General features: G+C 44.7%; 1 protein-coding gene across 2 annotated transcripts; it reads right to left on the bottom strand.

Moving 5' to 3' along the window:
• Positions 1-24,065: 24,065 nt before the first annotated feature.
• LOC143997421 (RNA-binding protein 12B-B-like) lies at positions 24,066-34,191 on the bottom strand. Of its 2 annotated transcripts, XM_077493030.1 has the most exons (3): positions 34,059-34,191; positions 29,670-29,719; positions 24,066-26,198 (listed from the first exon to the last, which is right to left on the bottom strand). In XM_077493030.1, exon 3 carries the CDS (start codon positions 26,180-26,182, stop codon positions 24,287-24,289), a length of 1,896 nt encoding a protein of 631 aa, XP_077349156.1. In that variant the 5' UTR covers positions 26,183-26,198; positions 29,670-29,719; positions 34,059-34,191; the 3' UTR covers positions 24,066-24,286. The 2 variants fall into 2 exon arrangements, with proteins under 2 accessions (XP_077349156.1, XP_077349157.1); XM_077493031.1 differs by lacking the exon at positions 29,670-29,719 and having other exon boundaries at positions 34,059-34,155.
• Positions 34,192-51,870: the final 17,679 nt, after the last annotated feature.

The raw sequence follows: 51,870 nt of genomic DNA, 5'->3' as shown, positions 1-51,870 counted from the left end.
CGCTGTGCAAATACTGTGTGGGAAAAAATATGCAATACCCACAATTTTAATCTGTAGGGCATTTGCTTTAAAAAAATAGATGTTTGGGGGTTCAACATAATTTTCTCGCACAAAAAATTAAATGTTTTCATATTAACAAAAAGTGCCAGAAAGGGCTTTGTCTTCAAAGAAAGAGTGGGTGAGGTGTGACATACAGTGGGGCAAAAAAGTATTTAGTCAGTCACGAATTGTGCAAGTTCTCCCACTTAAAAAAATGAGAGGCCTGTAACTCATCATAGGTATACCGCAACTACGAGAGACAAAATGTGGAAACAAATCCAATCACATTGTCAGATTTTTTTTTAAATAATTTATTTGCAAATTATGGTGGAAAATAAGTATTTGGTCACCTACAAACAAGCAAGATTTTTGGCTCTCAGACCTGTATCTTCTTCTTTAAGAGGCTCCTCTGTCCTCCACTCATTACCTGTATTAATGGCACCTATTTGAACTTGTTACCAGTATAAAAGACACATGTCCACAACCTCAAACAGTCACACTCCAAACTCCAGTATGGTGAAGACCAAAGAGCTGTTGAAGGACACCAGAAACAAAATTGTACACCTGCACCAGGTTGGGAAGACTGAATCTGCAATAGGCAAGCAGCTTGGTGTGAAGAAATCAACTGTGGGAACAATAATTACAAAATGGAAGACATACAAGACCACTGATAATCTCCCTCGATCTGGGACTCCACACAAGATCTCACCCGTGGCGTCAAAATGATCACAAGAATGGTGAGCAAAAATCCCAGAACCACACGTGTGAATGACCTGCAGAGAGCTGGGACCAACATAACAACGGCTACCATCAGTAACACACTATGCCGCCGGGGACTAAGATCCTGCAGTGCCAGACATGTCCCCCTGCTTAAGCCAATACATGTCCGTGCCCATCTGAGGTTTGCTAGAGAGCATTTGGATGATCCAGAAGAGGACTGGGAGAATGTCATATGTCAGATGAAACCAAAGTAGAATTGTTTGGTAGAAACACAACGCGTCGCGTTTGGAGGAGAGAGAATGCCGAATTGCAACCAAAGAACACCATATCTATTGTGAAGCATGGGGGTGGCAACATCATGCTTTGGGGCTGTTTCTCTGCAAAGGGAACAGGACGACTGATCCGTGTACATGAACGAATGAATGGGGCCATGTATCGTGAGATTTTGAGTGCAAACCTCCTCCCATCAGCAAGGGTATTAAAGATGAAACATGGCTGTGGCTTTCAGCCCGACAATGATCCCAAACACACCGCCAAAGCAATGAAGGAGTGGCTTCGTAAGAAGCATTTCAAGGTCCTGGAGTGGCCTAGCCAGTCTCCAGATCTCAACCCCATAGAAAAGCTTTGGAGGGAGTTGAAAATCTGTGTTGCCCAGCAACAGCCCCAAAACATCACTGCTCTAGAGGAGATCTGCATGGAGGAATGGGCCAACATACCGGCAACAGTGGGTGACAACCTTGTGAAGACTTACAGAAAACATTTGACCTCTGTCATTGCCAACAAAGGATACATAACAGTATTGAGATGAACATTTATTATTGACAAAATACTTATTTTCCACCACAATGTGATTGTCTGTCTGGATTTGTTTCCACATTTTGTCTCTCATAGTTGAGGTATACCTATGATGACAATTACAGGCCTCTCTCATCTTTAAGTGGGAGAACTTGCACAATTGGTGGCTGACTAAATACTTTTTTGCCCCACTGTAAGCTTCTAAATGTTGTGTATAAAATGCCAGTATAGTTAACCCCCCCCCCAAATGACCCCATTTTGGAAAGTAGACACCCCCAAGCTATTTGCTGAGAGGCATGTCGAGTCCATGGAATATTTAATATTTTGACACAAGTTGCGGGGAAAAATTTTTTTTGCACAAAGTTGTCACTAAATGATATATTGCTCAAACATGCCATATTATTATATTATATATAATATTATATTGTAAAATTCCCGCAACTTGTGGCAAAATAAAAAATATTCCATGGACTCAACATGCCTCTCAGCAAATGGCTTGGGGTGTCTACTTTCCAAAATGGGGTCATTTGGGGAGGTTCTGTGCTATTTTGGCATTTTATGGCCTTCGAAACTGAGATAGGTAGTGACGAGTGAAATAAAAAATTTGCACCCTTAGAAATCCTGAAGGCGGTGATTTTTTTTTCGGGGTGCTGTACGCGGCTAGGCTCCCAAAAAGTCCCACATGTGGTATCCCCGTACTCAGGAGAAGTAGCTAAATGTATTTTGGGGTGCAATTCCACATATAACCATGGCATGTGTAAGCAATATATTTAGTGACAACTTTTTGTAAAAATATATATTTTTTTTGTCATTATTCAATCACTTGGGACAAAAAAAAATATTCAATGGGCTCAACATGCCTCTCAGCAATTTCCTTGGGGTGTCTACTTTCCAAAATGGGGTCATTTGGGGGGGGGGAGGGTTGTACTGCCCTGCCATTTTAGCACCTCAAGAAATGAGGTCATAAATTAAAAGCTGTGTAAATTCCAGAAAATGTACTCTAGTTTGTAGACATTAACTTTTGCGCAAACCAATAAATATACGCTTATTGACATAAATAAAATAACAAAAATCGCAGAGGCAATCAAATACCATCCAAAGAAAGCTCTATTTGTGGGAAGAAAAAGGAGGCAAATTTCCTTTTGGGTACAACAATGCATGACCGCACAATTACCAGTTAAAGCAGTGCGAAATTGTAAAAAGACCTCTGGTCCTTAGGCTGACAATTGGTCCGGGACTTAAGTGGTTAAGGACTGGCAGACTCCAATTGCTGCGACAGCTGGCTGAATAGCTGAACTGGCCAAAGAAAAGGAAGCCTTTAATAAGGACTCCAGTTTCTTGTCAATGGGTCTTTCAAGCCCTGTACATTATTCACTGGACAAGTTAAAAGTAAACCCTGATGGGTTTTTCTTCCTCTTTATTCCCCTGCAATGTAAAAACAGAATGTGCTAGTATGCATCGCATACTAGCCCATTATGTGGCACTTACCTGCAAACAAAGCTCCTGCTGGTGGAATTGCACATCTTCGCCCTCTTCCTTCAGAGCCGCGGACTCCGGCTCTGTGACTGGCCAGAGCCGCGTGATGTCACTCCTGTGAATACACGCGGGAGCCGCTAGTGGGCCGCTTCTTCACTGCGCATGCACCAATGACATCATCGTCACATTACTAAGCAAATATCGCCTAAACGGTGCACGTTTAGGAGATATTTACAATACATATAGGTGAGCCTTATTGTAGGCTTACCTATATGTAAAACTAGGTCAGGGGGTTTTACAACCACTTTAAGAAACTGCCACATTTACAACTGGCATGCCCCATTTCTTAAACTTTTCCTCCATAGGAAATGTAAAAGGAAAATCTCTTAGGAGGAATAAAAATCCTGTCAGGATATACCCAATCAGCATACACCGCCTGTTCCAACAGTGGGTACAAGGGAAAAACCTGTGCAGCCTGAGGAGGCCCCAGGGACCCCAAGGAGGACAAGGGAGGCTCAGAAACCTCTGCAGGAGGTAACAAAGGAAGAATGAATAATTTTGGTAAGAGTCTGGCTCAAAATCCTCTGTGACTGAGAAGCTGATACAGACTGGACATCTGGCCCAGATTCCTCAGAAGCAGTCTCATCTGCCAGGTCCTCCACAGAATCCTTGGCATTTAGCTCTTCCCCATCATCAACCCATTCCTGCTCCAAATTAGGAGGCTCGGGGGAGGATGAGCTGTCACGCTTCTTGCCACCCTATGGGTTGGAGACAATCATGCCAGCAAGCCTGTGCTCTAACTCTGCTAGGGCTGAGGACAGTTTATCCCTGGTGATGAAGGCTAAAGCAACACCATTGACTGTAGGTACAAAACCAGACAGTTGCAGCGGCTCAGATAGCCCGGAAGCCTCTGGTTTCTCAGGGGATACAACACTAGTGGGTTTTGACTTGGCTTCTCAGGAGCTACTGACATGTGTGCCCTTTCCTGTAGTGTTGTTAGCCCTGCTTCTCCTTTTTGAAGACATTGCTAGCCACAAAAAGGGAGCACCAGGGTTTAGTATTTTATCCCAGAAGGGAGACCAACCACTTTAACCACCTGTCAACCAGGCGAATTCCAGCACTCCTCTTTTACATGTAAAAATCTTTGTTTGCCAGAAAATGACTCAGAACCGCCAAACATTATATATAAAGTTAGCCCAATTTTTTTTGTATAGTGTGACAGATGATGATACGCCGAGTAAATAGATACCTCAAATGTCACGTTTTAAGATTGTTCACACTTGGTAGCGATAATTGGTGGTATGGTGCCAAACTTCAGCACTTAAAATTCTCCATAAGCGACGCTTACATTTTTTTGATTACCAGTTTTTTTACTTAGTTAGAGGAGGTCTAGTGCTAGAATTATTGCTCTAGCGTTCGGGGGGATACCTCATGTGTGGTTCGAGTTGTTTACATATGCAGGCGAGCTCGCAGGTACAGGGGCTCTTTAAGTTTTTACTTGTATTGTTTCTATTATATTTAAACAATATTTTTGTTGATCACTTTGGTAAACATCCCTTGTAACAGGAATGGTGCATGACAGGTCTTCTTTATGGAGAGATGTGGGGTATATAAGACCCCAAATCTCTCCCCTAGGCAGGAAAGGCTGAGATTAAAAAAAATTCCCAATCCCAGCCTTTCCTACCGAGGACCCGGCTTAGTTTACTTTTGGCACCGTGGATGTGACGTCATAATGTCACGCCCTGGACCACCAAGAGTCATAGAGATTGCTGGGAACAATCGCTTTCGGAAATCTCTATGGCGAGCCTCCGGTTCGCCGATTGTACGGGCGACCTGGAAGAAGCACTGGAGGGCGACAGGAGGGTGCCTGTAAGAATGGTCAAGCGGCTGAACAGCAATGAACCTTCGTGCAGGCAACGAACTTTCAGTCAGTCCAAAAACTCCCCCCCTGCGGTCACTGCTACACAGGTGTCCAGCCTTAGCTAGATTGACAGATTGTTACACACACACATGGGGCACCCCACAATAAGTAAATTAGGAGAGATTTCACTTGCTCGTCCAGGTGCAGGGCAACCTTAAAATCTAAGAGCCCAATCTTCACCTATAACGGTGGGTTCCTGTCACTTGAGGACCAGGCACCCTTTTCATGTTTTATGGCCCACTCCCTTGGACCTATAACAGCACTCTGCAGGAATCCCTTAGCTCTGTGGTGTACAGGATTCCACTACGCAGGGTCCAGCGCCCGGAGGTCGCCTTACAGGCAAATCCTCGCAGGTTCCTTGTATCAGTCAACACCTTGATTCATTTTAGAATCATGCTGGTGTCTTCAGTGGCTGAGATTTGTAAGGCTGCTACCTGGTCTTCAGTGCATACATTCACAAAATTTTGTTAGGTGGATGCTCGAGCAGCAGAGGATTTGGCTTTCGGCCACAGTGTACTGCGGGCTGCCGTATAAGGTCTGATGGCTATTGTTTGGCAGGGTGTAATCCTCCCCTCAAAGCTGTTGTTCTGGGACATCCCAGTAGGTAATGAATATTAGCCTAACGCTGTGTCCCGTGATGTATGATAAAGAAAATCCTTTTCTTTGAGTACAGCATGAGATACAGAGTTCCTCCCCTCTTTTTGAGGATTCAGTGCTTGCTACAAAACTGAAGTACTTTCTGTATGGGAGGCGTTATATAGGGGATCACTTCCTGTCTAAAGACCTTTTGGTCTACCAGTGTCCGTTCACCTGGAGATAAAGTATAACCCAGTAGCTAATGAATATTATCATACCTATGTCCTGTGATGGTTTCACTGATCCATAATCATTTCTAAATAAGAACAATTTTTGGTGGCTCTCACCTTACCCATTATTACTGCTGGATTTCTTTCCAGAGATATAGCGCACGTCAGGACGTGATCTACATATGGCACCGTTTGTGGAGCTGTCAACCCAGAACCTTTGTCTAACATCTCTTTTCTAAAAGGGTTTCCTTAACCGGTTCCCGACCAGTGCGCGCCGATGTACGTCGGCAGAATGGCACGGGCAGGCATATTGGCGTACAGGTACGTCCACTCTTTAATGCTGCCCTGCCATCGTGAGTGCGCCGCCGGCGGCGGACTCGCGTGCTGGTCGGGACCCTCGTGAGTCCGGTTGCGGGTCCCGTGGGCATACCCGCGATCGTCTCACTGGGCGGCTGAACGAGGAAATGCCGTTTGTAAACAGCATTTCCCCGTTCTGCCTAGCAACTAGTGACGCTGATCTCTGCTCCATGTGATTGGAGCAGAGATCAGTGTTCACTAAATTAAAGCCCAGCCCCCAACAGTTAGTAACACACCCCTAGGAACACTTAACCCCTACACTGCCACCCACTGGTTAACCCCTTCACTGCCAGTGTCATTTACACAGGAATCACTGCATTTATATAGCAGTGATTGCTGCATAAATGACAATGGTCCCAAAAATGTGTCAAAAATGTCCGATGTGTCCGCCATAATGTCGCAGTCACAATAAAAATCGCTGATCGCCACATACTATTACTAGTAAAAAAAAAAAATCTTAATAAAAATGCCATAAAACTAACCCCCTATTTTGTAAACGCTATAACTTTTGCACAAACCAATAATCGCTTACTGCGATTTTTTTTTTTACCAAAAATATGTAGAAGAATACGTATCGGCCTAAACGGAGGGGAAAAAAATGTTTTTTGGGGATATTTATTATAACAAAAAGTAAAAAATATGTGTTTTTTTCAAAATTGTCGCTCTATTTTTGTTTATAGCGCAAAAAATAAAAACCGCAGGGGTGATCAAATAACACCAAAAGAAAGCTCTATTTGTGGGAAAAAAAGGACGTCAATTTTGTTTGGGAGCCACGTCGCATGACCACGCAATTGTCAGTTAAAGTGAGGCAGTGCCGAATCGCAAAAAGTGGTCTGGTCTTTGACCAGCAAAATGGTCTGGGGCTGAAGTGGTTAAGAGCAGTGTTGGCCATCTTATTTAAAAAAAGTAATTGGTTAAGTTACAAATTACTTCTCCCAAAAAGTAATTGCGTTAGTAACGCAATTACTACATTGGAAAAGTAATTAGTTACTCAGCAAAGTAACTGACTTTTAAAAAATATTCTATAATGCAATTGCGTTCTAGAACATCTTTAATATCAAAGATGTTTATATTAACTGATTGAAGAATAAAAACACTATATACAGTATTTTAGAACATTTGAACACAAATGTTGAGAGGTTGTCAGCGGTGGTACTTGAAGGGGTGGCAGCGGTGGTACTTGGGGGATGGCAGTGGTGGAGGTGCCATCCTCTTACTGATCCCATCCCCCACCACCATCGATCTCATCCCTACCCTATCCCCATCAACCCATTGTAGAAGTGATGGTGAGTGGGTAGGGATGGGATCAGTAAGAAGCAGAGGTGGTGGAGGACTTGGGATGGATCGATTGCACTGCAATTCGAATCATCAGTCACTTACTTGAATGCCTCCAGGGATGCCTTTCCTCATGGGGAGAGAGACCCTCCCCTTCACTCGATTTGTGTCAGCTGACTTAATTTCTCAGTGTCGGTCCCGCCTCCCTACATGCTCTCTCTTGATAGGCGGGGTGGTCCAGACAGTCTGAGTCTCTGCCTCTTCTCAGCTCAGCGAGCAAAAGCCTCCCTCCCCACAGCGGAAACGAACGGCCAGGCAGCGTAATTGAGGTAACACCGCCCAAGTAATGGGAACTGCAAGTAATGGGAACTGAGTTACCATGAGTGGAAGAGTAATCAGTTAGATTATTCGTTACCCTTTAAAGTAACTGCGTTACGTAACTCAGTTACTTACATCACTGCTTAAGAGTAACTAAAACATTTATATTTATACATACAAGATACATTGATATCTATTATCCAATGTCAGAATTTAATTATTACTGTATATAGTTTACCATTATAAAGCATGACTTAATTTACCTGCTAGGTAGTGGCTATGCCACTGGTAGTCTCTCTTGGCCCCACTGATCCAGATGCACCCTTTCTTTCTCTTTTGTTGATGGAGGGACAAAGCTCCTTTAAATCTTGACCATAGGGTTATCATGCCACCTTCAGGAGAGGACTAGGCAGAACATGTAAAAACAGCAGAACTGCATAGCTAATGGCTCCCCAAATCACCTATGGGTGTAGATATCGAGAGAGGCTGGGGTGTGTGCTACGCTGTTTCCTGAAGCTGATGGTATAGCTCGAGCTATATCCTTACACCCGCCCTCCCATCCTTTGGGGACAGCGGATGTACAGTTTACATCTTTTATTTTGAAGTACTTATGGAGGACTATTTCAGTTAAAGTGGTTGTAAACCCTTACAACACACTTTGACCTACAGGTAAGCCTAGATTAAGGCTTACCTGTAGGTCCAAGACAGCGGCGCGCAGGCGCACTGAGCGCGGCATTTCCAAGAACGGAGCTGCCGCGCGTGTCGGCTCCCGTGCGCATGCGCGGAAGTGACGTCATATCGGCTTCGCCGAATGACAGTGGCGGAGCTGCGAGATCCCACCGACATGGATGCGCCGGACTACAGGGGACAGCGGCGACATTGCTGGCTCCTGTGTCAGGTAAGTGACACATAATGGGCTACTATGCGATGCATAGTAGTCCATTATGCTTTGCCTTTGCAGGGAATAAAAGAGGAAGTAAACTCCTCAGGGTTTACTTCCTCTTTAAAGACCCATCATTGCGGCTAAGTGGCCTTGGCACTTACAAGCATTTCCACCTTACATGGAGGAGCGCTTCCGTTAAGAAACACCACAATATTGTTATTTCCTGCTCTCTACCCATGATGAAAGTTCTGTGACAACAGAAACTGGAAACGCGTTGGGTTTGGGATACCTATGAGAGTATTAGTGGTTTTTGTATAGATTGCTTATTCTGTTCTTTTTGGCTGTATATTTTATTGGAGACATTATTTGTTTGCGTGGCTTTTATCATTCTGTACTTTATAAATAAAATTCTATGTTCTATTTGCACTTTTGGTGGTGTTGGTGGTCTATTAACCACTTTCAGACCGGACCATTTTGCTGGTAAATGACCAGAGGTCTTTTTACACTTTGGCACTGCGCTGCTTTAACTGGTAATTGCGCGGTCATGCAATGTTGTACCCAAACAAAATTTGCGTCCTTTTCTTCCCACAAATAGAGCTTTCTTTTGATGGTATTTGATTGCCTCTGCGATTTTTATTTTTTGCGATATAAACGTAAAAAGACCGCAAATTTTGAAAAAAAATGATATTTTCTACTTTTTGTTATTAGAAAAATCCAATAAACTCAATTTTAGTCATACATTTAGGCCAAAATGTATTCAGCCACATGTCTTTGGTAAAAAAAAAGTCAATAATTGTATATTTATTGGTTTGCGCAAAAGTTGTCACATCTACAAACTAAGGTACGTTTTCTGGAATTTACGCAGCTTTTAGTTTACGACTGCCTATCTCATTTCTTGAGGTGCTAAAATGGCAGGGCAGTACAAAACCCCCCCAAATGACCCCATTTTGGAAAGTAGACCCCCTAAGGAAATTGATAAGAGGCATGTTGAGCCCATTGAATATTTTATTTTTTTGCCTCAAGCGATTGAATAATGACAAAAAAAAAAATTTTTTTTTTTTTTTACACAAAGTTGTCACTAAATGATATATTGCTCACACATGCTATGGGCGTATGTGAAATGACACCCCAAAATAAATTCTGCTGCTTCTCCTGAGTATGGGGATACCACATATGTGGGACTTTTTGGGAGCCTAGCCGCGTACGGGGCCCCGAAAACCAAGCACCGCCTTCAGGCTTTCTAAGGGCGTAAATTTTTGAGTTCACGTCTCACTACCTATTACAGTTTTGAAGGCCATAAAATGCCAAGATGGCACAAAACCCCCACAAATGACCCCATTTTAGAAAGTAGACACCCCAAGCTATTTGCTGAGAGGCATGTTGAGTTCATGGAATATTTTATATTTTGCCACAAGTTGCGGGAAAATTACAAACTTTTTTTTTTTTTTTTTAACAAAGTTGTCACTAAATGATATATTGCTCATGCATGCCATGGGCATATGTGAAATGACACCCCAAAATAAATTCTGCTGCTTCTCCTGAGTACGGGGATACCACATATGTGGGACTTTTTGGGAGCCTAGCCGCGTACGGGGCCCCGAAAACCAAGCACCGCCTTCAGGCTTTCTAAGGGCGTAAATTTTTGAGTTCACTTCTCACTACCTATTACAGTTTTGAAGGCCATAAAATGCCAAGATGGCACAAAACCCCCACAAATGACCCCATTTTAGAAATTAGACACCCCAAGCTATTTGCTGAGAGGCATGTTGAGTCCATGGAATATTTTATATTTTGCCACAAGTTGCGGGAAAATTACAAACTTTTTTTTTTTTTTTTTTCACAAAGTTGTCACTAAATGATATATTGCTCACGCATGCCATGGGTATATGTGAAATGACACCCCAAAATAAATTCTGCTGCTTCTCCTGAGTATGGGGATACCACATATGTGGGACTTTTTGGGAGCCTAGCCGCGTACGGGGCCCCGAAAACCAAGCACCGCCTTCAGGCTTTCTAAGGGCGTTACAGTTTTGAAGGCCATAAAATGCCAAGATGGCACAAACCCCCCCCAAATGACCCCATTTTGGAAAGTAGACACCCCTAAATTTAGGGGTACACTAGTGAGACTAGGTAATAAATGGCGGGTTCCCTGAAACTATAAAAAAATAACTAACCAACCAGCGTCACCTGTAACAGTTATATGGTGATCACTGGTGAAAGGGTTAACTAGGGGGCAATTAGGGGGCTTTATGCGGTAGTATATGGGGGTCCCTGGCGCTATAAAAAGCTGCAGCGAACCTAAATACCTACCTGCCTAACTAGCGTCACCTGTGACACTAATACAGCGATCAGAAAAACGATCGCTTATTAGGCTGGGTTCACACTGGAGCGATGCGGGAACGCCACGAATGCGCGGCGGGTTCCCGCATCGCATGCCTCCCGGCGGCAGTTCACACTGCCCTATGCGAACTGCTGGGAGTGTCAGTGAAATGTTACTGACACCCCCAGATCAGTTCGCATATCGCAGTGCGATCTGCAAACTCGGATCGCATGGTGTGAACACCCATGTGATCCGATTCTGCTGCGGGCCAAAAAAAGGGTCCCGTGCGAATTTGCGGCGGGTGCGGCGAATGGCTGAACTCGAATCGCACAGAGATCGGATGTGATTTGCACTGCAGTGCGGTGCGAATCACATCCGTTCTCATAAACCGCTGCAATGTGAACCCAGCCTTAGTGACACTGGCGACGGGGGGTGATCACGGGGTTAAACCTTTATTGGGGGGGTTAGGGGGGTACCTTAGAACTAAAGGGGGCTAACCCTAACTGCCCTAACAGTTATTAGTCACAAATGACACCCGCCGGGTGATCAGGGGGTTAAACCTTTATTAGGTAATAAATGGCGGGTGCCCTGAAACTATAAAAAAATAACTAACCAACCAGCGTCACCTGTAACAGTTATATGGTGATCACTGGTGAAAGGGTTAACTAGGGGGCAATCAGGGGGCTTTATGCGGTAGTATATGGGGGTCCCTGGCGCTATAAAAAGCTGCGGCGAACCTAAATACCTACCTGCCTAACTAGCGTCACCTGTGACACTAATACGGCGATCAGAAAAATGATCGCTTATTAGGCTGGGTTCACACTGGAGCGATGCGGAAACGCCGCGAATCCGCGGCGGGTTCCCGCATCGCATGCCTCCCGGCGGCAGTTCACACTGCCCTATGCGAACTGCTGGGAGTGTCAGTGAAATGTTACTGACACCCCCAGATCAGTTCGCATATCGCAGTGCGATCTGCAAACTCGGATCGCATGGTGTGAACACCCATGCGATCCGATTCTGCTGCGGGCCAAAAAAAGGGTCCCGTGCGAATTTGCGGCGGGTGCGGCGGGTGTGGCGGGTGCGGCGAATGGCTGAACTCGAATCGCACAGAGATCGGATGTGATTTGCACTGCAGTGCGGTGCGAATCACATTCGTTCTCATAAACCGCTGCAATGTGAACCCAGCCTTAGTGACACTGGCGACGGGGGGTGATCACGGGGTTAAATCTTTATTGGGGGGGTTAGGGGGGTACATTAGAACTAAAGGGGGCTAACTCTAACTGCCCTAACAGTTATTACAGTCACAAATGACACCAATGCAAAAAAAAAAAAAAAAAAAAATGACATTGGTGTCACTGTGACTGGGGGGGCAGGGGTAATTGGGGGGTGATCGGGGGGTAAAGGGGGGGTGTGAGTGTGCCTGGCATGTTCTACTGTGTGTGTAGAGTGTTGGTGCAACTTACTGATCCGCTCTCCTCCGTGTCGGAACGAAAAATACCGACACGGAGGAGAGAATACATCACTTCCTCTCCTGTGTTTACATTACAGGAGAGGAAGTGATGTCACCGGGGATTTCTATTCGTCGGGAGCGATCGCGAGGGGGTGGCCATGAATGAATGGCCGTCCCCTCGTCCAGGATCGCTCCCGAACGAATACCGACCGCCGCAGGCACCGGGCGGGGGCCCGATCGGGCCCCCGACCCGCGGGAGGCAAGGGACGTACATGTATGTCCTTATGCCTGCCCGTGCCATTGCACCGACGTACATCGGCGTGCGGCGGTCGGCAACTGGTTAAAGTCCCACTAAGGGGGTTTCCTTTTTGAACTTCTTTAGGATGTGTCGGCTTAGGACAAAGGGATCGTAATACAATGTCCTCATTAAGATGAAAAGCCAAAACCACCTTTGGAAGAAAAGAGGGTTCGAGGACATAGCATCGCCTTATCCTTGTGGATAACCAGATAGGGAAACTTGCAAGACAAGACCGCCAACTCAGAAACCCTCCTGGCAGATGTAATAGCCACAAAAAAACAGCTGCAGGAAACAGGCTGAGGGGTTATAGCCAGAGGGACCACCCCCTGGGAGTAGCTATGCAGTTCTGCTGTTTTTACATGTATTACATGTTCTGCCTAGTGCTCTCCTGAAGGTGGCGTGATAACCCTACGGTCAAGATTTAAAGGAGCTGTGTCCGTCGAACTTTAGAGAAAAGGATTTTACGGGGAGTACAATATCCTATTTTTCCACTCTTCTGGATGTGTGCTGCCTCCTCTCACTCTCTTACTATAGTCCAAGGCTCTCATCTCGGCTCCATTTGTAGAAGTGAGTACGCAATCATTGGGAAATAAAAGCTATATATAATTCTTACTAGAAATTTCATTTTTGCTATACATGTATATGTGCCTAAAATTACGTACGTTTGTAAATTATATATATTACATCTCCCAGTAGCATTAGGATCCCCTGAGGAAGCCTTTAGCGAAACGCATAGATTCCTACTGGTGATGGTACATTGACTCCCATGTTTGGCCAGATAAAAGCAAGAAGTCTTTCATCTGACACTTTCCCACATAAGACAATTTTAGGTGGGTAGCCAACCAGGGTTTTTTTTGCTTGTGTGCACATAGCCAATTTGCCTATAGAACGTTTGATTGCACATATTTGGCGACACGTTCATTATGTGATTTTTAACCATGATGTTTAAATAAATGTTGTATATTTTTATATAGATTTGAGTACTCCTCTTTTTTCCTAATTGATATTACAGTTGACAACCGCTAAAGTCCATTACTGTTTTTAGTGTTTTGCAGATGTGTTGCCATCAAGGGTTACAGCTCTCAATTAGTGCATAGTAATAGGTGCGAAACTGGCTCCCCAGCTGAATGTGGCCAGTTCAGTGGACGGTTTCAAAAAATAAAAAAAGGGGGGGGCTTGGATTTCCTAAATGCATATAAACTTGACACATACACTGGAACAAATGGATCATGCTTTATTGTTTTTTTTTGCCTTCCTCTGGATCACCTATGGATATTGATAGAATTGTGTATATGGACATTTCTATATTTTTTTTTCTTTCTGCAAGTTAAACTGGATCGACTTTTTTTTTAAATCAGATTAACCACCTTAGTACCACACGACTACTACAGCACAGTACTATAGTTCTGGGGGGCATCCATCAACTCCCAGAACCCCACCCTCCTTTGGACACAGCTGATTGCAAATCAAGGTAAAGGGCCAATCACAGCGCTCATTTACCATGCGATCAGCTGATCACATGTTGACAGACTTGCCGGTTATCTACATTCCTTTCCTCACGCGCTGTCTGTGTGAGGAAAGGATTGCCGAAAACCGGCAAGCCAGTCAGCACACTATTTACGCCGATAATCAGGGCACTGATAAATCGCTGTCCTAATGATCAGAGCAGCCTCATCAGTGCTGAAGAAAAGCTACTTATTTGCAAAATGTTATAACAAAGAAAAACTTTTCCATGTTTGCCCTTTTTTTCGTTTAGCAAAAAATGTAAAAACTGGTGATTAAACAACACCAATAGAAAGCTGTCAAAAAAATATATATATACAAATGTAATATGGGTACAGTGTTGCTTGACTGCAATTGTTTCAAAGTGCAACATCGCTGAAAATTGGCCTGGGCCCAACGTGTTCTTTCTGCTCTTCCCATGCATGCCTTAAGGACTTCTCCCATTCCCTGGAGACCCCAACCCGTTAGTTCCTACTCTGTCTGCCTTTAAGCAATCCTTGAAAACCAATTAATTCTGGGAAGCCCACCCCCACCTCAAAAACTGAACTTTGGCCACCTCCATTGGGTCATCCCTTGTACCTTTTGTTACACACCCCCCCCCCCCCCCCCCTCAGATTGTAAGCTTCATGAGCAGGGCCTGCCTATTCCTTCTGTATTGCCATGGTACTTTTGCCCTTTAAGTTGTAAAGCATTGCTGGCACTATATAAATCCTGTATAAAAATGCATGTTTATTTACAGCATTATTTGACGTGGTTGTGCTGATTATGTCGGGTTGGCCTTCTGTTGCCTGTTAGACCACCAGCAAGCATTTGCATCCTGTAGAGACAATTCTGGCTCAGCCTTTATATATTCTCTGAACTGAGGCCACCTATAATGCAGTTTTGTTGTGTATTATTTAAACTATTTTATTTTCCCTTATTGCTGTTGTGACTAGCTTTAGCAACAGTCTAGTACGAATTACTGTGCTTAACCACTTGCTTACTGGGCACTTAAACACCCTTCCTGCCCAGACCAATTTTCAACTTTCGGTGCTCTCACACTTTGAATGACAATTACTCAGTCATGCAACACTGTACCCAAATGAATTTTTTGTCCTTTTTTCCCCACAAATAGAGCTTTCTTTTGGTGGCATTTGATCACCTCTGGGGTTTTTATTTTTTGCGCTATAAATGAAAAAAAGACTGAAAATTTTGAGAAAAAAACACGCATATTTGTTTCTGTGACAGAATTATGCAAATTATTAATTTTTCTTCATAAATTTTGGCCACAATTTATACTGCTACATATCTTTGGTAAAAATAACCCAAATTAGTGGATATTATTTGGTCTTTGTGAAAGTTAGAGAGTCTACAAGCTGTGGTGCGAATCGCACAAAATTGATCACATCTGATGTACTGGTGGTCTATCTCACTTCTTGTGACCCGAACAAGCCAGGAAAGTACAAATACCCCCCAAATGACCCCTTTTTGGAAAGTAGACATTCCAAGGTATTTAGTAAGAGGCGTGGTGAGCTTTTTGATGTTGTCATTTTTTCCCCCACAATTCTTTGCAAAATTAAGATTTTTAGATTTTTTTTCCCCACAAAATTGTCATTGTAATAGGTTATGTCTCTCACATGGCATGTGTATACCACAAATGACACCCCCAAACAAATTCTGCTACTCCTCCTGAGTATTACAATACCACGTGTAGGACTTTTTCACAGCCTGGCCACATAGAGAGGCCCAACATGCAGGGAGCACCATCACGTGTTCTAGGATCATAAATTACACATCTAACTTGTTGACTACCTATTACACTTTTGAAGGCCCTGGAGCACCAGGACAATGACACGTGACACTGATGACAGATGGCACTAATACGTGGCACCGATGACAGATGGCACTAATGCGTGGCACCGATGACGTGTGACACTGGTGAGAGATGGCACTGATAAGTGGAATTGATGACACGTGGCACTGACAACAGATGGCACGTGACACTGATGACAGATAGCACTAACAGGTGGCACTGGGGGCAGGTAGTACTGGGGTGGATGGCACTTTTTTTAACTTTTTTTTTTTTACACCTACGGCCGCTGCAGCCGTTCATCTCTCCCCTCTCACACGCTGTCTGTGTGAGGAGGGAGAGCGGCACTGAGAGATGATCTCATATGTTTACATATGAGATCTCACATTGGACACGCCGATCACGCTGTAAACGGCCGCTGTGATTGGCCGTTTACAGCGATCTGTGTTTGCCTGTCTCCGGGGGACACGGCGAACACAGAACTTCCCCGATGCCCGCATTGCGGAAGTAAACAACAGGACGTCCAGGGACAGCCTCCCGAACGAAAAGCGCCCACTCTACGGCCGTCATTCGGCTATAGGGCAGGCGGGAATAGGTTAAGACATATTTTGCATACTGTGTTACTTTATAGCAGGGATATGCAATTAGCTGTTGCAGAGCTACAAATCCCATGAGGCATAGCAAGACTCTGACAGCCACAAGCATGGCACCCAGAGGCATGATGGGACTTGTAGTTTTGCAACAGCTGGAGGTCCGCTAATTGCATATCCCTGCTTTATAGTATTAGCTATTGACTTTAGGATTTGGTAGTATTGATGTACAACTTGGTTTTCCATGTCACTGGTCTCCTAGATTACTCTGGGTGCAGGCTCAGCCATTAGTGCAGGGCCACACCTGTGCTGCTATTGTCGCCCCTTTGGTCTGCTCCGGACAGTGTTACTCAATATGCCTCAATATGCTTTGCGATATGGTCACACCCTCATCTTCACTTGAATGGAGCTGGCTACCTCACATGCATGGCTCAATGACTCCGTGAATCAGCAGTCTGCGATCCACATCATCGCACCGCCATGATGGAAACTATAGCTACTGAGTGTTTAACCACTTTCAGACCAGACCATTTTGCTGGCTTAAGACCAGATCACTTTTTGCGATTCGGCACTGCGTCGCTTTAACTGACAATTGCGCGGTCATGCGACGTGGCTCCCCAAAAAAAGTCCTTTTTCCCCCACAAATAGAGCTTTCCTTTGGTGGAATATGATCACCCCTGCGGTTTTTATTTTTTGCACTATAAACAAAAATAGAGCGACAATTTTGAAAAAAAAAAAGGCATTTTTTACTTTTTTTGTTATAATAAATATCCCCCAAAAATATCTAAAAAAAAAAAAAACATTTTTCCTTCAGTTTAGACTGATACGTATTCTTCTACATATTTTTGGTTAAAAAATAAATAAATCGCAATAAGCGATTGATTTGTTTGCGCAAAAGTTACAGCGTTTACAAAATAGGGAATAGTTTTATGGCATTTTTTTTTTTTTTACTAGTAATGGTGGCAATCAAATGCAGTGATTCCTGTGTAAATGACACTGGCAGTGAAGGGGTTAACCAGGGGTGGCAGTGTAGGGGTGTGTTACTAACTGTGGTAATCACATGGAGCAGAGATCAGCATCACTTGTTGCTAGGCAGAATGGGGAGATGCTGTTTACAGCGGCATCTCCTCGGGGGTCCCGACCGGCACACGAGCGCGCCGCCGATGCGCGCGCGTTGGCAAGGCGCCATTTAAAAATGGACGTACCTGTACACCAATATGTCTGCCAGTGCCATTCTGCCGACATACATCGCCGTGCGCCAGTCAGGAAGTGGTTAAGGACATGCTTTTAACCAACACTGGCTTTGTCAGCACACTACCGATGGATATATTTGGCTCCAATCTTCTGCTACTTACAGTTGGCTGCTTAAAGAGTGGACTACTCTTACAGGTTACATCCTTTATTTTTTTAATGCACATTATCCATTGAGCATTTATACTCACATTTTAGCTTGATTATTTACACCATACCTTGGACAGGTTTCCTCTCCTTTTCTGAGAACTTTATTTTGATTACCTAGAGCAGAAACAGTGACATCTACTTTGCAGCATCTATTTACTACACCAGATATTTAGATACTGGTCTCGAAGGTAGGGGCCAGTTGTATGTAAACGTATGCTGAAAACTTCCTTGAAGATTGCTCTCTTGTTCTTTTCTTTGAGGAGTGTTTTTTATTATCTATCGCTGTATAGCGTTTACAGTACCATTAGAGAACCATACCAGTCTTCATTCTTGTATCCAAGCCTTGTTATTGGTATCTGTTTTACCATCTGGTTGCTCACCCAGTAGAAAATTGGTAGCAACATTTTCCGTAACTTCAGCCCAACCTTATCTTAGTTATGTATGCAAGTATATTTTTTACCAAAGGGGACTCTCCCCTTACTCATAATACATATGGGCTTGTGAGATTTGCATGTCATGGCCCTAGTATATTAACAAATTGATGGCCTATTCTGCTACATTCTTTTGTATAATATGGCTTACTTTATTTTACACTATACAACTCTACACTCCTGAAGAAACGCATTAAGGACTGGCCTCACCCCATTTAACATATTACAGCAGCTGGACACTTATGTCTCAATCACTATGGATAAACAAGTGTGTGATGTGTCCTTTAGATGAGGGTAGTATACAATTTAGGACTAAATTACACTTTTGCAGGTATTTTTAATTAATCATAAAGGGTGACGTTTTTAACAAATATGCGTCTAGGTACCTTAAATGCTGGGTGTGTATTTTCTGATATTTATTTTAGTGCAAAATCAGGATGTGGTACCCCTTCCCTTTAGTATTGATTTTCGATCCAATGCAAATTGTAATTTGTATTAGAATGTTTATAATACAGGGAATTTGGATAGGCGAAGCATGTGACAAACATTTCCCGACAAGCCCATGGGGCCTACCATTGCCCATCCCCTTTTGCAGATGCTAGTTATTCAGTCAGTGCACAGACCTGGAACAAGGCTGCATAACTAAAATAGAATGCAGACAAATCTATTTAAATTGCATGTTTATTTCAAGGGGACACATTGATGCATGCAATTAGCAGCCTCAATTATCCTCAGGAAATGCTTTTTTATTTATTAATTTTTTTAAAGCCCCAACTCCAGGCAAAAAAAAGAAGGTTAATTGTTCATTTTTGCCCAGGGGTTTGGAAACTTACCTGATGCTTCCCATCTGGTGTGGTGACCTATGAAGCCCATAGCCCTCCTGTGGAAGTGATGGAATAGTCCACCGCTGAATCACATTTGGGGGGGAATTGCTGTTCAGTGGTGGAACAGAAGATCGGGTGGGTATAGGCTTTCTACTCACCCATGGCCAAAAAGAGCAGTTACAACTTTTTTGCCTAGAGTTGTGCTTTAAAGAAACAACAATTATAGAAAATTATCTATTTTAGATTATATATACACACAAGAACAAGATTCAATATCTTTATTAAGATTTTTTTTTTTTTTTTTTTCATGCATCTGTATTGTTACTTTCATTGTGTAAAGTTCCATCCAATCAATTACCATAGAAGTGGAGTAGTAAGCTTAATCAGCATAACAAGAATAATCCTGCTTACAACAGGGTGGTTGGAACATTTTCTGAAATCCCATACACACCATTAGATTTTCTGCAGATTCTTGTCTTCAGATTCACCAAAACCATATAACATGAGGTCAAACCACTTGCTAACATATTGTACATATACATCGGCAGAATGGCACGGCTGGGCAAACGGGCATACAGGTACGTCCCTTCGAATTTGCTGCCGTGTTGTCACGTGCGGAGCATGCGCGACCCTGCTGGGAGCTCCGCGGATCGCCGCGGGGATACCCTCGATTGTCTCACGGAGCTGAACAACGTAGAGATGCTAATGTAAACAACCATCTCCCCAGTGACAGCCAGTGATCATAGCTCCCTGTAATTGGGAGCTATGATCACTGAAGTTTCGTTTGTAGCCCATTCCCCTAACAGTTAGAAACACTCCCCAGGACACACTTAACCACTAAGGGGCTAGGCAGGGGTTAACACCTTCACTGCCAGTCATTTTTACAGTAATCTATGCAATTTTATAGCACTGATCGCTGTAAAAATGACAATGGTCCCAAAAATGTGTCAAAATTGTCCATGTCATGATAAAGATCACAGATCGCTGCCATTACTAGTAAAAATGCCATAAAAACGAACCCCTATTTTGTAGACGCTATAACTTTTGCGCAAACCAAACACTTATTGCGATTTTTACCAAAAATATGTAGAATACGTAAAAGTTAAAAATAATGCTTTTTTTTCTAAATTGTTGCTCTATTTTTGTTTATAGCACAAAAAATAAAAACAGAGGTGATCAAATACCACCAAAAGAAAGCTCTATTTGTGGGGGGAAAAATAGGATGTCAATTTTGTTTGGGAGCCACATCGCATGATAACGCAATTGTCCGTTAAAGCGACACAGTGGCAAATCGTAAAAGGGTTCTGATCTTCGGCCAGTAAAATGGTCCTGGGCTTAAGTGGTTAAGAGTTTCAATTTGTATGCAATCAGGCAGGCCCTTGCACTACATGGTCTTGGTAAAGCTGAAGACAAAAATCTGCAGAAAATCTAATTGAAAATCTTTTCTACTAAACCTTAAATGAAAAAGCTTGAGCCACGCTGTAGAAGGTAGAAGAGTTCCTAATAGTATTTGCAGTGAAGTAACTCAATTAGCAAAAGGGAGGTATGTGTACCAGTTTTCACTTTCGAGTAGAAACCACCTTAAACACTATAAGGAATCCTCAGAAAAGCACATGCATGTGAATCATATTGTTCCCATCAACCAAAGAGATTTGCTAGGTGTGAAACTTACTCCAGGTCATTTCAGCTGGTTGTCCTGTTTAGGAGGGCACTAGAAGGCAGTGATGAATATGGGGGTGAAAGAAACCTGCCTTAAATAGGCACTGACATCCATTCTCCCTGTGTACATGTCCCCAAATACTGCACACCTGCAATACATACATTAGACTTTAAAGTCTACTCCCCCCCCCCCCACTTATACTAAACTTAGGCAGTTCACTTTACATATTTAATGCCTTAGTGGAAAACGTCAGTACTTTTTATGAACCCTTACATGTGCATTTACTTAATTAGTGGTGCTTAGTCTTGGCAGAATTCTTCACAAACACTAGGTTATTGGAAAACCCTAAATAGCATCAGAAGCAATCAGTAGTAATCAGTATAGCACTGGTGCTCCACTATCCTGGAAAGAGGAAAAAAGAAAAATAGTAAATTGTATCAATCCCATAAAATCACATCTCTGAAGAGTTTTTAGAGCATTACATCCTCAATGCTGAGACAACCACCTTTGCACTAGAAAACAAGTGTTCTCAAACTATATTCCAAACAAATCAAAGCACAAAATAGTGCAAAAACCACAGAGCCAGAATGTTAATTTCCAACTCAACGATTCATAGAACTATTGCACATTAGGTTGGCGATTCAGCTCACATTCAATATTCTTTCCCAGAATAAATCATAGCCTAAAAGCCATCGCGTGTAACCAAGGTTCCTTCCTATAACTAGAACAGTGAGCATTACTCCGCTGAAAAGCCTGTGTCAATTTGGATAGGTAACCATTTTTACCTATAGAAAGGTAAAGAACTAAAAACATGGCAAAAACGAACCAGACTACCTTTTATGACACCTTGCTGGAGGGATCCTGTGATGTCTTCCATATCCTCATCCTTTCCAGGAGCATACGCCAACAGAAAACTGGATTTCTCCTCAAAAGAATATTGCCCAAGTTCCACAAAACGTATATTGTTTTTCTCTGAAATCAAAACCTATTTGGAAGGTGAAACTCACCACATCTTATACATTACTGCAAATGGTTGTTTGCAATCCTCCTTTTCCACAGTTGGGCTCAGTTGCCGACTCATTGTAGCCCAGATTTGTTAGTCCAATCAGCACACAATGCTAATATAAAAACGGACAAAGACCTAAAATCAGGATCTACAGAACACATCCTATGCCTTACCGAGAACCTCAATATACCCATTTAGCCAAAAAACACTGGCAGCATCAGAGCAGTAACAAAGAAGCATGTACATCCAACAATAAAAAAAATAAAAAAACACAACAACACATGCCCTGTATCAAGTCTCTCAACTTAAAATATCATACATAAATGTATCAATCTTAAAGCTGGTTGTTAAAAGAAAAAAAAAGAAAAAACTAAAAACTAGGAGCACAGTTGTGTCTACTTCTGTGTTTCACAAATTCTAATCACATGTAAAGATCAGATGAGTAACATCTTACTTGTAAAAGGAAAAGGAGATCAGAAATTAGTAACTGAAAAGTGGGACGATGCCATCACAAAGACATGTCATTTTGTATCCTCAACAATAATGTGTTTCCCACACAACTAGAACCTGCACGCTTTGTCTTCCAAGATATGAAAATAAATGCAGACAGATCAAGTTTCCAATATACCCCGTTAAACAAAAAACAAAAAGGGGTCGTACCATTAAGATGGTCAAAGAGATCACCTTTTACTACGCTTTGAATTTGTGGCAAAACATAACGGGTTTTTCGTTAACACCAGCCACTGCATCATCCTAGTTTTCAAAGTAGACTGTGACAAGTCCTGTTGCCATCTCATTCTTGGTGGACTTGGATTTCTAGTGAATCCCCGAGTGATATTGTAACCATAGAAAGAAAAAAAAAAAATAAAAGCCTTCCATAGTGGCTTTGTATGGCAGATTCTTCATATGTACAATAGCAACTGCTGACAAACCTTGGCTACGAAATGGTAAGGATTGTAAGTGACATAACTTTTGTCTCCCCTATCGCACTTTTTAGCAAGTTCCTCTTGACCAACAAAATCCAATGGGTTACAGCACCAAAACCTTTCTGGAGAACCTCTGAAATCACCTTGACCATAAGCCAAGTCAGCATGCAAGGCATACCACTGTTCAATAGGTATATGTACATTATATTCATCTTTGTACTTAATTACCATCAGCCCAACATTAAAGACACCAAATTCCTTCATTTGTTCATGAGATATACAGCTCAGGCAGACTCCTGTATCTAAGAAATGACGATTCAAACTTTCAGCAAGAAAACCTTGCTGTTCAGTGGGAAACTTCACCAATGCTTCCCCAAGCTGACTACTTTTCTGTCAAAAACCAAGAAAAACGCTCACAATAGATGACTATGTATTGAAAAACATGGACATTTCATATCAGATATTAGGAATTGGAAATTGGGGAAGATGCCGTCACAACCATCCTAAAGACGTGTCATTTTGCCAAGACTCCTATAGGTTAAGTGAGAATTCCATAGTTTGTACCTTTCCAGATCTCTTGCTCATTGTAGCCTTTACTATAATGTGTTTGCTACACAAATAGAACCTTCACACTTTTCAGAGCTTTCCATGCTCTCTTCCACCACTTAAAAATAATAAATGCATTCAACTGATCATCAATTTCCTAGCATACCCTATAGGAGGGGAAAAAAAAAATAAAAAAAAATAAGGTAAGGGCTGCACATAGAATAGCCAAATAAATCACCACCTCTGACAGACTTTAAATTGACAGCAAAATATAATTTTACAGCTAAGACCGGTAGCCCAAAAATGATGTCTTGCTGACCGTTAAATGGACAATTACATGACCAAATAAATAGAAGTCAAATCATACAAATCCAGTTAAACAGTCTCCAATATTCATATTGAAAATATGAACACAAGACCTGTTTCATTATAAGATTCTGAATTCCCTTTAATGGCTGAAACAATGTGGGCTTTTCCAAGGGAATGTCATGTTTTTACAGTTTACTCTAAACTGTCCAATGTCTGAACTGGGGATGTGGGACCTGTCATACAAATATTAAAGGTAAAAATTGCAAAAAGAAGATCCCTTAATCATAGCGATGTTACAGTAAAGAGGCTGGCCTTTCAACTCCAGACTTAAGTATATCAAGAATTTCCAAAGTCTGCTTCAACTAAAGAGAAAAACGATATTTTGCGATGGCATCTTTGCCAATTGAATGCCCAGGCATAGGTATGGACACATAGAACGCTTTAATCAAAATGAGTATACAACCAAAGTAGTCAAAACGTGGCCACTATATTTACAGCTTATAAGAATATGGAATGCTCTGATCGTCAATTAAGGAAAACAAAAGAAAAAACATCCATCTGTAAAAAATATTCCCAAGTCTCATTGAAGAGTCATACAATGGATTACTGAAATATTCAAATCTTTCTTTTTTTTAACTTCCCATCAAGGATATGACAAAGATAAACCGATTTTGCGTGTTCCAATGGGCCTCTCATTAAGTTCATTAACAGCAGCCATGGCCTCATCATAGTTGTCAAAGTAGGCTGTGGCAAGTCCTGTTGCCATTCCACCTTCGTTATATTTGATTTTTACAGACTCGTGAGTGATATTGTAACCATAGAAAAAATCTAAAATTTCTTCCCTAGTGGCTTTGTATGGCAGATTCTTCATACGTACAATAGCACCTGCTGGCCTGCCTTCCAAACCTTGGCCACTGTATGGTAAAGGAGGATAGTAATCAATGTCACCTTGGCCGCCTCTATCAAACTTTCCAGCATGTTCACCTTTACCAATAAAATCCAATGGGTTAGAGCCTCGAAATCTTTCTGGAGAACCTCTGAAATCTCCACGGCCATAAGCCAAATCATCACGCAAGGCATAAGGCCGTTCAATAGGATCACGTAAACTGTACTCATCTCTGTACAGCGGTGAATGGGCCAAAACCTTTTCCAGTGGTTTATCAAGAACAACGCCAAACTCTTTCATCTGTTCATCAGAAATACGTCTCAGGAGGACTTCTGTATCTAAGAATCGTTGGCGATTCAAACTTTCAGCGAGAAAAGCTTGCTGTTCCGTGGGAAACCTCACCAATGCCTCCCCAAGTCCGACTCCGTTGCTGTCAAAAAGCAAGTAAACATCTTCGTCATGCACAGGAAATCCAGTCAAAAATCTCATAACTTCAGCTTTGGTTACATCGAATGGAAAATTCCTCAGGTATACACATCTCTTAATGGGAGGGTGGTCTCTACTTGCATAATCACCAGTGAAATTCTCCATTTTAGGAGGGGATAGACTTTCAAAGGACTCTATCAAATCCAACATTTCTTTTCGGGGAATGGGATTTATAAAAATTTGCCGACCGTTAAAATTACTTTTGTTCATAGCTAGGCACTTTTCAAACTGCCTCTCACTTCTTACCATGAGAAAGCCTTCTCTTGTTCTGTTCTGGTGCCTGTCAAGCAAGAACTTTATTTGTGAATCAGGAAGGTCGGACAAACCTAAAAAATTCTTAATATTTTGCTTATCCACGGTATATGATAAATTCTTCAAGTGTACATAAAGCTGCTGATTTAGTGGCGATCTGGACCTTGACCTTTGTTTCCTGGGTTGTTTGGGATGGGGTCCACCTACATGCCCACCAGCAGCGATCCACTGCTCTTCAGTTGCCTTCTTAAGAGAGATAAATCTTTCACCAATATACTCATTATCACGACCAAGGGCTGCATTCGCATCCTTTACGCTTCCAAATTTCACATAACCATTTCCACTTTTAAGCCCATTTTTACGGCATTGGAAGAGGACCTCGACCACATTTAGGCCAGCAAAGAACTTCCTGACATCTTCCTCTGTTGCACTGTATGGAAGCCCATACAAAAACATATAAACAGTATCAAAATTTTTGGAATTTTTCGTTTCTCTCCTGTCATACTTCATTGCATATGCTTCATTGTGTTTTGCACCACTGTTGTCCACACCAGGTTCAGATGCGCCTTTGTCGAACTTTTTTGGGTTGATCCCTTTCTTTACACCAAATGTATCACTACCAGGTGGTACAGCTGGATGCTTTCTGTTACCTCTACGACTCATTTCCAGAGTATTTTGCATTTCTGCCTTGCTGCTGAGAAAAAGCTGCACGTGTGAAGTCTTAATAACACCACCATTTCGACTCATAGCACGTCTGGCATCTTCATCTGTTGCAAATATAATGAAGGCTTCACCAAGTTTACCACCGATTATGTGCACACCTCCATCAGGGATATTCAGTCCACTGAAGAAATGCCGAATGTCAACTGAACCAGCAGTACCAGGAAGCCCCTGTAAGCGGATTACTACTGCCATCCTTTAGAATTTACACCTGCAAACAAAAAAGTACACAATAATTAAACCCCTTGGTTTAAAACTAAGTGTTCCTGCACCTTAGATGGCCTCCCTGCAAGTCTTTTATTCATCTGTGTCCAATACAGCGAGATATCGCTGGGAAAGCTGCAGAGCCACTTGTCGAAACCCTCTCAGCTGCGCCCTCCATTCAATCTTCAAACAAGATATTTGGAGGTGCAAACCCTACAAGATGCATTAAAGATGTGCAGCCATAAGACCATATAACAGAACAAAATATTACAGCGCACACATGCAAAAAAGACATTTACCTCCTGCAAGGCTATTTAAAACACCTAGACATTTTCAAAAAAACATGGGGATTTGGTCACATCATATTGCTATACAGTGCTTAAGCCCACTTACTGCGACAAAGTACCCCATGGTTAGTGGGTCCTACACTAGCCATAGAATGAGAGATCCTGCTTCTCTGAACCATGGAGCCATACACTCCTCTATATGGGAGAACTAAAGGTCTCCACCTATGACACAGTAGTATAGCAATATGGTGTGACCAAATCTCCATATTTTTTTAAAACGTCTAGGTGTTTTAAACAGCCTTGCAGGAGGTAAATGCCTTTTTTTGCATTCGTGCGCTGTAATATTATGTTCTCCATTCAATCTTATCTGTGCTCCGGTCGAGTATGAACTCCCCATAGGAATGAATGCAAGTATAAGCCCAGCAAAGAAGATTGTAACAAGCAGCTATGAGGTTTCATCAGATATCTCGCTGGATAAGATACAGTTAAATTTTAAAGCAATAAAGTACACTTCTTTTGCAGCCAAGTAGGGATCATACCTACTTTAAATGTTCCCATTTTCTTAGTATAACTTAAAGCGGATGTAAACCCTATTCATAAAATCTGACCTGGGCACATATATCCATACTTGTTATCTGTGTTTACTTATCTCTCTCCAAAGTTCTAAGTCCAGTGTCTTTCTGCTGCTCTGTTCCTCAGTTATCAGCATGAGAACTTCTGACAAGTTCTCTGACACAAGATAAATTCAGTTGGAAATTTGTTTCAGGGAGGGAACTTAGAGATAGATTAGCAGAGAGCTGGAGTACAGCTCTGCAAGTTTCTTCCTTCCTTTGCCTAGGTGGAAGGGGAGGGGGGTGCTCCTTTCCTCCAATCAGCTCACACAGTGTATGCCCAGACTCCCCTCCCACTGCTGAAACAGGAAGAAAAATTTGAAACACAATGTGCACCTTTCTAAAGAATATAGAAAGTGAAAGACTACAGATATATAAATACAACTTATGTAGGGAGATTTGTTTCACCCCTGTGTATCATCTGAGGCCGTTCACTTCACTGGGAATAGGAGAGGGTTTACATCCACATTAAGAAAAAAATATTTAAAGATATGTTGAAGACTATTACTTTCACTAACACATGTAGCACTGAACTGCAAGTAGCCTCAGCTCCATACAGTATACAGCACTGCATTCCAGCAGTGGTACAGGGGCTTCCAACAAAAACAAAATCGAGCCACTTACAGGAAGCTTGTGCTTTCTGAATAAATACAAGGCACCTCTGATTGGCCGAGGATGAGCAGATGATGTCATGATCTCCACCTCAGCCAAAGGAAGCCTTGCATTCATTCAAAAAACACAAAGCTTCTATGTGATAGGCTGAGCAGCGCTCAGCCGACTCAATTTTATACTGGGAGTGAGACCCCATTCCACTGCTGGAACACATTGCTGTATACTGTCCATAGCTGAGGCGGCACAATTCATACAGTGCTGATCGCCAATGTAAGTATTTGAAGGACAGTTTGGACCAGCTTTGGCCAAACCATTTAAAAAGGTCACCAAAACATCAAGTAATGCTTTAAGGACTCAATGTCTAGCCTTGGCATTCATGCCTCTCATCATATGCTGTCAGAAAGGTTGTCAGGTTACCCTAGTCATATCAGAGAACACATTTTTGACCCTGTTCAACATTGCATATCTTTACATGCCCAAAGGCTTTTGAAACTGCATTGGTCCACACTTATTGTCATTGGTGAGAAAAAAAGTGTTCTTCAACCTAGAAGTTGATCACAATAATTAGGAGAGTTGTTGTGGATTTCTTACATGTGTGTACCAGATTCACAGGCCCTGAAGGACTAAAAGCAGTTAGGAAGTTAATAAAGCTGAACTCCAGGTGGATACAAAACTCAAAACTAAATTCATCTCTGTAATCATTAATATTAAACCCTCCTAGAAAGAAAGAAATGTAGCGGCATACCTTGTCACCACGGCTTCTTATTCTCAGTTTTGTGCAGTTTTACAGCACTACTAGCCTATAAAGCAGGCATGTCCCATTATGGCCCACGTTCCGGTTTCAGGTGGCCCCCGGTAATTGATGTATTAACCTCAGTCTATTGTACAGCAAAGTTCAGAAATGGATGGTGGGAGCAGCAAAGGAAGCCAATCAGGGGTGCTGCAGTGTAATACTGACAAGAGTGAACAGAGTGACAGATGAGCTTGTCAGTCTACTGCTTCTCCTTTTACTGCTCAGTCCCAAGATGGGGAGGAGACCACTAAGTCAGCCTTTCTCAACCTTTTTAACACAGAGGAACCCTTGAAATACCTTTCCGGTCTCAAGGAACAGAAATTGCTCTCTGCTCAAGGAGCCCCCAGCAACCTTTGAGGGAACCCTATGGTTCCATGGAACCCTGTTTGAGAAACCCTGCTTTAAGTGAAAATTAAGCTGCAACAGAAAGACCAGGCTTACTCCCCTGCAAGGCTAGGCTGTGGGCAATACCTTGTAAATATCAGGACTGGATGAACAGCTCTAAAAAATGTAATTCATCTGTGTATTTGGTGGTTTGCTTGGAGTTAAATGTTAAAGCAGAGTTCCACCCATTTAAAAGTTAGCAGCTACAAAAAGTGTAGCTGCTGACTTTTACTAGTCAGACACTCACTGTCCCACTGTCCGGGTTAAGGAAGGCTCACTCTTCTCCCCGGCATTCTAACTGTGGGCACCTGGCTGTGGCTTCACAGCCAGGCGTGCCATGCTGTGAATGACCAGGCAATCTTCTGGGACCTGTGACACGTCCCAAGAGATTGCAGGGGAGGGAGGGGGAGAGGTGATCTTCCTTCCGGCACCAGGGGAGGAAGTGGGAGCTAGGTACCTCTAAAAATAGGGTACTCACTCCAAACCCTCCCCCCACAAATGTGGCATGTCAAGGGGTCACCTACACTTAAAGCGTAAGTTCCATTTTTGGGGGGAACTCTGCTTTAAGTATATTCTCATTTTCTGCAGCTTGCCAACCAAAAAAATGCAACTATCCTACTGTTTTCATGGAGCATGTTTACCAGACTGGCAAGGCAACCAATATCTAGTAACTTATCCTGTAATCAGGTCCTACAAATCTGTATAAGGAATGCATTCATGAAATTACCACAAATAGAGTCTCTTGTGGAAACTTTGGAAGACTGAAATCAATTCACAAAACATGTACTCACTGAAAATGCACCCCTTTAATTTCTTGAAGATCTTAACACTTTAAACTTAGCTGTGAAAAAAAAAAAAAAAGTTTGTTAATTAAAATTTAACAGACATAGGAATGGTACAGGCTAAAGTGAGGGTAACCTATAAAAACATGCTAACACTTCCTGTGGCAATACTGCAGATCTGAACAAACACCCTAAAGCCTGGCACACACTAATGAGTTTTTTGGTTCAACCCGACAGACAGCTCTAGTCTGAGCCGCTGTACTAACAATCCGACGATAGTACAGTGATCTTCCCCGCTGAGCTGTTGTGTTCTGACAGGGAGATGCCGTCCCCCCGCCAGAACACTCCGGCAGCATTCTTAGCCATTGGCTGAGAGCACTGATCGGAAGCCAGTCAACTGCTGTTTTTCCAGCATGCTCTGCCAGCTTCTATGGGACCAGCTGACACACACACACGGCCCAAATGTCAGACGGTTTTTATTGAACCGGCCAATGTCTCCTGACATTTGGCCCATGTGTATGGGGCTTAAAGGCCAAGTTCATCTTTAGAATAAAATGGGCTATGCAGTCAAGAAGCAATAGAAAACTGGGCGAAACAGTCCTGTATTTAAGTGGTCACTGTAACTGCAATACCTGTAGGCCATTTGCAGCATTCCCAGAACAACATATCCACGCTTTCTGTTCTGCTCTAGCAGCAGCTGAGATCAACATTGCTGGAGGATATGGTGGAGGATGTGAGGTGAATAATCATCATACATGCTTAGGTTCTGAACAAGGGAGAGCACTTGCTTCTTTAACTACTTCAGCCCCAGAAGATTTTCCCTCTATGATCAAACCATTTTTTTTTTTTTTGCAATATGGCACTGCATTACTTTAACAAATAAATTACGTGGTTATGCAATGTTGTACCCAGACAAAATTTAAGTCCTTTTCCCCCCACAAATAGAGCTTTCTTTTGGTGGTATTTGATCACCCCCTGCGTTTTTTTATTTTTTGCACTATAAACAAAAAAAGACCATTTTGAAAAAAAAATAATAATAATAACTTTTTACTTTCTGCTAATAATACACATCCCAAAAATATATCTAAAAAGACAAAATGTGTTCATCAGTTAATGCCAATAGGTATTCTACATATTTTTGTTACCAGTAATGGCGCCAATCTGCGATTTTTAGCGGGACTGTGACGTTGAGGTGGACAGATCAGACACCTGACATTTTTTACACTTTTTGGGAACCAGTGACATTATTACAGTGATCAGTGCTAAAACATATGCATTGACATTGTACTAATGACACTGGCAGGGAAGGGGTTAACATCATGAGCGATCAAAGGGTTAAATGTGTTCCCCATTTGTGATCACTGTGTGGAGGACTGTGTGACTGAGGAAACAGATTCCTCTTCCTGCTTAGCAGGAAGACAGATCCCAGTGTCATCCCCTGACAGAATGGAGATCTGCCTTGTTTACTTCGGCAGATCCCCGTTCTGTCTCTGCGGGGAGCCTTCAGGGGCGGCCATCAGGTACGCCGGACCCACTGATTGGTCCCCCCCCCCAGCCAATCAGCGCGCACCCACAAAACTCTATACTGGTATGGCAATTTGCACAGCCAAGCCACCTTGCCGCAGTACATCTGCGGCGGGTGGTTGGCAAGTAGTTAAGGCTGGGACTGCACATTCACGCAGCAAAGGCAAGATAGGGAAACACTAACACCCCTTTCACACCGGGGCGTTTTGCAGGCGCTATAGCGTTAGAAATAGCGCCTGTAATCCACCCTAAAGAAGCTGCACCATTGTGTGTAGTGTGAAAGCCCAGAGGGCTTTCACACTACAGCTGTGCGATGGCAGGACGTCAGAAAAAAGTCCTGCCAGCAGCTTCTTTGGGGTGGCGTGTTTACCGCTCCTCCACCGCTGCTCCCCATTGAAATCAATGGGGCAGCGCTGTAATGGCGCCGGCAAAACGCCGCTATTGCCGGCGGTTTTAACCCCTTTGCGGCCGCTAGCGGGGGGTAAAAGCGCCCCAAATCTGGCGGTACAATGCCGCTAAAAATAGCGTCGTTTTACCGCTGACGCAAAGGGCGGTGTGGTGTGAAAGGGGTCTAAGGGCCAATTCACACCAGGCGCAGTTCCGTGTGCTTTTTTTCTGCACTAAAAACAGATGCACTGTTTTCCATGCATTCCAACAGCTCTAGTTCACACCATGCAGTCAGTTTCCGGTCAGTTGCAGCAGGACTAACTGTATTGGTGCAGAAAGAAAACGGAACTGCATCTGGCGTGAACTGGCACTAATAGAAGTTTCCAGACAGGATTTGGGGGTATCGTAAATACGCCACAGGTTATGCAATTACACTAATCTGCTGGGACCTTTTCACTGAATAATCCTTTTTACTCAAAAGATGAATTTAGCTTTTAAACTATTTTTTTTTTTTTTTTTAATTTCCAATCATTTTATACACTGTTGTCACAGGCTATTTGGGCTTAAACAAATCTTCTACAGAGAATTTGTAAAACAAATTACAGCAAGAAAGTTACAGAAGGCAAAACTTTAGCATTTTACCTTCAATTTTATTCCAGCATTCAATAACTGTACTATTGGTAAAGCTGTCCTTAAAGTGGTTGTACACCCAGTACAACCACTTTTTACCTACAGGTAAGCCTATATTAAAAAGGTGCTGTAACTGCTGGAAAGGTTTAGGAGATATTTACGAAAAAGCCGAGCGTCGATGACTACAGCGCATGCGCACTTTAGAAAGGGCACAACGTGGCAATCTAATAGGGGTCATGCCGTGACTGGTAGTGCGCACGGTTTGGAGATACAGCTGATGCCTCGCCACAGGACATTTGGTCAGACCATCAACCAACCTAGGCTGGACAGAAAGTTGTTAAAATGATCAGCACTGCAGGTGTATAGTCACATATGGTGACCCATCACATTTGGCTACCCACTGGAGTGTGCATGCGTTACGCCGCCATAGTTACATAGGTTGAATAAAGACACCAGTTCATCCAGTTCAACCTGAGTGTCTACAATTGTCCCTATCCCTGTACATTGCACTCACATCGATCCCTGCCCTCAAGAAGCCCACAATCCAAGGTCCCCATTCATATTCTAGGGCCAATTTTGGACAGGAGACAATTAACCTACCAGTAGGTCGTTGGAGTGTGGGAGGAAACCGGAGTAACCAGGAAACCCACGCGGGCACAGGGAGAACATGCAAACTCCAGGCAGGTAGTGTCATGGTTGGGATTTGAACCAGCGACCCTTCTTACTGATAGGCGAGAGTGCTAACCACTACATCACTGTGCCGCCATATGCGTTCCAACACTTTTACGACAAAAACGGTGCACTAAAACAGTCAGCTAGTGTGGCGGAACTGACATTGAACTGCGCTTGCACAGTTATGTGGCTTCACCCCTAAGTCCAGGTTCAAGCCCCACCATCCACATAAGAGTTATAATGTAATTATGCCGGGTGAAGCGAGGCCGCGCTGGAAACGTGGCGAGCGAAGCGAGGCCGTGAGGGGCCCTGTTGCAAAGTGGTGTCTTACAATCAATTATACAAGAGAGCTCGTCTATAACGTCACTTCCGTAACATTATCTGGCGGTTTCACGTCTCCCTATTGTCGCAAAAACTTTTGGAATGCATATGGATAACTTAAGCATGCACAGTGCGTAATTTCTCAGTGGAACGTCACTTCCGTACAAAATGTGATGGGTAGCCGAATGTGACGTGACACGGGCTCATTTAGAGGAAATTGAAGAGAAGGCAATCTGTAGAAAGACACCTGTACAAATCACAGGGCCCATACATAGATCAGAATTTGGCTGCTCCCTAACGAACAGGATGAATTTTGGTCTATTTATGGGCTACCTGTCTCCTATAACAACAGAGTATCTCGCGTTGCCCTTGGCAACTGCACAAAGCAGTGTGAGCTGCTAGGGGAGGGGTATCGCGCTTGTTAGGCTCCATTTACATCGGCACATGCTGAAAGCACCCCCAGAACGCGCCTCACAGCCACATTGTTAATATCTCCCCAAACATGACAAATAAATGTGCATTTTGTACCCCAAAAAAAAAAAAAAAAAAAAGCACAGGGAGCTCGGGACATATTTTTGTGCGCCCGTCATGATTAAGGCAGTCCATCCAACTGAATAGGTTGCATTTTGCTGTCGCACAACAAAAAGAAAACACACAGATGTGAATGAGGCCTTCTTCTACACCGCATGTGCAGCACAGGCTCGCTTTACGGCAAATCCAAGACGAACTGAAGCCCACATCCTGCATTCATGTGAGACGCGGCACTCCGGAGCCAAGGACCAACATGGCGTCATTCTTCCTCCATCTTCACTAATCACAGCAGGGAGCCAACCCTTCCATCACCCCCTCCCAGCCAATACTTACCACACACCAACACGACTACACCACCTCACCGACCTCCGACTTCTCTCCGTATCAAAATGGCGCACGGAGCTTTCCCCCCACAGAAACGCCTAGAATCCTGGGGGACCGCCTTACAACGTCACCGCTTGCGCCCGTCGCTCACAGACGATAGTGTCCCAATGGCGGCCATCTTAGAGGCGGGCACTTGAGCTGCCAATATAGACAATAGGCGTCCCAAGGGCGGGCATCTTAGAGGCGGGCCCTGGGGCTTGACTAGTCTATATGAAATAGGGGGTCCATGGGCGGCCATCTTAGAAGCGGGCACTGGCGCTTCCTTTGCAAATAATAGGTGGTCCAAGGGCGTTTTCGAGGCAGGCGTTCTGTCTGAATAGGCGACCCGCCAGTATTCTCCATTACAGACAAAAGGTGGTCAAAGGGCAGCCAATTTAGAGATGGGCACTTGTGGCACATGTTACTTACAATTGGCGCATTTTTCTCTGCCTGGTGAAACTCAACCTGCCACTAGGTGTCCATGTGAATCACAGTGGGTTGTGAGGTTATCCCTACTGTACAACAAATAGCTAGGTTCACATCTGCATATCTCCCAACTGTTCCTGGAACAAATTCCTTATTTCCTTCTCATTTGTCCCTCATTTTGGTATCTATATAGTTGAATATAAAATGTACTTTTTATCTTTCAAAAAGTGTTTTCCAGTGCTAAACTCCTCATCCAATTTCTAAATTGCCACATTTCTAAATTTCAAAAGCCAACATAAAGGAATAGTGGTAAAAAAAAAAAAAACACTTGTGGGTTTAAAGAGGAACTGCAGTCTGCTCACATAATTTGTAATAAAAACAGCTTTGTCATTTAGGGTTGCCACCTGTCTGGGATTCACCTGGACAGTCCGGGTTTTAAATTCTGTGTCCAGGTTTCAGTTCACACATCAGTGGAAGCCCTGCAGCACCATTCCTCCTATCTCCCTCTCCCCTACCTTTGGATTCCAGTGCTTTTAATTATATTGGTGGGGAGGACAATTTAACTGGGCTACAGACTAACATGGGGGGTTATACTGGGGGACAGACTGATGTGGGGGGGGGGGTTATACTGGGGGGGGGGGGCCTTCTAAGGTGCTTCCGTATCTGACTTATTTAGATAAGTTCATATACAGGATTGGGGGCGACCGCAAAGGACCTTTTCAGTCTCAAAAAGCATGGCGTTGCGTTACTCCTTTGAGGAGAGCCTTCTAAATAATGGTCGGCTCCTCTGGTCGTGGATTCCAGTAGAGGTGTTTCCTGTGTTTAAGGACCCCATGGGCAGGAACTGAGGCAGTGGCCCGTTCCTTATTTACGGTTGGGGGGTCAGCAATACGACCAGTACTAACCACAGCACTTGTGTCGCAGACACTTACTGAATGGGAAAAACGTTTGCACCGCGACTTGGAGAAGTAGTAGGCTACTCCCATCTGCGTGGAACTAGCAGACCAGTTAGGGCACAGTCTTAAGTACATTTGGGACGCAGCTCTGGATACGCTTCCTCTGCTATCCAGGGCTTCAGTGTCAGCAGTGGTGCTGCAGCGCCTGATTTGGCTGAAATGCTGGTAGGCGGACCAGGCATCTAGAAAAGCCTTGTCGGATCTACCCTTCCTTGGTGAGTAGCTCTTTAGAGCCTCATTGGATGACATTATTAAGAATGTCACAGGTGGGCAGAGTACCTTGCTGTCACAGGCCAGGAAGATTAAGGAGCCACGCCGCAGGCAAAGGCCCTCATTTTTCGAGAATCCCACCTGTCAGAGACCGGGGTTCGATTCCGCGACTGGGAGCCAACCGCATGAATGTTTGCATGAATGGGGGTCGCCTTCGGCAGTTTGCAACCCTGCGGGCTGTCTGACCAATGGGCCTGCAAACTGATTTCCTCTGGCTACAAGATAGAGTTCCTCTCTTGGCCACCAAACAGATTCTTCCCCTCCAGCATACCTTTACACCCGGCTTGCTGGGAGGCCCTAATGGGGGCAGTATGGGACCTGCTAAGCCCTAGGGTGATGGTGCCTGTTCCGGAATCGGAAAGGTTCTAGGGGTTCTACTCCAATCTGTAGTCCCCAAAAAGGAAGGAGTACGTCCAGTCTTGGACCTAATAGCCTCAATTGCTTTGTTAAAGTACAGAGGTTCAGAATGGAATCAGTTTGCTCAGTAGTCGCTGCACTCCATCAAGGGCACTCCCTGGCGTCTTTGGACATCCAGGATGCGTACCTGCACATACCCATATGCCTCAGGCATCAGAGGGTTCTGCAAATTGCAGTCGGGGAAACCCACTATCAGTTTGTGGCTCCCCCTTTTTGGCTTGACTTGTGCACCCCGAGTCTTTACCAAGGTATTGACTCCAATTTTGGCTTTGTTGAGACAATGTGGTGATCACCATGCAAACTCTGCAGGAATTTGGGTGGCTGTTGAACCTAAAAAAGTCGGTGCTCATACTTAGGGATGAGCTTGGTGTGCGAGTCGAACATACGTTCAACTCGAACATCGGCTGTTCGCACGTTCGGCGAATACCGAACGTTATGGGCCGTTCACGCAAAATTCGCGTGGCGCTCACAGCCCACAATGCACTGCACCATCGCAGTGCATTGCTGGCTCATGATTGGCCAAGCATGCACTGTGACCCCGTAATCACAGCGCCGGCAGCGAGGAGAGCCATGATTGGCCACAGGCAGGATGCCTGTGGCCAATCATAGCTCAGGCTGTGTAGTACACGCCCCACACTACATAAGGCCGCCAGCGCGGCGGCCTTGTGTAGTGGGTTGGCGTCTGTATGAGTTAGTGGGTGTTCTCTGTGTACCTTCAACACAGTATACACCGTTCGTTATCGGCCGATTTAGTGTTCTTGCGCTTCTGTAATTCAGCTGTAGGAGATTGTGGGTGTTGTCTGCGTGCCCTGACCGCAGTATACACCATTATCCACCTATATAGCTAGCTATATTGCTCTTCTGTAATTCAGCTTTCAGTCAGCTGTAGGAGATTGTGGGAGTTGTCTGCGTGCCCTGATCGCAGTATACACCATTATATCCACCTATATAGCTAGCTATATTGCTCTTCTGTAATAGAGCTTTCAGTCAGCTGTAGGAGATTGTGGGTGTTGTCTGCGTGCCCGGACCGCAGTATACACCATTATATCCACCTATATAGCTAGCTATATTGCTCTTCTGTAATAGAGCTTTCAGTCAGCTGTAGGAGATTGTGGGTGTTGTCTGCATGCCCTGACCGCAGTATACACCATTATATTCACCTATATAGCTAGCTATATTGCTCTTCTGTAATTCAGCTTTCAGTCAGCTGTAGGAGATTGTGGGAGTTGTCTGCGTGCCCTGACCGCAGTATACACCATTATATTCACCTATATAGCTAGCTATATTGCTCTTCTGTAATAGAGCTTTCAGTCAGCTGTAGGAGATTGTGGGTGTTGTCTGCGTGCCCTGACCGCAGTATACACCATTATATCCACCTATATAGCTAGCTATATTGCTCTTCTGTGATAGAGCTTTCAGTCAGCTGTAGGAGATTGTGGGTGTTGTCTGCTTTCCCTGACCGCAGTATACACCATTATATCCACCTATATAGCTAGCTATATTGCTCTTCTGTAATAGAGCTTTCAGTCAACTGTAGGAGATTGTGGGTGTTGTCTGCGTGCCCTGACCGCAGTATACACCATTATATCCACCTATATAGCTAGCTATATTGCTCTTCTGTTATAGAGCTTTCAGTCAGCTGTAAGAGATTGTGGGTGTTGTCTGCGTGCCCTGACCGCAGTATACACCATTATATCCACCTATATAGCTAGCTATATTGCTCTTCTATAATAGAGCTTTCAGTCAGCTATAGGAGATTGTGGGTGTTGTCTGCGTGCCCTGACCGCAGTATACACCATTATATCCACCTATATAGCTAGCCATATTGCTCTTCCGTAATTGAGCTTTCAGTCAGCTGTAGGAGATTGTGGGTGTTGTCTGCATGCCCTGACCGCAGTATACACCATTATATCCACCTATATAGCTAGCTATATTGCTCTTCTGTAATAGAGCTTTCAGTCAGCTGTAGGAGATTGTGGGTGTTGTCTGCGTGCCCTGACCGCAGTATACACCATTATCCACCTATATAACTAGCTATATTGCTCTTCTGTAATAGAGCTTTCAGTCAGCTGTAGGAGATTGTGGGTGTTGTCTGCATGCCCTGACCGCAGTATACACCATTATCCACCTATATAGCTAGCTATATTGCTCTTCTGTAATTCAGCTTTCAGTCAGCTGTAGGAGTTTGTGGGTGTTGTCGGTGTGCCCTGACCGCAGTATACACCATTATCCACCTATATAGCTCTTCTCTAATTGAGCCATCTGCCATCTGCAGGAGTTAGTTGGTGTTGTGTGCCTCCAGCACAGCACAGTATACACCGGTATCTACCCTTTAATTCCTGTTGTTCTATAATAAAGGCATCTGCAGGAGTTAGTGGGTGTTGTGTGCCTCCAGCACAATATACACTACCCAATTGCTGGTTTTCCCATCTCCCTTCAGGCCATTACCATGTCTGGAAGGCCAACAAGGAGAGGCAGACAGGCACGAGCCGATAAAAGAGGGCAAGCAGGCTCTGTGTCTAGAGACAACAGTGCTGGTCGTGGACGCGGTGCATCGGCATCAGCACGTGGCCATGAGACACGCTTGTCCTTATTTTCGGCAGCTGGACGCGTTGAGCCGCATCATGCCGAAGACTTGGTAGAGTGGATGACCAAGCCCTCTTCATCCTCCTAATCCTCTCTCACCCAGGCTCAGGGTACTAGCAAAGCATCTGCCAACGCATTGTCTTCCCTCGTCTCAATGTCATCATCAGTGACTCCTTCCCTAGACCCACCACATCCTTCTGAGGAGTCCCCTGAACTCTTTGAGCACAGTGTTGGGTACATGCTCCAGGAGGATGCCCAGTGTTTTGTAGGCTCTGATGATGATACTCAGCTAGAGGAAGGCAGTAGTGTTAGCGCAGAGAGAGGGGATGCTCAAGAAGGACAGCAATCTGGCAGTCATGTTCCACAAGCTGCAGCATACTGCCAGGTTTTCTCCAGCGATGAAGAGGGAGGGGATGATGAGGGCACTGACTCCACGTGGGTGCCTTGTAGGAGAGAGGAGGAGGAGGCACATCTCCAACAAGGCAGGATGCCCTCCGGGGGCCAGCTTAGGGGCAGCACACCGACTGAATCACACCGCAGAGCTCCACCTGTGCAGGGCGCTGCCTCTGCGCGTTATTCTAAAAGTTCTTTGGTGTGGGCCTTTTTTGAGACGAGTGCATCAGATCGCACCGCTGCTATTTGCAACATATGTCTCAAGCATATCTCGCGTGGCCAAAACATCAGCCGCTTGGGCACCACATGCTTGACCAGACATATGTTGACCTGCCATGCAGCTCGTTGGCAAGCGTACCTCAAAGACCCACACCAAAGAACAAAGCGGACCTCTCCTTGCTCCTCATCAGCTGGGATCTCCAACCCCATTAGACCTTCAGTCCTCTCTGAAACCTGCTCTGAGAGGAATGAAGGTGGAGAATTAGGTGTGTCACAGCCAAGTGCTTCCTGGCACTCTGCTAGCAGTACACCCACATCCGATTATAGCAGGCAAATTTCCCTGCCCAAGCTGCTGGACCTTCAAAAGAAGTTCACTCCCAGCCATCCACATGCCCAGTGGTTGAATGCTAGCTTGGCTAAATTGCTAGCACTTCAACTGCTGCCTTTTCAGTTGGTAGACTCGGCCCCCTTCCATGAGTTTGTACAATGTGCGGTTCCTCAGTGGCAGGGTCCCCAAACTCCACTTTTTCTCACGGAAGGCGATTCCGGCTCTCTACCGGCATGTGGAAGGCAATGTCCTTGCCTCGCTGGACAGGGTGGTCAGCGGTAAGGTGCATATTACCGCTGACTCATGGTCCAGTAGGCATGGACAGGGAAGTTACCTGTCTTTCACGGCCCATTGGGTCACTCTTCTGGCAGCTGGGAAGGATGCAGGACAAGGTGCAGTAGTGTTGGAGGTTTTTCTGCCACCATGCCTCCAAAATGCTACTACTGGTTGTGACACACCTCTCTCCTCCACCCCCTCCTCTTCTTCTTCCTCCATGGCCTCTTCCAGGGCTCTGTCCTCAGAACCAGCGGTGCTCCGTAGGCGTTCAAGGGGCTACGCAAGTACGCAGGCAAAACTATGCCATGCCGTGCTTGTGTGGGTTTGTTTGGGGGACAGGAGCCACACTGGGGCAGATATTTTGTCAGCTCTGCAGGGGCAGGCCGAGAGGTGGTTGACGCCAGGCCAGCTTAAGCCAGGATTGGTGGTTTGCTACAATGGCACCAACCTCCTCTCCGCCCTCCGACAGGGACAACTGACTCATGTGCCCTGTGTGGCTCACGTCCTTAACCTGGTGGTACAGCGGTTCTTGGACAGGTACCCGGGCATACAGGATGTCCTGAAGCAGGCCAGGAAAGTCTGTGTGCATTTCTGCCGATCATTTAATGCCTGTGCTCGGCTGGCTGAGCTCCAAAAGGAGTTGAACCTGCTCAAGAACCGCCTTATATGTGACATTCCCACCAAGTGAAACTCAATGTTGGCCATGCTGCAGCAGCTGCACACGCAGCAGAGGGCCATCAAAGAGTACCTGTGCGACTACGGCACCAGGACAGGGTCAGGGGAGCTCAGTTTTTTCTCACCACGCCAGTGGGGCATGATCAGGGATGCATGCACTGTCCTGTCACCGTTTTAAGAGGCCACAAGGATGGTGAGCAGTGACAGTGCATGCATCAGTGACACTGTACCTCTTGTCCACCTCTTGGAGCATACGCTGCATGGAATAATGGACAGGGCACTTGAGGCAGAACAGAGGCAGGAAGAGGAGGACTTCCTTGTCCCCCATCACACAGGAAGAGGAGGAGGAGGAGGAGTAGGAGGATGATTGTGTCAGCATTGAGGTGGAGGCTGGCACTCAGCATCAGCAGCAGTCTTGTAGGGATGATTTACAGTCCCAAGAAACCCGTGGACTTGTACGTGGCTGGGAGGTAGCTGCGGATCATGTTGTCCTTAGTGACCCAGAGGACTCCGGACTGAATGCCTCAGCTAACCTACGCTGCATGGCCTCCCTGATCCTGCAAAGCCTGCGGAAGGATCCTCGTATTCTTCGGATCAAGGAGAGGGACCATTACTGGCTGGCCACTCTCCTTGATCCACGGTACAAGGGTAAGGTTGCCGACCTTATCTTGCCGTCTCAGAGGGAGCAGAGGATGAGACATCTCTGGGAGGCCTTGCAGAAAGGTCTGTGCAACGCGTTCCCAGAGACTGGGAGGTTACAAACTCCTGGTCCTGGACAACTTGTTCCTGAGGCATCGGTCAGAAGGAGCGGTGGAGTAGGTGGCCGTCTGACCGATGCGTTCAGACAATTTTTTAGTCCGCAGCCCCAAGGTATGATTGGTTCCAGCAACCATCGCCAGCGTCTGATTTACATGGTGCAGGAATACCTAGGGGCAAGTTCAGACTTGGACACCTTTCCCACCGAAAATCCTCTGGCTTACTGGGTCTTGAGGATGGATCACTGGCCAGAGCTTTCACAGAATGCAATTGAGCTACTGGCCTGTCCTGCATCCAGCGTTCTTTCGGAACGCACCATCAGTGCTGCTGGTGGCTTTGTTACCGATCACAGGGTGCGCCTGTCCACCGACTCGGTTGATCGACTGACCTTCATAAAGATGAATCAGTCTTGGATCACTCACAGCTACCAAGCACCTGAAGCTGATGTAACCAAATAATTTTTTTTTTTTTTTTTTTAAGTATCACATCCCTTCAAGACTGCCTATGCTGATGCTGAGTGACTGTCCTGTCATGTTGATTGTCTATCCTCTTCCTCCTCCGCTGATATGTTGGAAGAACATTTTTGGTTCTGGGTGATGCCACCAGCCCAATTTTTCAGCCCGTTTAACAGGGGTGTTTAATTCCAATTTTTGATGCAATGCTTTGCAGCAGGGCTCATTCCTGCACTACAGCTAGAGTATATGGGAGAGGTTGCAGTGTGGTGGCACCAGCACCAGTGCCTAAGGCCCAATTTTTCTGCCCCTGTTTAACAGGGGCGTTTAATTACAATTTTTGATGCAATGCTTTGCAGCAGGGCTCATTCCTGCACTACAACTAGAGTATATGGTGGAGGTTGCAGTGTTGTGGCACCAGCACCAGTGCCTAAGGCCCAATTTTTCAGCCCCTGTTTAACAGGGGCATGTAATTACAATTCTTGATATAATATTTCACAGCAGGGCCCGTTCCTGTGCCCACCGAGAGTAACTGTGAGGACTTATAGTGTTGTGGCACCAGCACCACAACCACCAAAGGCCCAATTTTTCTACCACTGTTCAACAATGGCATGTAATTACAATTCTTGATATAATCCTTCACAGCAGGGCGCCCCAGCACCCACCAAGAGTCACTTTGAGGGCTTACAATGTTGTGGCAACACCAACACCTTGTTCCGCCATTTCTGCAGAGCATATAGGGCAGGCCCCTACTTTCAAACATCCAACTTACAAATGTCTGCTACTTGCAAACGGAAGGAGACAGCAGGAAGTGAGATGAAAAAAGACGGACGGCAAAACAAATTATACAGGGGTGATAACCCTTCCCTATGTTTTCCAAAAAGCTTAAAAATAGATTTTTTGACTGGAGCTACACTTTAAAAATGTACCAGTTCAAAATTACAAACAGATTCCCACGGGAGTCTATGCCCGGAAGTGGGTGTAAATACCTGTCTTTGACAGGTATCTCCACCCCCCTCCCCCCTGAAAGGTGCCAATTGTGACACCGGAGGGGGGGAGGGTTCCGATCAGCGGAAGTTCCACTTTAGGGTGGAACCCCGCTTTAAGCTCTTGGAGTTTATTTATATCTCTAGAAATATATGTTCCCAGATATTTAATGTGTAAATGGGGGAAAAGTACTGCGCTAAACCCTGAAAGTGAAGCGGCTAACACACAAAGTCCCAGTATTAATATAAAAAAATAAGTGTAGCGCTAAATGGAACCCAAAAGGTGTTACAATGAAAATGTAAAATCAAAGTGAATAGATCAAAAATAACCTATGAAAGACATAAAGAAAGTATAATATCACAGTAATGTACAAATGCCAAACATAAATCAAATGGCCAATGTCCATATTTAAAAAGTCCACTGGGTAGAGGAATAACTCTAAGTCCCAAACAGAGGCAAATATCATGTGATCACGGCAGGCTAAGATGACATCATAAAACGTATTCTGATGAAGTAATGGGTACTCTTACCAGAACAAATGTACACACAAACTGTACGGCGGTGCGTCAGGAAGGCTTGTAGTACTGGTTTCCCGGTACAGGATGATGCCAGGCTGGAAAATGGCACGAAGACTGTAACACCAATCTGGGTGGAATTGGATGGTGGTTCCAGAGCGATGGTTCCAAAGCAGAGATTCCCAAAGAATCCCAACCAGTCCCAAACAAGGTGCTTAGTAGACATGTGTACACTGAAATATTTCGTTTTCGTCCGAAACATACATTTATTTATGTAGTGGTGGCTCCTGAATATCATGCGCTATGCGTTTTTCAGAGTTATACCTAAACTGCAGTTTGGTTTTGGTACAACTGTCTAAATTTGGACTTCAGCATCAGTCTGACTGGACTATGAGATGTTCCACCTGACCACAGGGGGCACTGTCTCTTCTGGCAGGTATGGAACTATGGTCTGTTTGGGTGCTTTAGTTACTCTCTCTCGGAGCCCGCCCAGTGGGAGTGGCGCTCTTGCTGTGTTTTCTGGGAGAGGGTATTTAAGATGCGGACATCACGTGGTTCAGTGCTCTGGTCCAGAAGGATGTACTGACTTCATGGTCCTCTTCCTCCTGACCAGCCCCCAGGAAGGCTATGGCCTGGGGTGCGGATCCACCCGATCTTGATGTCTCGGGGCTAGCTAGCCCGGGGCAAGGAATCTAAAGGAGGATTCTGAGGTGGTTGGGTGCCGTCTCTGGTTTGGGAGAGACCCAGTGACTTCAAGCATTCCAGGGAAGGACTCTTCAGAAGAAGACCACGTATGGGTTGGTTTCTTAGTAAGAGCCTGGAAGGGCTGAAGTACCCAAGAGAATCTGATCTTGTGGATATCACCAAGCTGGCTGAAAGATCCAGGTATCGCACGAGTGTTCTTCATGTTTAGTTTTCCTACGTGTTCTACAACAACTTTCTGTGGCAGAGACTTGTTCCTGAGTTAAGCACCTTGTTGGCTGCTAGGCCTTGTGAGAGAGCGACTGTCCTCCTTGAGTGAACATCCAGTTGCGAATGGCTATTTTCTGGATGCAGTCAAAGTAAGCAAGTTCTTCAATATTTGACTTTGATACTAAAAGTACCTGAACTTCCTTTTCCCACCCTCTGATCCCAATTTAAGAGACTGTTTCATTGTTTACGTTTTGCAAATAAAATCCATTCAAGCAGATCTGTTGTCAATCTCTCGAGTTACTGGGCCATCTACCACATGACATCCCTAGAAGTGAAGTGTGGAGAGAAGAAGGTAACGGTAAGCCCAAATCTAACCAGTAGGGATGGCCGAACTGTTCGCCCGGCGGTCGGTTCGCGGCGAATTTTGGCTGTTCGCGGTCCGCCCGATCGGCGGACTATTGCCGCTGTTCGCCCGGCGGACTTACGTGTTTACTGTGTAAAAGAACTTTGACCTATGATGACACATCCATCATGTGGTACAGGACAGCCAATTGAGACATTACAGCACATGGACACTTGGACATTCCCCCTAACTTATAAATAGACCCCATCCGGAAGGCCATTTTACATTCTTTCTACTGTCACTATAGGGAGAGGTTGCTGTGTGGAGCAGGGAGAGACTGCAGTGACCCAAATCGCTAGCTACTAGGTCCACAAAAGTTATTTTAAGGACTGGTATGGTATAGGTGTAGTTCAGGATATAGGTTTGAGGCACTGCTATTCAAGTCATTGTTGCAGCAGGTTGTCTTTGTCAGTGCTGAGAGAGGGACAGATAGGACGCTGTGTGTTGCAGAGAGGGACAGTCAGTTTAATCATTAGCTGTTACTATTAGTTCCACAAAAGTCCTTTTCAGGACTGGTATGGTGTAGTAGTACAGGATATAGTTTTGAGTGCTATCCAAGTTATTGTTGCAGCAGCCTGTGTTTTGTCAGTTTAAATAGGGACAGACAGGAAGCTGTGTGTGGCAGTGAGGGACAGTCAGTTTAATCAGTAGCTGTTACTATTAGGTCCACAAAGGTCCTTTTCAGGACTGGTATGGTAATAGGGTTGTACAGGGATAATATTCTTTCTTCCAAATATAGAAAGAATATTATACTTGACTGCTGCCCTTCTGCTGCAGTAGTCCTTTATGAGTATAGGGACTGAGGTACAGTCTGCTAATCACAACCTACTAGTTGCACAAAGGTCCTTCTAAGGACTGGTAAGGTACAGTGTACTAGAGTATATAGGGTTGAGTGAGGTACAGTCTGCTAATCCTTAAGGACTGGTATAGGTCCACAATATATAGGGTTGAGGTGCACTACTGCTGACTGCTGCCCTATTCTGCAGCAGTCCTTTATCAGTATAGGGACTGAGGTACAGTCTGCTAATCACAACCTACTAGTTCAACAAAGGTCCTTCTAAGGACTGGTAAGGTATAGTGTACTACAGTATATAGGGTTGAGTGAGGTACAGTCTGCTAATCACAACCCACTAGTTGCACAAAGGTCCTTCTAAGGACTGGTAAGGTATAGCGTACTAGAGTATATAGGGTTTAGTGAGGTACAGTCTGCTAATCCTTAAGGACTGGTATAGGTCCACAATATATAGGGTTGAGGTGCACTACTGCTGACTGCTTCCCTATTCTGCAGCAGTCCTTTATCAGTATAGGGACTGAGGTACAGTCTGCTAATCACAACCTACTAGTTCAACAAAGGTCCTTCTAAGGACTGGTAAGGTATAGTGTACTACAGTATATAGGGTTGAGTGAGGTATAGTCTGCTAATCACAACCTACTAGTTGCACAAAGGTCCTTCTAAGGACTGGTAAGGTATAGCGTACTACAGTATATAGGGTTGAGTGAGGTACAGTCTGCTAATCCTTAATGACTGGTATAGGTCCACAATATATAGGGTTGAGGTGCACTACTGCTGACTGCTGACCTATTCTGCAGCAGTCCTTTATCAGTATAGGGACTGAGGCACAGTCTGCTAATCACAACCTACTAGTTGCACAAAGGTCCTTCTAAGGACTGGTAAGGTATAGCGTACTAGAGTATATAGGGTTGAGTGAGGTACAGTCTGCTAATCCTTAAGGACTGGTATAGGTCCACAATATATAGGGTTGAGGTGCACTACTGCTGACTGCTGCCCTATTCTGTAGCAGTCCTTTATCAGTATAGGGACTGAGGTACAGTCTGCTAATCACAACCTACTAGTTCCACAAAGGTCCTTCTAAGGACTGGTAAGGTATAGTGTACTACAGTACATAGGGTTGAGTGAGGTACAGTCTGCTAATCACAACCTACTAGTTGCACAAAGGTCCTTCTAAGGACTGGTAAGGTATAGCGTACTAGAGTATATAGGGTTGAGTGAGGTACAGTCTGCTAATCCTTAAGGACTGGTATAGGTCCACAATATATAGGGTTGAGGTGCACTACTGCTGACTGCTGCCCTATTCTGTAGCAGTCCTTTATCAGTATAGGGACTGAGGTACAGTCTGCTAATCACAACCTACTAGTTCCACAAAGGTCCTTCTAAGGACTGGTAAGGTATAGTGTACTACAGTACATAGGGTTGAGTGAGGTACAGTCTGCTAATCACAACCTACTAGTTGCACAAAGGTCCTTCTAAGGACTGGTAAGGTATAGCGTACTAGAGTATATAGGGTTGAGTGAGGTACAGTCTGCTAATCCTTAAGGACTGGTAGAGGTCCACAATATATAGGGTTGAGGTGCACTACTGCTGACTGCTGCCCTATTCTGCAGCAGTCCTTTATCAGTATAGGGACTGAGGTACAGTCTGCTAATCACAACCTACTAGTTCCACAAAGGTCCTTATAAGGACTAGTAAGGTATAGCGTACTACAGTATATAGGGTTGATCATCCATCCCTGTGCTGTGCTGACTTCCTCCTGGGGCTGTACCTCTGCTGTGCATATTATGAGGGGCTCCCACCATCCCTGTGCTATGCTCATTATGAGGGGCTCCCACCATCCCTGTGCTATGCTCATTATGAGGGGCTCCCACCATCCCTGTGCTGTGCTGACTTCCTCCTGGGGCTGCTTATTATGAGGGGCTCCCACCATCCCTGTGCTATGCTGACATCCTCCTGGGGCTGCTTATTATGAGGGGCTCCCACTATCCCTGTGCTGTGCTGACTTCCTCCTGGGGCTGCTTATTATGAGGGGCTCCCACCATCCCTGTGCTATGCTGACATCCTCCTGGGGCTGCTTATTATGAGGGGCTCCCACCATCCCTGTGCTATGCTGACATACTCCTGGGGCTGCTTATTATGAGGGGCTCCTACCATCCCTGTGCTGTGCTGACTTCCTCCTGGGGCTGTACCTCTGCTGTGCATATTATGAGGGGCTCCCACCATCCCTGTGCTATGCTCATTATGAAGGGCTCCCACCATCCCTGTGCTGTGCTGACTTCCTCCTGGGGCTGTACCTCTGCTGTGCATATTATGAGGGGCTCCCACCATCCCTGTGGTGTACTGACTTCCTCCTGGGGCTGCTTATTATGAGGGGCTCCCACCATCCCTGTGCTATGCTAACTTACTCCTGGGGCTGTACCTCTGCTGTGCATATTATGAGGGACTCCCACCATCCCTGTGCTATGCTCATTATGAGGGGCTCCCACCATCCCTGTGCTATGCTGACTTCCACCTGGGGCTGCTTATGGTGCTGGTGTCAGTGCTGTATATCACGGTGCTGGTGTCAGTGCTTTATGTCACGCTGCTGATGTCAGTGCTCTCTATCACGGTGCTGGTGTCAGATCACTCTATCACGGTGCAGGCGTCATTGCTGTATGTCACGCTGCTGATGTCAGTGCTCTCTATCACGGTGCTGGTGTCAGATCACTCTATCACGGTGCAAGTGTCATTGCTGTATGTCACGCTGCTGATGTCAGTGCTCTCTATCACGGTGCTGGTGTCAGATCACTCTAAAACGGTGCAGGTGTCATTGCTGTATGTCACGCTGCTGATGTCAGTGCTCTCTATCACGGTGCTGGTGTCAGATCACTCTATCACGGTGCAGGTGTCATTGCTGTATGTCACGCTGCTGATGTCAGTGCTCTCTATCACGGTGCTGGTGTCAGATCACTCTATCACTGTGCAGGTGTCATTGCTGTATGTCACACTTCTGATGTCAGTGCTCTCTATCACGGTGCTGGTGTCAGATGACTCTATCACGGTGCAGGTGTCAGTGCTCTATATCATGGTGCTGGTGATCATCTCCTGCACCCTCTTCTTTGCCTACCCTGACCTTCCCTCTCCTCCATTGCCTTCATGCGCTCCACAGTCCTGAATTATCACAATTTCACATATAAAAAAAGAATGCTTGTAGTTGTCGATCCCAGATTCACCTCATACATGTGTTATGTCATTGGCCATGTGGTGGGACTATGTGTGCACAGCTAGTAATTATTTTTTGGCTGCAAATATGACCTGTAGGTTTATAAAGTTCGCCTCCCATTGAAGTCAATGGGGCCCGCCGCGAACGTTACGGTTCGTGAACTATCGGCCGCGTTCGCGGTTCGCGTTCGTGAAACATCCTGTCGGAAGTTCGTCCATCACTACTAACCAGCAGCTCCTTCGGGGGTAGTGCTACAGTTAGTTACTCCCGAAATTCATTTTTATTTATTTTGTTTTTCGTTAAAAATTGCATTTGTCCGAAAATCCTAATTAATTAAGGTCAAATCTGTTATTGAAGGCTTATGGTGTCTGTCGAAATGTTCAAAGAAGATTCGACGGAGCAGCTAAACTGTATGACTGCATATAGTGTAGCTACTCCGTCGAATTTTCTTCGACACCATAAGCCAAAGATTCAACGTTTGTATGTTCTTCGCTGCTTTGTCGAATCTTTGTCGTTCATCTTGAATGTATATAGTTCAAACAGAAAATGGACTGGTGATAGGATCTCTGATCAGACAGGTAACAAGATAGGGTTTATAGAATCTATATAGAATCTCAATCTATAATATAGAATCTATAATAATAAATCCCCCCCCCCCCCCCACACAACACGGGCAGCCTTTGAGGCTATCACAACACTAGCAACACTAGTATCACTATCAAGTTCACAACACTAACACAATAGCAGCAGATTATTATTAAAAAGTTAAGTTGAACTGTAGCTTGCTTCACTATTGTTCTGCTGCTGTGCTTATGCTTAATTGCTAAATAATTTAGGTTCTCTGACAAACGGACCAGCTAAGATTGACTGTCTTCTGTAATGATTCAGTGTGTGTGTGTCTCTCTGCTAGCAATTGTAAGTGAAAGTAAGTTGGCTGTACATGTGTACTTAGTTCTAGCTATATTACTGCTCCTCCTCTTTGGTTACAATCAGCCAATAACATTCATCATCATCATTATTTTTATTTTACTTCCCCCACCCAATTCCAGCAGCAATCTTTTCTCTCTCTGTCAAACCTTTTCTCTTTATGTAGAATAATCCTGGACTAATAAGTTAAGGTTAGGCACATTCGACCACAGGTTCGATAGACACAGGTTGTAATTGTCAGCGTCATGTCGAATCTCCTATCTATATTGAACTGTTGTCACAACAAAAATGAAAATAAAGCATTTATTTATGTCGGATCTTTGTTTTTCGGAATCTGCACTTTCGTTATCGTTTGTTAAAACGATAACGAAAATACCTGAAATTCGAACGAAAATGCATTCGGACGAAAATGAATGCACATGTCTAGTGCTCAAGGGGCAATCATCAATACTCAATACATGGTGAAAGAAAAAGGACAAAAGCTCCACATGGTGTAGGTCAATCATGGTTTATTAGAATAAAAAATTGCCATACAATGGAATGCAGGTAAAAGTTAAAAAGTTATCATGAAAAATAGTAGAAAAAAGCAATGTGGGAAGCAGGAGGTGCTGGTCCGAGGCGTTTCGACTAAATAGTCTTCAACTGGGGCTTATCCTAACCTCCCCACATTGCTACTCAGTATATATAAGTTATCCATCAATTACATGAATTGCACGGGTCTGCCCCCATCATGGCCAAACCAGAAGTAAGCACTGACATGAATGTCTGAATTCACTTCAATTACAAGACAATAGACTATAAAACTATCATACCTTCAATAAAAGTAACTCTCCCTGGAGTGGAAATTGGAGTCTCATGGGGTCAGGCTGAAAGATTGGATGCAAACATAAATCTCCACATGTTTGCGTCCCAAGCCTCATTGTCAGGTAACCTTGAGACGAGGTGACAGGTGCACACCGTAGGATCAGGAGTGCACCCCAAGGTTGTGGACCCTACGGCTGACTGCTGCAGACGGGGGATAGATCCCACTGGGGTTAGAGCGTAAGATTCCCTGGGGCGCGGAGTCGAAGAGCCAGCAGGTGTTCCCCAGCGCCTCTGGTGGTGAGGATGGACTTGTCTGCAACTGGCTCCAGGTCACGACCCCCAGGGTCCCCCAGCTCACACCCACAGTAGGCAACAGGAGGATAGGGATGGTGAGGGACAAAGCCAAGGTCGGGGCCACAAGCAGACAAGAATAGTCGGGTACACGCCAAAAGGTCAGGATCACAGGCAAACAGGGATAGTCAAGACACGCCAAAGTCGGTAACAGAAAACAGTAGCAGAGCACACGGCAGGAAACAGGAGGCTAACACACAAAGGTTGATCAGCACTGATGGCCTGCAGTGCACAGGTTAATTTAGGGCTCCCTGATAGGGCCTGGGGTGGAGCCATGCTTAGAGGAGAGGTTATAAAAACCACCAGGTGGAAGTGGCTGGCCTCTTAGGCTGAAGACATGAGGGGAGGTAAGCAAACACAGGAAGATCACTGCATAACCATGACAGTACCCTCCCTCTTTCGATGCCTCCCCTCCCCCGCCTGGGTCCAGGTTTAAAGGGAAACTCCAGATGGAACCTCCTAAACAGATATGAAGCAAAGACCTCAGTTGCAGTGATCCAAGGCCTCTCCTCAGGACCCAACCCTTTCCAAAGTACGAGGTATTGAAGAATGCCTTTACGGAGCCGGGAATCCAAAACTTGACTAACCTCATATTTTAGATTATCCTCAGAGACCGAAACAGAGGTAGGGAGAGGACGAGAGGACTTGAGGACAAAAGGCTTTTTAGGAATGGGTAAGGGCATGAGAAGATCAGGAGTCTGAGCAGGGACCCCCACACCCTTAAAGATGAGCTGGGCATCCATAACAGGACCATCAGACTGGGCAGAGGTCAGTGGATCCCTGAGGTCATGCTGGTTAGAAAGTGACATGTCACAAGAGTCAAGCTGGGCAGCTGCAACACAAACAGAATGCAGAGAACCCTGAGAAAAAGATTGAAAACCCCTCCTGGGCGAATGAGGTATTCTATCTAAAGGATGGATTGAGCCTCTTAAATGGGTTTGAACGGACATAGTAGCAGTAGAGTGAGGCCAGGTCACCGAAGGTGCTAAACAAGAAGCAGGAAGCTCATTGGGCATGGGCTGAACTGGCATAACTAGTGCAGGGGTCGACTGAATAGTATTGTCAGGTGTAGCGACCATCTCAATCGCATCACAGGGCATAGAAAACTTTGGGACTTGCAGACAAGTTAGTCTG

The sequence above is a fragment of the Lithobates pipiens genome, unplaced genomic scaffold, assembly GCF_037356315.1.
Source record: "Lithobates pipiens isolate NorthernLeopardFrog02 unplaced genomic scaffold, aLitPip1_a1.2 Scaffold_19, whole genome shotgun sequence".
In the NCBI taxonomy this organism is placed as follows: Eukaryota; Metazoa; Chordata; class Amphibia; order Anura; family Ranidae; genus Lithobates; species Lithobates pipiens.
Note: the sequence above shows the minus strand (reverse complement) of the source record. Positions and strands in the feature narration are given on the sequence as shown.

Coding starts and splice junctions, on each gene's coding strand:
- LOC143997421 (XM_077493030.1), bottom strand. CDS start 26,182: ATGGCAGTAGTAATCCGCTTACAGGGGCTTCCTGGTACTGCTGGTTCA.